Source organism: Tachypleus tridentatus, chromosome 8 (genome assembly GCF_004210375.1).
Source record: "Tachypleus tridentatus isolate NWPU-2018 chromosome 8, ASM421037v1, whole genome shotgun sequence".
In the NCBI taxonomy this organism is placed as follows: domain Eukaryota; kingdom Metazoa; phylum Arthropoda; class Merostomata; order Xiphosura; family Limulidae; genus Tachypleus; species Tachypleus tridentatus.
The window spans coordinates 82,021,697-82,090,368 of NC_134832.1; the positions used below are offsets into that span (position 1 = coordinate 82,021,697).

The following is a 68,672-nucleotide window of genomic DNA, read 5'->3' on the forward strand; positions in this document are numbered from 1 at the left end:
TATCAAGATGGGCAGAGCACAAATAGCCCTTTGTGTGTCTTTGTGTTTAATGACAGAACAACGACAAACAACAAAAGGTATATAGTATATATATAAATAATTTTCTGTATATATATAAATAATTTTCTGTATATATATAAATAAATTTTATATAATTTAAATATTATACAAATAATATAAATAAGTAGTTTTCTGTGATTTAAGTTCAAATATCAAAAGCTAGGAACAACGAAGGTAAATATACTTTCCTATCAGAACAGTACGGGTTTTTTTTTATTTTACAATTATTAGAACAATACAGCTGAATATATTTTGTTACTCTTTGCAGCTATATGCTTCCAGTATATAGATACAACAGTGAATCTTTATTCTTTGGAAAATGGCATGGTGTGAAATCTTAAGTTTTAATTTTTTTGTAATGTAGTTAAAATGTGTAACTCCACTACAAATTAATAAAATTGAATTGGAACAGAGAAATGAGAAAAAAAACAATACTAAAGATTGAAAAATACCCTGAGAGGTCGAAGAGAAATGGATGTGTGTGTATTTTCTTACAGCAAAACCACACGTGGCTATTACTAAGCCTAGCGAGTGGAATCGAACCCTGAATTTAGCGTTATAAATCTCAAGACTTACCGCTGTACTAGCGGATGATGAGAGAAAATGAAAAACAAATTACAACTGGTTCAGTATAGTGACTCTTGTTCACATTACATTCGTGCTGCTCTGCGGCTGACAGTGTTGACTGGCACTGTTTTAAACACACTGTATTTTGTAGTTTACTTTTGACTATGATCAATAGCTTTGGTGAAGTTTTAAAAAAAATTGGTAAACTAAATTGCATATCTTTGTACCTATTGTTCAAAACCAATGAGAAAATATTTCCATTTCTCTAATGTTACTAACAGTATTTCTTTAATCACTCAGATAAGTACTCAGTTGCTTAATTAATTATCTCAGTTTCGTCCCAACTTGTTTTCTTGCGTTGTGTAGTGAGAACAAGTACTCGTTGATGTAGATATCAAATTCCACAGAAAAAAAAAAAAACACAAGAGAGTCTCAATGCGAAGGGTCGAACTAATTGAAACGTACAAATAGTTTTAAATATATTTTCAAGTCTTTAGATAATCAACTCGGTTATTAAGCAACTTTTTTCGCACTGAAAATTTATTTATAAAAAAACATGATTTTCACAAATTTTCGAAAAATAAACAAACGAAAATTTAAACATACCATCACTGTTATTTCACTTTACTATATATTACCCGCCTTTTTTCTTCTCAGCTTTCCAACACATACATTTTAATATCCATTACAAGTGCCTTTTGAGGTTAAACCAACCACATTAATCACGTAGAAAAATAAATCTTTCAGTGTTTTGTTTAATAATAATTTGTTGCTTGGAATTAAGCAGGAAGATACACAATGGGATATCTGTGCTCCGCCAACTGCAGGTATTGAAAACCGATTTTTTAGTGAGGTGAGTATGCAGACACACCGGTGTTCTACTGGAGTAGGGAGAGTAATTAGACAAAGGATAATAAAGAATAAATTGACACTTCTAAACAAACCAGAAAGTGTTCACTTAGACGTATCAATTTATTCTTTTATCTGTCAGTTTATATATACTTCTCTTCTGTTTAAGCAACCAAAAGGAAATCAATATTTAACTTCTTCAATAATAAAATCAATTAGAATAATCTCTTTGACCCCAAAATAATCTCCCAGTGATAAAAACATCCATCAGCGTAATCTTTAGAACAGGTAACAAGAATAAAACAGACATATATATCCAAACACTTAAAATAATCTATATTTAACATTCATATCACTTTAAACCATTATGTTATTTTGCCTCAGTGTGACCAGAAATCTTGACCTTTGACCCAAAAGATTCATCCCTAATACCTCATATTGACTTTTTTTAAAGTAACTCACGAAATAGTATGTACAAATATTTCATGTTAAAATATGATCTGAACACTCAAGATATTAGGTTCATGTGGTAAACAATATATAAATTACAGCATGTTTTTTGTTTCTTGTTTTTCACTTTTTTATTTGTGCATTCAGTTTATTTCCCAGAATAAAAAATATTAAAATACTCAACTGGAATTTTAAACTAGTTGAAATTCTCTTGGGTTTTGTTTGATCTTGATAAACGTGATTTTAACGATTTCGATTACCAGACGACGATTTTAAGTAATTTTAAGCTTTGTTGTTTATATCATTATGTAGCAATTCACTTGATGCTTAGGTTTAAGTGTTCCTAGAAACCAAGAAAAAAACTGAACACTTGTTAGCATAAAACACTTAACTATGAGATGATTGGATGTTGTTTTTCTCGTGTTATGACGTCAATTGTAACGTAAGTTACAAAAGAAGTACTTTTCATTCGTTCAAAACATATACTCTTCAAGATGCATGTCATATTCAAAAGAATCGTGAATAAATGACTCTGAAACATTACTTAAAGGCCCTTCCGAGTTTATTGGGATCCAATTTCTGTTTGAAGCCATGATAAAAAAAAAATTTAAAAACTTTCTTTATTGATGTTACTTGAGACACGAAGTTTTCATCATCTCGTTTGCATTTAAGGGTCAAGAGCTGAGTAGAAGTCTCAGTGTGATAATTAATATCTAACTAAACAACTTGTCTTGAGTTTCGATTTCGTTCAAAACAACATGTTAGCACTTTCTACAACCTTTACTTTTAATTTTTTGACATGTGAAGGCTCAGTCAAATTTAACAGGCTTAGTTAGGCCTAACACGCAATGTTATATAATACTGTCATATTGTTCATTTCAAAGCATCCCCGCCACAATTTATTAGACTTACCTGTTGGTTTAGTAATAGTATTTGCATGTTCTAATACAATTATTGCAATGTCCGAAAAACTAAATCTGTCATACTTAAATCTTGACGTCAAAACATAAATCGCACTTAGAATTCTGATACTTCGTTGTAAAAGTTGAGTTTGAAATATTTGTGACGTATCTTTTTATAATAATTCAAAAAACGACTTCCTATTAAAAGAGCATACAAGGTATAGCATATTACACCTCTTCTCAGATGAACCACCCATCTCAACCCCTAATCACAAATAATATTTTATATAATGTTCCAGAATGCTGAACTTTTCGACACCCGTGGAAGACATATCCCAAGTAGACCCTTATGTAGTTTTGTACATAACTTCAAAAAAACAACTGAACTGTCCTGTACAGTCGAGCACCACAATCCAGTTACGGTTCATGTCAAGAGGAACAAAACATTTTTGTGAATGAACATATGTTGACTTACATATTTATTTTTCGTTTGCTGCCCCTGTTTAATTACGTCACCAGTTTTATAACGGATAGCAGATAGCCTGATGTGTGTTTGTGTTTTCTTATAGCAAAGACACATCAGGCTACCTAGAGATCCACCGAGAGGTATCGAACCCTCGATTTTAGCGTTGTTAGTCCGTAGACTTACCGCTGTACCAGCGGGGAGAAGGTATAGTGAGAGCTATCAACTTCGTGCAACACCTTTTCTGTTGTGGCAAGTTTTAATGTTTGTGTCTTTCGTCAGTAAATATGAAGAACCGCTCGCTCTTCGTGTGATTGCTACACAACCAAGTTAATAGGGTTAATAATTATGAATTTTCTTTGAATAACTTTAATTATTACAATCGCATCGTCTTACAAACATGAATCTTCTTATAGTCTTGTCTCAGGATTAAGGCGCGCCTAATTTTATTTTTTCCGTACATACGAAGAATCACGAAAAACTTTGTTTTAGGGACTTGAACGATTACATTAAACCATATACATATAATGAAGTGATTTTGTTTCCTTGGTTGGGACATAATACAAGTTTACTCAAAAGATGAATTCCTTACATTTACATTGTTGTTTACCAACTTATAATTGGCCAGCTGTAATCTGAAACTATAACTAGTTTAGTTGGATGAACAGTTATCACACAATTTCAATGTGTTTTGTTTCACTTTTGTTTTACAACTCCTCTCTATTATAAAGAGGGTCATTATCAAACTTATTTATTTTGTTTCAGAAAGTTTATTCTAAATAAGTATTTAATCCAGATATTTTTCAGAAAAAAATTACATTATGACAAGATTACAATACAAAATATAAGATTATTCTTTTCTTAGTATTTCACGAAAAAAAAAATTTTGTGTATATTTTGTCATCACCTGTGTATGTCTCTGATGTTTTGTACTTGCATTAGACAGAAATATGGGTGGGAAGAAAACTATAAAATATGATGAAACTTCGTAGAATGAACAGCAACTGCCTGTTGTGAAAAAAACAAATGTAGAGGACGACGTTTCGAAAGTCTTCCGCTTTGTTTGTTTGTTTTGAATTTCGCACAAAGCTACTCGATGGCTATCTGCGCCTACTCGTCCCTAATTTAGCAGTGTAAGACTAGAGGGAAGGCAGCTGGTCATCACAACTCACCAACTCTTGGACTACTCTTTTACCAACGAATAGTGGAATTGACCGTCACGGCTGAAAGGGCGAGCATGTTTGGCGCGAAGGGAATGCGACCCGCGACCCTCAGATTACGAGTCGCACGCCTTAACACGCTTGGCCGTTCCGGGCGCAAGTCTTCCGCCTTTCGTCTTCAAGTCGACTTGAAGACATATATTTGTTTTTACTACACGGTCAAATCTTTGAATCTGAGAATTATTAATTGTAGTGACAGAGGTGAAATTTGGTTGTCAGTGAATAGTCAGTAAAGATGTAACATTTCTTGAAGAATGTTTATAAACGTTTTTCATATATATTAAGAATAAATTATACGAAAATATAAAAACAAATATTTATGTATGATGCTACCATCTATTGGTACCAAAATATTAAAGATGCGTTTCACTCTGGTACTTCAAAGTGTATATCATTTTCTCTCAAATTTCTGTTAGTTCCGATAAAGGATGTCATAAATATTACATTTCTGGTAAACACTGTTCATCAGAAACTAATCACTATATTTACATGTATCAAACTTTATTCAGTTTACAAGTTGAAACTAACTTCGCTGTGGATTCAATAAATGAGTCTAAATATTATAAAACTACACGTGACGTTTTTCTTTAATAAACTCATTGATTAATTTCGTTATTCAAATATTTTTGTCAAAACATATTAATGACAATCTAGCCTAACTAAGCATATGATTCTGTATCGAAACGTGTTTCTGGAAAAGGAGAAACACAGACTGACAGATTTACAAAAGTTTTCTTTTAACTATAAATTACACTTTATTTCTTACTTTATTTAGTTTATTGTTCTCTATTTTCTATTACGGAAAAATCAAACTAAATTTCAATGCAAAATTTATTTATATTAAAATTCAGTTTGCAGTAATTTCAATATATTTTCCTTTCACTATATAACCTACGGGTTGTTGGTTGAACAAAGGAAAGATTTCACAACATCACTTCTACCGGCGATAATCTAGATTCAAAGAAGCTATCAAAATAAAAACACATATAAAGTTTAATCTAAGTTGAATTAAAAGGAAAAAATTGTCCATGTTTTTATATGTAAATTATTTAATTAACTTCAATAATTTTCAAAGGATTAGGGAAGTTTATTTGTGATGACGAGAAACCCACTTGAAGCAAAAATGATCTCAAGATGTTTAGTATGGGTATTAAAACTTTTATTAAAATGAAGTAGACAACAACGTTTCCACCTATGTAGGTCATATTCAGGATAACAAAAAGCTGCAAACTTTCTCTTTGTTATCCTGAGGACGTTGATCTTTGAAGACAACTGTAAATTACTTAATTACTGTTGTAATTGGTTTCAAAATGCACTATACTTTTATCTATACATATGTATAGATAATTTTTCTATTTATATCAGTTCAATTTCCATTAGATGTGTCTATAACAGATATATATGCACCAGTGGGATCTTGTGTAACATATAATACATCACAGACGCTATTCTATTTATGAATCTCCTTCTCTTTCCTTACAGCTAATTGTGAAGTAGAAGTGAAAATGTTCCATTCTTACCCTTTAATAAAACTGAAGATTACTTATGCTGCACAAACACAACTGTTCTCTCTCTTCTCCCAACGACTTAACGATGACTTAGTGACTTAAATCGATTATATCTTGTGTTGGTTCTATGCGGTAAACAAAGTTCACATTGCCCAATGTGTAGCTTTGCATTAAGAAAACAACGTGAGCTGATGCCCTTATGTTTCTCATTTCATACCAATATGTTTTTAATGGGTATAAATTTTAAGCTCTCAGACATTACACATTAGCTCTTACCAATTATCCTCCGCTAGTACGACTTTATGCGTCCAAATGTAGACTGTCATTCATTCTTAGCTCACTATCCAATCGTGTTGCACTTCCTCTTCCTATTCTTTCATAGCTAACTGCTTGTCTTGCCCTTCGTGTTCCTCTTCCCAACCCGCCTCTTAAGTTAAAGTCACTGTCAAAACCCAAATATAAGCTTGTGTATCTTCCAAACCTATTCTTCTTGTATTTTCCATTTCCATCATCTCCTCTGAAACGTGGTTTCTTGTCAAAAGCACTTTTATTCCCACGTCTGTCAAGAGCACTCCTATTTCCCCCTATATCTCCGTAACCACTATAACACTGTGGATGTTTCGGGCTATTTTGTTACTTCCATTTTCTTACTCACAGATCACTGAGGGGGTTGAATTACGTGACGAGAGTCCATCTGATTTTCATGTAGAGTGATTTATGATAGCTACAAGTTAGTTTCAAATTTGTAACTAATTGGCGAGGTAAGCTAGTCGAAAGTTGAACATAGAGATCAAAATTAATAGATCAATTAATATGTATATATGTTTGAGAATCCAAAAATGAAATGTTCGAGAACCGGTATAGAAGGACAAGATTAATTTCCCACAGACGAAAACAACAGAAGTTATGAAGTATTACCGCAAAACAGTTAACGAATAAGAGCTAAAAGGAAACCCACAATACGATAGTGTTATTCCAGTAGAAGACAACGTTAATGGAGAGTGTTAAATGATAAATTGAAGTGCGTATAAAACAGTGAAGTGCACGAGTAATTACAACGTTCATGTAAAAAAAAAATTCCTGTATGAGTTCTAAGAGAAGACCAGACAAGAACTAACACCGGAAGTAAGAAGAATGAAGACGTATCCTGATTGTTACAGATGGTGTGCAATTTGATATATTAAGTGAACTTAATACAATGTAATGTATATCTGTATTTATGACTTTCTTCTTAATTTGGAGTTTCTTTTACGATTACGAATTATATGGTTAAGTGTTATATAGCTGATGAATATTATGTGATAATGTACTATCATTGAGAGTGTTTACTACATGTAACTACATCTATGAACAAGTTTATAATGAATTTATGGTATATATATATATATATATATATATTTACATTATTAATATTAAATTGTAAATGGTGGTAGATGTAAGAGGTAAGGATGGAAAAAATTATATTTGTCGAGTAAATATTTATCAGAGATTTTCATTAAGCAAGTAGGAGTGAGGGCTCGCCCAATATTTTAGAAGCCTCGAAATATATTGGTTAATAATGAGAAGTGTGATACAGGATACAGTGAACTATCAGTACGCACGTGTATAAAACAATGATGATTATAGAACAACAAAGATTCAATAAAATATGTTGAGAAAGTTTCTGCTGCTCGTTCATCGTTTAGTCTGTAAATAGTTCACGCTATCAAAGTCAGAAAAGTAGTTATGGAGACTATGGACACTGTACAAATGAGTTCACCCAAGAAGAAACTATGATAGACTGACACCACTACAGTGTGAGATAAAGTTACGAAAGATTGATTTCTAACAAGTTTAAAACTTTCTGAAATGTAAACAGCTGTTTGTTGATTATATGTCTATAACAAGAATGTAAGTACAGATAAAAGATAAATCTCCGAGTCAAACATTTTACCACGTGGTAATATTTCTTTTACAGCATTTCTTTTTCGTACTGTCAACACTCGATACATATTCTACAGATATTAACTTAAGCAAGCATTTGATTGTGTAGCAAATCGTGTTCCCTGAGAAGGAGAAACACACAGACAAACAAATTAACGAATGTTTTCTTTTAACAATGAATTACACTTTATTTTTTACATTATTTAGTTTATTGTTTTATGTTTTCTATTGTGGAAAAGTCAAACTAAGTTTCAATGCAAAGTTTTTATTTCCTAATTGAGTTTACAGTAATTTCAAGTGTATATTTTTCTTGCACTGTATAACCTTCGGGTTGTTCTTTGAATAAAGGTAAGATTTCAAAATATCACTTCTCCTGGCGATAATCGGATCTAACAAGCTGTGAAAATAAAACATATATAAAATTTCATATGAGTTCACTTAAAGAACAAAATTGTCGATGATGTTATAAATAAGTTATTTAACAAATATAAATCATTTTTAGAGGATAAAGGAAGTTTATTCAGGATGACGAGAAACCCACTTGAAGTAAAATGTATCTTAAAACTTTGGTATGGGTATTGAAACTTTTACTAATAGTAAGTAGAGAACAACGTTTTTTCCTTTTATGGTCATCTTCAGGTTATCAAGGAGATGGAAACTTTCTCTTTGTAATTTGAGGAAGTTTATGTTTTAAGACAACTATAAGCTATTTGATTACTGTTGTAATTGGTTTCAATATACACTATACATTTATCTATATATGTATATAATTTTTCTATTTATACAAGTTTAATATCCATTAAGTAATTATATAACAGACGTATATATATATACAGGTGGAATCTTGTGTAACAAATAATATATCACACACGCAATTCCACGTATGAATCTCCTATTTCTTTACAGCTTATTGTAAAGTACAAGTTAAAATGTTCTATTCTTACCCTTTTATAAAACGGAAGATTTATTAGGCTGCACAATTACAACAGTCCTCTCTCTTCTCTTAATGAGTGTTTGGTATTTTTAGGGACTTAAAACGCTAGTAACCGGAGTTAGGTTATATACGGTGAATAAAATGCCAATAGCCCTCTCTGTAGCTCTGCACTAAGAAAACACGAGAGCTAAGACCTTTATGTTTCTCATTACATACTTAACATTTTTTAATGTGTATAAATGTTAAGCTCTTATACATTACGCATACCCATAACAAGTGTCAAATCTCGATTTCCACCGGTGTGAATCGGCAGACATACCTCTGTAAATATCGATCAATCGATAAGTTTTTCTCCTAACATTATAAACTGCTTCATCATTTTACCTCCTTTCAATTTTGTATTACTGAATTGGTTTGTTTTTTATTTTTAATTTCGCAAAGAGCTACACGAGGGCTATCTGCGCCAGCCTTCCCTAATATAGAAGTGTAAGACTAGAGGGAAGACAGCTTGTCATCACCACCCACAGCCAACTCCAAGGCTTCCTTTAAACAAACGAATAGTGGAATTGACCGTTATATTATAACGCCATCACAGTTGAAAGGGTGAAAATAATTTTGCGTGACAGAGATTCGAACCCGTGACCCTCAGATCACGTTTCGAGCAACTGAACCAGCTGGCCATGCCAGGCAATCAACATTAATGTGTGTGTTTTTTTTTCGTATAGCAAAGCCACATCGAGCTATCTACTGAGTCCACCGAAAGAAACTGGAACCCTGATTTTAGCGTTGTAAATCCAAAGACTTACCGTTCTACCAGCTGGGGACATCAACACTAGTAGAAACATGGTTTGTTTCATCAGATTACTAGTCGAACAGCATGGTGGGAAAATTAAATTCTTTACACTTCTTACGAGGAAAGTGAAACTTTGCAATATATTCATATTTAAAGTTTAAAATACTTAATAATACTCGTCTCAATCAGCTGTTACGATTTATCTTCTCCCATTACCATTTCCTCCATCAAAATGTAGACCGTCGTTCACGTTTGGGAATCTACCCAATCCTCTTTCCTTTCCCAACCCACTGTCGTAACGTCCACACTTTCTTAAGCCAAAGTTGGGATGAAAATCCAAATTTTAGCCAGTGCTGATGTCTTTTCACAACCATTTTTGTTGCCTTTTCCATTACCATTATCTCTTCCAAAACCTGGATCGACGCCAAAGCCATGTAAGTCAATAACTCCCCTTCCCCTCCCTCTTTTTCCATGACCACCATAACCATCGTAAATGTTCGGATGTTTTGTTATTTCCATTTTAGAGTACCTTCCAGTAATGATGACCGTATTAACCAAAAGTAGAACTAAAACCTGTAATCAAAATAAATACCAAAATCATAATTTTTATATAACTATGACCATTGAAAAACAAACAACATATTCGCTTGGTCAGTGAGAAAATTGTGAAGAAAAAATCTATTTTACAAAGAGAAAGAGACACACAAACACACAAACTATTACAATATAAAATAGCCTATCGTATAACATTTTCCCCTTAAAGCTTTAAGGTTTTATTGTGAAATATTTTTAGGCAGAACAGATTACTATAAAATAAATAACATTATTCTTCTTTAGTGTAAATCATTTAGACAAATTTGTATTAATAATTGTAAATGAAATTACAAATGTTTAATAAATTTAGTGAATCTAGTGATAAGTTACGTGACTTTTCACGTAGGCATGTGCAGACATTTTCGTCACGTTTAAGCGCTTCTAGTGGATTACTTTGCATATGTTGCTTATATTTACATCAAATTAGTTTCGTAAATACAAGATAAAAAGATCCATTAGTGTAACAAATTTGGAGAAAAAATTCATAAAAGTGAAATATTTTTTCTATCAAATAAAGTTTCCACACTTTCGATGCGAAGAAGATAGAAAAGAAGAAATTCGATCAAAGATTTTGATGTTATATCTCATGAATTTCTCAACAGATTGCCTTAGAATTTGGAATGGGCAGAAAGAGTCTTGTAAGGGCATTCACAAAAACATATTACAGTTAGGGTTACAAGGGTCTTAAACACAGAAGATATAAAATAGTTAAAACTTACTCCTGCTAACTCTCTCGTCGGACCATCACTTTGACTTGACGAGAGAACATCCTGTGCCAGTAATCATGAAAGTGATGTCGTCTGGAGGCTTGCGCTCCTGGAAGGGTCGCCCATGATGGCAAGGTCGAGGGTAAGGTTCCTGACAAACAACGATCCAACCCTTAGTCCCCAACGGCTATTCCTGACGGAAGAAGGACGATACTTGGAATCCTCAAGGCGGACGAGGGCTGCAGCATTTCATTGAGTCCAATCGTCTTAGTTTCCTTCCCAGTGGATTCAACTAGTTGACTGTCAAGGACCATGTGTCTGCTGGAGTACAATCATTTATACGTTACGTCAACTCACTCACAGGCGTCTTCCAAGTTTAAAAAAGTTTCCAACATTTTGGAGAGAAGCGAGAGAAGATGAAACAACGCCAGTTACTACTGAAACCTCTCCTTCACCCTGAACTGACCTGCCATTACTGCCAGAAGATCTGTGCAGCAAGGATTGTCTTCATTAGCTATCTCCGGACCCATGTATGATCTTAGAGGGCCATCATTTTCCATCTCGAAGGATCGCCACGACTCCTGTAAAAACTCTCAGTATGTGATACAGCAGGTTGTTTTGGCTGTAAGACTAACTAACGTGTGTCTTAATCTACGTTTCTTATATAGTAGTACAATATCTCTGAACGTTCTTTACTGGGATAAAATGTATCTTGACATTCCTAACTCGTACAGATTTCAAATGTTTCTGTACTGCGGTATCTAAGCGTACTATAACGACCTATAATATGACTAGACTTTAATTTCATTATTTGGGATAGAATGTATCAAATATTGTATTCTATAATACAGTCTCTCTGAACTTTCTTTAGTACGGAAAAATTAATTTATCTTTCTAAATTGTAACACAAGACGCTGTAGTTCTGTAAACATGACTGTTTCATTCTTAAGACACGATTAACAAAATAAATTTTACCTCTCTGAAGACAAACAAAAAAAGATTCGCTAAAACTCTCACTGATACCTTAGATTTTCAGAAACATTAATGTTATTATAAATTCCACGAAACGTTTCGGTGCACTATATGGTCTGCAAAGAACATTAACTATTGTGATGGCCAGGTAGAAACATAGTGATAACAGTATGAATTAATGATTGTTTGTTTGTTTGTTTTGGAGTTCGCACAAAGCTACATGATGGTTATCTGCGCTAGCCGTTCCTAATTTTGCAGTGTCAAACTAAAGGAAAGACAACTAGCCATCACCACCCACTGCCACTTCTTCGGCTACTGTTTTACCGACGAATAATGGGATTAGTTGTGACATCATAACGTCTTCACGGCTGAAAGGGCGAGCATGTTTGGTGCGGTGGGAATTCGAACCCGCGACTCTCGGATTACAAATGAATTATTAAATATTTTCATTATGGAGATGCATAACAGTTTTTTTATATGAGGTTTGAGTTCCGTTGATGTAAAAAAACAAAAGACAAACAACACAAATAAAACGTAACTATGTTTTCATATATAATATGTAATTCCTCTGCTTTCTTTTTTACATTGTCGTAACTCAGTAGCTGAACAACCCCGTCACACCAAACATGTTCCCCATTTCAATCGTGGGAGTGTTATAATGTAACACCCAATCCTATTAACTGTTGCTAAGAGAGAAGCTGGCCTCAGAAAACCACCAATGGCCAAGAGTGTTAAGGCCTTCAACTCATAATCCGAGGATCGTGGGTTCGAATTCCCGTCCCACCAAACATGTTCTAACACTTTTGCACAGTACTGTATATATATTTATATACAGTATTGCTTCAGTATACATATATATATATATATGTATACTGAAGCAATAAAGTGCACCGATTACACTAGTTAAAAAGGATACTTAAGGACGGCTAGCGAAGATAGCCCTCGTGTAGCTTTACGCGAAATTCAAAACAAACATCCTTATAAATTACAAGATTAAAGTGATTCAAGCAACTTAAACACTTGTAACAGTTAACTTCCTATTTAGCTTTAAAGCAATAGAAAGGGATAATTAAAAACATGACACGTTATGAACATTATTAGTTAAACAAGTTTATTTTGGTATATATTCAAGTTAAGTATTTGTAAATAAGAGTTATTTAAGCAGGAACAGTAAATAATTTATTCAATTAAAGACGAGTGTTTTATTAAAAGTGCAGTTACACAAATAACAAACAAATTGAACCTCATGAATTAATTAATCATATCTTTAAAATAATTAATCCACTTATTTAATTCAAGTGTACACTTTGTATATCCAATCAGTCGATGTTGAACTTTTTACTTTTCCGTTTTTTACAGGATCGTGACTATTTGAAACAAATTATGTCCTGAAATTTCCTTCATTTAATTAATGTACCTTGAATCATCCACTATATGAATTAAACAAAACTTGCAACGAACACCTGTTCTTCCAAAAATGTATTTGAGACACGTTTTTTGTATTTGTAAGTAGATCTTCCACATTTTAAGGCAAAATGCCGTATTATTTGTAACTGTATAAGTTCTATAACTTAATAATGTAAACGGCTTTAGAGTTTAATATTGCTAAAATATTTTGGAATTATCTATAATGTAAACTAGGGTTACGTTCTTTAAGAAATGATCTATTATAACTTGAAACTTTAATTTTTTTTTTTTTTTTAGTATTCCTATCTAAATACTTGTGTGAATTCATATAAATAAATAAATAAATAAGTTTAACTAAATTTAGTAGTTAACTTAACTAACTTCCAGGACTCACCACAGGTATCGAAACCCGGTTGCTACAGGCGTGAGTCCGCAGACAGTCCGCTGTGCCACATGGAGGCGAGTATAATTACACACTTGGACATTGCCATGAGGTGCAATACGAGAGGTTAAATGTATATGACCCTCATGTGTCTAAATGACCTATAAACCGATAAAGTTAGAGGCAACGTTTATACTTTAAATGTCATTAGTAAGTAAGTTTCTAATATTCACCACAGGAGGAGATTCAAACAGCGTCCATTTACCAATATGAAGTGTCTTCGGTACGTCACATCATTAGCACCAACCAGAACACACACAAAAATTGAACTACAAAAGGTAAATTGGAAGAAATATGAGGAGAAATTAATAGAGCGCTCCTTCCCCATTAACAAAGAAGAAAATCTGTGGATTTACAACTGTATAAAATCGGTTTCGTTATTCGTAGAAAGCAGAGCACAGTTAGCACATTGTGTAGCCTGTGCTTAACTTCAAATATTCAAAATTAATTGGACAAATAAATCTCAAACTGACCATAACAACCAGTAATAGCCTGAATAAATATAGCTAATGTTCATTAATTGGAGACAGACTCATAAAAAAAGGAGAAAAATACATACCAAAAGTGTCGATAAAGGATACCCATACAAACTGGTTCAAAAGAGTGAATCCCATACCAACTGGTGCAAAATAGTGTTACCCATAACCACGAAATAAAGGAACAAACAAGATAAAAATAGAATATGTTAAAACTGGTGATCCACAAATAAATACGCTTGGAAATAAAATTATAAGAGACATTAAGTTACTAAAATCACAATGACAATACACCTTCTATACACAAATAAACTTCAAAAACTGATCCCAGATATTCATATTCCCGTATAAAAAAAAGACTACAAGGTTGAGCAAAACAACTATCACTTAGTTACCCAACAATTAAACACAATAATAATAAACTTGCATACAAGAACAAACACAAAGTACACACTTTTAAAGAACAATTCCAAGAAATGTTTAAAACATGGACAATCATTTCAAGATGAACAATATAAAAAACAGTCGGTATATGGCAAAAGAATTAAATATAACAGCACTCCAAAAATAAAGTTAAGTAAAAACAGTGTTTAACATCATATAATGAGTTTTCTTGTCATGTTACGACATAGAAAGCGAATAGAATTCTCAATAGTGCAGAGTTCACATAAATGCGATATGTAATGTTGTTTGTACTATCCGGCAAATTGCTGCAAACTTGAAATGTTTCCCAAACACTGTCAGTTACATTCTAAGTCGTGAGACCTGGATAGGTAAATATGAAAACATAAAATGAAGAGGTATAATACCTAAACTCAATGATACTAATGTTAAGTTTATACAGCTTTCGGGACAGAAGGAAGACAGCCACTGATCTCAAGTATGAGATAAACAACCATCTACCAAGGGACATAAAAGTGCTCAGATCTACAGTATAAAGAATATTCGAAGAGAATGAAATATTTGGTTGTGTAGCAACTTTAAAACCTTTACTTTGATCTCCAAATATTGTCAAGAGACTAATAGTTGCTAAAAAGTGTAAAAACTGGACTATTGAGGATTTCAAAATAGTGTGTTGGACGTATGAGTCCAAGTTGAAATATTTGGTTTAAAGCGAAGGTTTTGCGTGTAGAGGAATAAAGGAGAAATATATCTAAATCAGCGCACTTTACCTACAATAAATTATGAGGGAAGAAGTGTGATGGTTTGGAGTGCTTCGCTATTTAGACGAAAATAGATATTTGCAAAATAGATATAGTAATTGACTAACGCAAGTGCCATCAGACACTATTGATCCGTCATGTTATACACAGTGGTTTGCGTATTATTGGTAAAGGATTCTACTATCAAAGAGATAATGACCTCAAACATTCATCAATCCTATAATTAAATTACTTAGCTATGAAAGAAGTTACTGGAACCATTCAAGTGATGCAATGCTCCCACAGAACATCGGTCTTAACCCAATTGAAGATATCTAGACTTTGAAACATAAAAAAACTTAACAAATCAAAACTTGCTTCCAAAAAATCTTTTGTATTTGAAACTTTTGGAGTAAAGTTTCAAAGGACATTAAATATGTTGCGACTGTACTTGAAAGGCTGTCTGCAGTTTATAAAATAAAAGTGAGACAGAAAATATCTACTGGTTGTTGAAGTCAAGTACCACGACCGAGTTTTTATTGTACTAAATATGAAGATTAACAAACTTTAAATGTATCACCTATGATTTAACATCCATTGTTCTTTGAAAATAGCTTGAAATCTAATTTTTGATTTCGTTCTAACACGTTTGCACAGCACTGTGTATATATATATATATATACCCAAGCAATAAGGTGCACCGAGTGCACAACTTAAAAAGGATAGTTTTGTTTAGTGTCATCATTGCACTATTTACAAGGAATAGTCTAAACACATCAGTGTCATAGATAGAAGTAAACAATATTGTTACGCAATCTTTGGATATAATTTTTAGCTTTTTATATAACTGTAATAAGTACGGCTAACAGACTAAATAACTTCTTATAACCTTATGCCAGTTAAGTGTGTGGTCTGAGGCTGAAAATATTTCTTATTGTGTTTTCAAGCTCTGAGAAGTCTTCAGCAGTCTTATCGGATTGTTTAAAGTCGTTGGTATCAAAAGGAATTATAAGAAATCCGGAAATAAACTGGTCATAGCTATGACATCGTGAATTAAAAGTAATTGGACAGATTCTGGAAGAGAACTAGTCATATGAGTGTCCATTTCAGTTATATCAAGACTTCTTGGACCTACGTGTTTTTAGTGCATCATCAAAAGACCATAGGACTTATCAGATATACTCCTGTAATACTGTATTCGTATTAAAAGGTATATTATTTAATTAATATTATGGTAGTAGGAGTAAGTGTATTATCGTTGAGGTGTTTTTTATATAATAACATAATTATTCTGTTGGTGTCTTGATTATTTCTTCTATCTCTTCTTATTGACGTATAGTTACATATTTTGAATCTATTCTAAGGATAAATTAGTGTTACACTTATAATAAGAATATCAGGGTTGATATCTTTTATTAAGTCTTCGATCTCGTGTTTCTTGGAAGCAAGAGCACCTTGGATGTTGATGGTTAGAACTGTGAAATTAAAATTTTAGCATGTATCCTGTGATTGTGGTGATTAGTTGCGGTATATGTGGTGTTATGTGTTTTTTAGTTATGTTTATAAAAAGGTTTACGATATTTTTGGATTGGGTCGATTTTGTAAATTCTGTAGTAAACTCTGTAACAATGTTTTTAATTAAGTTTATTATTAGACTTGTTTCATCGTTTGTGTTTTCTTTTACTGTAAGATTGTTATTTTCTTGGTTGCTTGTTGTATCTGTGATTTTGTTAAGTTCTTGTAAATTGCTCACTGTTTTGGTTGAAGTTTGTTGTTCTTTTGTTGGTGGTTTCGGTTGTGTAGAGTTTCCTTTCAACATTTGTGCATGTGTAATTGGTCCTGTGTGTGTTTGTTGTGTTATTGTGTTTGTTGTGTAATCTTGTGTTGGTTTTATTATTTATTATCATAAATGCGTTTTTTTATCTTTTTATTTGCCGCATCCTTGAAAATTTGCTGTTTGTGTCTCTCCATAGTTACAGCAACTTGTTGTAGTTTTTTTTTACATGCAGTTACGTGGTGTGCACCGCCACATCCGCAACACCTCGGTGTTGCGAGACATTCCGCTGAAACGTGTCCATATCGTTGGCAATTATAACAGTCTGTAATTTATACTGCTGGTGTTTTTAGCTGTTGAACTTGGAATTTTTGGAACCACAAAATGATACCATTGTTTATCAGTTTCAAGATGTTGTAATGTTGTTCCATGTCAACTCTTACTAAATTTGTTGGTTTTTTAGTGACCTTGGAGACAATTCTTTCCACTTTAGTGTATGGTATATTTAGTTTGTGTAATGCTTGCTCAATATCCTGTTTTGTTATGGAGTAGTGCACCCTACGGATTACTATTGCCTTAGGCTGTGGTTTAGTTCCTGATGAATGTATATTCATGTTCTCAGGTGCCTTGAGCCATTCTTTAAGTAGTTTATTTACGTCTCCAGCTCCTTAATCTTGTACAAGGACACCGCCCTTAGATAAACGCTTAACGCTAGCTGTTTCAACACCTGGTTTACATCTGCTAATTTCCGATGCTAGTTGCGGTTTATTATATGTGCCAGACACGTCTTCAATAACAATGCATTCTTATATCATGTGAGATAATGTTCACATTAATAAAAAAAGACATAAAATAAGTCACGAATTATGAAAATTTTGGACTACTCTTTTGCCAATGAGAGGACAAGTATGTTTCATACGATAAGGATTTGAATCAGCTATCCTCAAATATATGAGTCGAGTGGCGTGGCCTGGTGGTTAAATTGATTAACTTTATTATTAGAAAAGTGAAACTTTGAAACACTTCCGTATTTAAATGTTGATATTCTTATTTATTTATACTAACATGAACATCGAAATAAAGTGAGTTGTTACCAATTATCCTCCGCCAGTACGATTTTATGCGTCCAAATGTAGACTGTCATTCATTCTTAGCTCACTATCCAATCTTATACCACTTTCTCTTCTTCTTTCGTTCCTTCCTTGTCTTGTTGTTCGTGTTCCTCTTCTGAACCCATCTATTAAGTTAGAGTCACTGTCAAAATCCAAGCCTACGTCTGTGTCTCTTCTAAAGATATTCTTCTTGTATCTTCCATTTCCGTTATATATTCCGGAACCTGGTTTCTTCTCAAAACCACTTTTATTCCCACGTCTGTCAAGAGCTCTCCAATTTTCCCCTATATCTCCGTAACCACCATAACCATTGTAGATGTTTCGGGTTATTTTGTTACTTCCGTTTTCAGCGTAACTTCCTACAGTGTAGACCGTAATCACCAAAAGTAGAATGAAATTCTGTAAACAAATAAATAATTTTTTCATGAAACTATGACCATTAAAAAAAACAAACTACTTGCTTCTTCTGTGAGGAAATTCTGTAGACTCAAAGTTCACAGAGACAAACAGTTACACAAACACACACAAACTATTACGATATAAATTAGCTTATCCTATAACTTTTCCCCTTAAAGTTTTAATATTTTATTGCGAAATGTTCATATATAGAACAGACTAAGTATAAAATAAATGACATTATTCATGTTTAGTCCAAATCGTTTAGCCTAATTTGTATTAATAACTGTAATAGAAATGACTGATTAATTTAGTGAATCTAGTCAACATAAAGATTATTTTACTGGTGTTGTGAAATTTTCAGCTCGAGAAGCTGCTGAAAAATTCAATATAATTTTTTTGTTTGTTGTTTTATATGATGAGATCGTTTGTCACAGTATTGTTTTACTGGAAATTCTGTTATACTGAAATTGAATACCTTTCTAAGAATTATATTATCAATTTATATTTCACTAACAATGCGATGAGATCAGGTCTCTAATGAACAGAAATTAATTTTGGTCTATTTATCTCACATTATTTTGCTACTTCTCATACTGGAATGATACCATGCACCAAATACAACTATTTGTTTTCGGTGAGCTGTGCTAGAGTTTAACCGATAAGTAACTTACAGAATAAGCTGTAAAACACTTACCACTTGCCTCATTTTCATTCCAGTGCAATAAGCAAAAGGACATTGATATCGGCTCTAAGTAAGTTGGTTATGTTAATAGTGTTCTTCAAATTTAGGAACTTATATAACGTATTGTTATCACGCAATCATAGTGAAGGCTTTAGCTCTGAGTTACGAAACTGTGAAAAATCAGATTACTACTTACTTTTTTTTAAATTATACAAAGGTCATACTTTATAATTGATTTTTTCTTCAGATGTATTGACAAACGAATTTAAATTACAAATCAACGCGACAAACTTTATAGAAATGTTTTAGTTTTTTTTCTGATACTGATGTACTTTCAAAGTACAATATCGTGTTGAATAAACCTTATGGGGTTTATATAACTTCTTCCAAAAGTAAAATACAGAGTTATTTGTTTCCCTTTCTTTCAATCTGAATTATTAAAAACTTTAATTTGTTTCTTTTATGTTTTACACTTTCTAAACGTTCTTTGATTAGGATATTTTTTAAATATAGTAAATTTATACAGAAAAGTTGGCAATGGATAATCATTAACAACCGTCCATTCCTGTGATTCTTTTGAAAACTTGAGCTAGAAACAGCTAATCTAGTTTGCTTGGCCTAACAAATATTTTTGTATCTCCTCGTACTTTCATCATATGGGTTTGTTGCTCTAAATCAGCCATCATTAATTCTAATTACGATCAACTAAAAACGGATCTACTTTTATTCGTAGGTGAAGCTGTATATTAAAAATGTAAGACCAATAACTTCCAAGTTTAAAAAAGTTTCCAACATTTTGGAGAGAAGCGAGAGAAGATGAAACAACGCCAGTTACTACTGAAACTTCTCCTTCACCCTGAACTGACCTGCCATTACTGCCAGAAGATCTGTGCAGCAAGAACTGTCTTCATTAGCCATCTCCGGACCCATGTATGAACTTGTTGGGCCATCATCTTCAACCTCGAGGAATAGCTACGACTCCTGTTAATAACTCTCAGTATGTCCTAGAACAGGTTGTTTTGGCTGCAAGACTAACTAATGTGTGTCTCAATCTACGTTTCGTATAATATTTCTGAACGTTCTGTACTGGGATAAAATGTATCTTAGTATTATTTACTGGTATAGAATTTAATTGTTTCTATACTGAGGTGTACGGTATCTAGGTTACTATAGCGGCATATAATGACTGGACTTTAATTTCTGCACTGGGAAAGATAGAATGTTTCAGATCTTGTATTCTGTGATACAAGCTCTCTGAACCTTTTGTATTACGATAAAATTAATTTATCTTTCTAAATTGTAACACAATACGCTATAATTCTATAAACATGAAACTTGAGACACGGATTAACATAATAATTTTTTCCTCTCGTAAGACAAACAAAAAACGTTTCGATAAAACTCTCACTGATACCTTAGATTTTCAGAAACTTTAGTGTTGTTATAAATTCCACGAAACGTCTCGGTGTACTATATGGTCTGTAAAGATCATCAACTATTGTGATGTCAGGAAGAAACATTCTGATAACACTGAGGGAAAGTAAGTATGTATTAATGATTGTTTGTTTGTTTTGAATTTCGCGCAAAGCTACACGAGGGCTATCTGCACTAGTCGTCCCTCATTTTACCATGTAAGACTGAAGGGAAGAAAGTTAGTCATCACCGCCCACCGTTATTTCTTAGGCTACTCTTTTACCAACAAATAGTTTAACTGGTCGTAACATTATAACACCTCCACAGCTGAGAGGGCGAGCATGTTTGGTGTGATAGGGATTAGAGTCCGCGACCTTCGGATTGCGAATGAATTAATGAATAAATTTTTATGGAAATGCATCACTATTTTTCTAATATAAAGTATGAGGTTTCATGATATACAAAAAACAAACGACACAAACGTAACTGTGTTTTTATATATATCTTATTTAATTTCTTTACTTTGTTTTTTACACTGAGATACCTAAGCAACTGAACATTCCTGTTACACCAAACATGTTCGCCCTTTTAACCGTGGGAACATTATAATGTTACAGCCAATCCCACTATTTGTTGGTAAAAGTGTAGCCCAAAAATTGTCGGTGGGTGGTGATGGCTAGCTGTCTTCCTTCTCGTCTTACACCGCAAAATTATGGACGGCTAGCGCAGATAGTCCTCTTGTAGCTGATCGCGAAATTCAAAACAAACCAGGTCAGTAGCTGAACATTGTTTTTACTTGGCAAAGATTACCAATGTTTGGCTAATTGTCAAATTTTCTTTGACAAACACGGTGAAAATTCTTTCGTGATGTTTATTGAATCTTGAGCTCAACATATTTCAGAATCTTAATATGTGATGCAAATAATGTGGTACTAAAATAATTCAAAGACAACCAGTCAAAATGTTAATTCATTACAAACGACAGATATTTTAAATAACAGAATCAACATATGACACACTTAATTTTAAACTTTAAATTAATCTCTAAAAGAAATGATTTAGTATGTTTCCAAATTCTAAAAATAAATTTAGGTATATCATTTATTTTCTGTTGAGAAATACCTTTAGCAAAAAAATTGTTAAAGATATGCAAATTTTTATTCGGTTTGGTTTGATTTGTTTTGAATTTCGCGCAAAGCAACTCGAGGACTATCTGCACTAGCCGTCCCTAATTTAGCAGTGTAAGACTAGAGGGAAGGCAGCTAGTTACCACCTCCTACCGCTAACTCTTGTACAACTTTTTTACCAACGCATATTGGGATTCACCGTCACATTATAACGTCTCTATGGCTGAAAGGCCGAGTATGTTTGGTGTGACGGGATTTGAACCCGCGATTCTTGGAGCTTTTTGTATATTAAAATGAAAATCCTATTTAGCCTAGCGTTACGTGGTATTTTTTTCAGAACACCATTTATTTTTTTAGTGTGGAGAAGTACTTACACAGCAAGAAACGGGGTTCTGATACCCACGGTGGACAGAGAACAAATAGCCCTTTGTGTGTCTTTGTAATTAATCTGTGCAACTCCACTACAAATTAATAAAAATTGAATTGGAACAGAGAAATGAGAGAAGAAATAAGATTGAAAAATATCTTTGAGAGACGGAGTGAAAAAGGATGTGTGTGTGTTTTCTTATAGCGAAACCACATTGGACTATCTGCTGAGCCCACTGAAGAGAATCAATCTCCTGAATTTAGTTTTGTAAATCTGTAGACTTACCGCTGTACCAGCGGAGAGCGAGAGAAAATGAAAAATAAATTACAACTGGGTCAGTATAGTGACTCTTGTTCACTTTACTTTCGTGCTTCCAGTGTTGACTGGCACTAATTTAAACATACTTTACATTGTAAAGAAAAAATCGCAAGGAGCAAGGTCAGGTGAGTAGGGGGGGGGAGAACAGTGATCGAGTGTTTGGCCAAAAACTCACGAGTTCTGAGGACTGAATTTCGCAGCAACGCAGTGCATCTTCAATTTTTCGGTCAAAATCTCGTAACAAGATCCAACGGATATCCCACACTCTTCAGCAAGCTCCCTGACAGTCAGACGTCGATTTGCCCGCACCAGGGTGTTGATTTTGTCGACGTGTGGGTCGTCAGTTCACGTGGAAGGACATCCAGGACGCTCATCATCTTCAATGGACTGTCGACCATTCTTAAAACGTTCATGTTACTTGAAACATGCCGTACGATTCATAGCAACATCACCGTAAGCCGTGTTAAGCATAGCAAAAAATTTCAGTCGCAAATTTTCCAAGTTTAACACAAAATTTCACAGCAAGTCGTTGCTCCTTCAGGTCATTCATTCTGAAATCCGCCAAACGAAAAATCGCACTTCACTTAAAACCGCGTAGCTAATACACAAATGAAGATATCTGCAATCGGGAAATGGCGTCGTAATCAGCTGACCTGTGCAAACCTAGCGACACCAAGTGGATTCCCATGGAATCAACTGGAGCCGCGCAATTCAAACAGTCCGCGTATTTTTTGAACAGCCCTCGTATATTCATTCACAAAAATGTTTTGTTCCTGTTGACATGAACCCTAACTAGATAGTGCTGCTGTACTGTACAGGACAGTTCAGTTGGTTATTTCATGTTATGTGCACAAGTACAGAAGGGTCCACTTGAGATATTTTTTCAACAGGTTTCGAAATGTTCAGCATCATGGAACATTATATAAAATTTAATTGGGGATTAGGGGGTGGGATGTGTAGTTCCTCTGAGAAAAGGCCTAATATTCTATACTTTGTATGTTCTCCTTTTGATAGGAAGTCGATTTTGTATTATCACAAGAAGATATGTCTCAAAAAAATCAAACTCAACTTTTACAACTAAGTGTAAGAATTCTAAGTGTGATTTATGTTCTGACAGATTTAGTTTTTTCGGACTTTGTAATAATTTTATTAGAATATGCAGATACTATTACTAAATCAACAGACCAGTCTAATAACTTGTGGCATGGATGTTTTGAAATGATCCATATGAGAGTATCGTATAATGAACTATATTACTTTAAAGTAACACCTACAACTTTGCGTGTTAGGCTCAACTAAGTCTGTTAAATATGACTGAGTCTTCACATTTCACGAAATTAAAAGTAAAGGTTTTACTCAGTGCCAACATGTTATTTTGAACGAAATCAAAATTCAAAACAAGTTGTTTAGTTAGATATCAATTATCACACTGAGACTTCTACTCAAAACTTCGTAGTACACTCTAGGACCTTGACACTCTTCTGATCGTCTAAAAGTATTTGACCCTTAAACGCAAACGAGATGCTGAAAACTTCGTGTCTAAAGTAACATCAATAAAGATTGCTTTTAAATGTTTCTAGCAACACTTAAACATTAGTACCAAGTGAATTGCTACATAATGAGAGAAACAACGAAACGTAAAATTATCTAAAATTGTTGTCTGGTTATCGAAATCGTTAAAATCATGTTTAACAAAATCGAACAAACCGAAGAGAATTTGAACTAGCTTATAATTCCATTTGAGTATTTCAATATTTTTATTTCTGGGAAACAAACTGAATGCGCTAATAAAAAAATGAAAAACAAGAAACAAAAATATGGCATAATTTACACATTGTTTTCCATATAACCCTAATGTCTTGGGTGCTCAGATTATATTATTTGTTTAAGTTTTGCTTCATAATTAACTAAACTAGCGTATGAGAACCAAACTTTTGTCCCTCTATCTGAGGGTCCAAGTTCTTTCTTACAGCAAAGCCACATCGGGATATCTGCTGAGTCCACCGAAGGAAATCAAACCGATGATTTTAACGTTGTATATCCGCAGACATACTGTTGTACCAGCGAGGAACTCCTAAAACTTTTAACAGTTTTAAAGAATCTTATTAAATACAACAATAAAGTATGAACTGTTTTCCTGCATCGCAGTAAAACTGTAACTATGCAGGAAATATGGAAGTGTTAAAAAAAGTAAAGCTGTTTCAGTAACTTATTCAAAAGGAAACGACGAAAATATGTAAATAAAATATTATATGTTGGGAATGGAATTGGAAAAAAATGTAGAAATCTATAAATTTAAGTTTAATTTTTTTAATGTTTTGAAATCAGGATTTCATTTAATAAATGAAAGTTTCCAATACAATTTTTCTGGAATATTGTGCCATCTAGTGTGACTCAGACAATATAAAAGGAAATAAAAAAGATTTATTTTACGTATGTACCTGTTGACTAAAAAATATTTTACTTTAAGATTATAGTAAAATCACATCTAATAATGATTTCTGACTGTAGATGGTAGTATTAATAGCAAAGTTTAATTAGTCTAATAGCAGAGCATCAACTATGAACTTTATTAGGTTGATAGCTATTGCTTTCATTTGTTAAAATGAAAATCGGTCGTTAGATGTCATAGTATCTAGTAAAAAATTGTATTTTGAATGAAAGCTTCTACAGTCGCGAATCGTACATCATATCTCATAAACGTATTTTGAGACGGGTTTATACACGATAAACATAGTTTGCGAAATAATATTTACCTAAGCCATTTGATACAACATACATTATAGATATTATAAATTAAATATATTACAGACATTATAATAAATAAAGTAAGTGAAACTAACCTTAAAAGAACAACATAACATACTTTACGAAGCACGTATGAAGGACTTGGAAACAAGATAATTTGCATTGATTTCATGTCTATTTATTTAATCTTAAACAGCTGTTAATTAAAACTATCACGTACATAAAAATCGTATTTAATGAGAAATCGAGTTGTTAATCAAATATGATATACCAATTGGAAAAAGTTGTTATAAAATAACTTCCTGTCAATGAAAAGCAGCGTAATCTAAACTCAGAAGAAAAGTTTTACATAACATAACGTAACTGTATCTAATCTAAACACAAAAGGAACGTTCCAGTATGATAGATAGATAAATAAATAATAATAAATTGATAAAATAGAAAACAAATTAAAGTTTTCACATTAAATAATTAAGATTGTAATGAAGAGAAACAAATAACTCCGTCATTAGGTGTAAAGTTCTCATATTACTTAAATTATACGTTCCACGGTGCGTCCAATAATTATTTCTTATTACTTAATGTTCTATGTTTCACAGTAGAAACATCTGAATATACGTAAGACTCAGCAGATAGTCCGATGTGGCTTTGCTATAATGAAAGCATACACGCACATGAATATAAATAAACTTTTCGAAGGCTATTTTCTATTGACAGGTACTGATATCATAAGAGTTTTTCCCAGTTGGTATAGCATGTATCTGAGAGTGTGATCCAATAATATCATTGCATAAGGAGTTTTGAATACTGTTCCGAAGATCTTTTGCAATATTACATTGGCCTAATAACTTAAATTCCATGCAAGTTATTTTGGTTTTCTAAATAGATTTTCCATGATTTAGATAAATAGAGCTCAAAATTAATATTCATTTTTTTCTATCACATAAAAATTGTTTACAAATCAGGAACAAATCAAACTCTCACTTAGTCCAATTTATTATTTCGTTTACTAGAATGAACATTTTTTATTATTATGTTTCTGAATAAAGGTATAAACAAACTGGTACGTGTTAAAAGATTAAAGAAACTGAAGGAAAGGAAACCCTATCACGACGAATATATGACTGATGAAAACTATATGATTGACAAAAAAAAATATTGAGGTCGAATCTGATTCCTCGAATAAACTAGATTTATTTTATGATGATGAAGAGAGAAGTAAAGCCGAGATAGAAAATTAAAAGTTAGAGGATGTTAATGCCGTATATTAAGTGTGAAATTGTTGACATAGACTACTCAAAGTCCATGTACCCAAGGACAGCACCTGAAGAACATGAATATAACATTACATGACGTGGTCATGTACCAACTCAACCAGAAGTGATCCTTATTCCTACAAAAAGACGAGTGAATTTCAATCGACAAGTAGCTTTACCAAGGATAAGAAATGACATTAATAGAGTTAATGTTAGCTTTAGTGACGAAACTAGTGGTGTACTACGTGCTTTTAACAATATAATAAGTTAAATGCATAGCTGTTATTAGAATTACGTAGACAATACAGGATGTATATAGACATTACTGTATAAGTTATATAAATACATGTCTGTGTTTATAAGACACTTGTCTTGATATGTTTTAGTAGTTGGCATAACTACAGGTTTACAACGGTAATTATTAAATAGATGAGTGTAAACATGGCGGCAAAGAATGTGAGTATTGTACCACTAAAAATAGGACAGGTATGATTTTTATTGAAGAAGGAAATTTTATATTATCGTGAGATAAGTGGATAATTGCTGAAAATATACTGTTTCCACAGTACATTCGATTAATAGTTTGATTATGAGAAGAACTAATATAGTTCGAGAAATCGTTTTACGTAAGTGGTAAAGTTAGTTTCGAGGACAGTGGTTCGGAATATATGACGCAATTTCATCTGACAAATTCCGGGCGATCTTATGTTTAGTAAGGATCTTACAGGAAATATTAATTAAAAATTATAATACCTAAGATAAATGATATCTTGTTAAGATAGAATATTTGTTTTTAGATTTAAAGAATATTAAAGATATCTTTCCGATTTCCGATCGCACTCCAGAAAAACGTGGTTTAATAGACGCTGGTGGAAATATTTTGAAATTTTTGCAACCACAGACGATTTACGTGAATTAAACAAGAAAACAAAACATCAAAAACAAGTATCTATAGAAATATTTAATTTAACATGTGATTATAATGAAGTAATTAAACCAGACACTTGAATTACATGAGAAAGAAATTAAACATGTGTCACTAAGCCCTATTAAACATTACTATCACTTTGATACATACCAAAATAAGACTGTCTGAGCTTCAAAAAGCAAAAACTAAAATGTTAGTTTTCAATTCTAGAATTCAGAATAATTATCAACAATTATCATTTACAGTTGAAAATAATGAGACTGAGTTATCTACGTTAGCACAAGTTTTGTTGGTAGCTGGAGACAGAAAGGTGAGTTCATGGTTTATACGTACAAGTAAACTGCAAAAAGTGTCAGATGAAATTATTATACATAAACTGAAGTAAAGACAGCAGCAGTAAAGGATGCACTATGAGTGTTTATAGAGATACCTTTAAGCAACACATAGAAGATTCAAATTATTTAGGATTGTATGCTTAAACCATTCGTTAGCTCTAACTGTGGAAATGACAGAGAAAGTTATGCTGAAATATTACAAGGTTCCATAGTGTATGTGATCCTGAACTATGCAAAAATAGAATAATTTTATATTTGCAAAATTAAGACACCAGGAACTTGATTACTTTGTCTGTCAAAGATGAACTTATCTTTTCAATAGTATGCCCTAAATGAAATATAAATCGGTTTCGGTTATCGAACTGACGTAGTTAAATTAAAGAATAGTGGATATCTTAGATTGTCTAGAACTTGTTCTACTCAAATCCAATGAATTACATTATTCTATAGTTTAACAACTAAAACTAAATATACAGGAAATCTGTTAAATATAAGAATTCCTCTACGGGCAAGAACTATTGACTATAAAAGAGTTACCGCTAATTCAGAATATAAATATTGATTCACATCTTAAAGGCCTGTCTAACATATAAGATGAAATCCGAAACTTGCCCTGTTCGAGAGCTGGGTAAAGCTTCAACTAATTTCAACAACATGTAGACCACGTGAAAGCTAAACCAATGATGATTATAGAACAACGATAATTCTATAAAACATGTTGAGAAAGTTTTCGCTGCTCGTTTAGCGTTTAGTCTGTAATTAGTTGACGCTATCAAAGTCAGGAAAGGGGTTAATGAAACTATGGACACTGTATTAATGAGTTAAACTAGGAAGAACCTGTGACATCTTGACCCCACTACAGTATGAAATAAAGTTACGAAGGATTGATTACTGACAAACTTAAAACAATCTCCAATATAAACAGCTGGCTTATTGATTAAATATCGATAACAAGAATGTGAGTACAGATCAAATCTCAGGGTTGAATATTTAGCCATGTATTAATATTTCTTCTAGAACATTTCTTTTTCGAATTGTTAATATTCGAAATATATTCAATAGAAACTAACCTCAGCAAGTATTTAGTTCTGTATCGAAACGGGTTCATGAAACACCAGAAAAAACAGACAGACAGATACTTACAACTTTATTCAGTTTATTGTTCTCTGTTTTCTATTACCGAAAAAATCAAACTAAATTTCGAAACAAAGTTTTTTTTATTTAAAATTAAGTTTATAGTAATTTCAAGTTTATATTGTTCTTGCACTATATAACCTAAAGTTTGTTAATTGAATAAAGTTCACATTACAGAACATCATTTCTTTCACCGATATTTCAGATCCTAAGACGCTGTGAAAATAAAAACATATATAAAGTATTATTTAAGTTGAGTTAACACCTCAAAATTGTTGATGTTGTTAAAAGTAAGTTATTTAATTAACGTTAACGACTTTTAAAGGATTGGGGAAGTTTATTCGTGATGACGGGAAACTTAATTGAAGTGAAAATGTATCTCAAGACGTTTGGTATGGGTATTGAAACTTTTATTAAGATGAAGAAGAGAACAACGTTTCCACCTTATTAGGTCATCTTCAGGTTAATAAAGAGTTGGAAACTTTGTTAATCTGAGGACGTTTATGTTTTAAGACATCTATTAATTATTTTATTACTGTTGTAATTGGTTTCAATATGCACTATAAATTAATCTATATGTTTAATTTGTTTATTTATATAATTCTCATTAAATCTTTATATAAAAAACGTGTATGTATATCACTGTAATCTAATGTAACAAATAATGTATCACACACGCTATTCCACTTATGAATCTCCTCGTATTTACTTACAGCTACTTGTAAAGTAGAAGTAAAAATGTTCCATTCTTACCCTTTAATAAAACTGAAGATTACTTGTACTGCACAAACACAGTTATCCTCTCTATTTTCCTAGCGACTTATCGATGACTTTTGTGACTTAAATCGCTAATATCAAGGGTAGGTTATTTGCAATAAATAAAATTCAGATAGCCCTGTTGCTTTCCATTAAATAAACAAAGTGACCTAAGGCCCTTATGCTTCTCATTTTAATCCCAATATGTTTTTAATGCGTATAAATTTTAAGCTTTTAGACATTACACATTACTTAGAAAATCAATTAACCATCAGAGAGCAGCAAATTCTTTAAATATTCAACACTTTTAGAAAAGTAAAATTAACACAGCAGTTCTATCCAAAAAATAACAAACCAGTGACGATATGATGTGATAATTATTAAAAGACAAGTCTATGCATTCTTATATCATGTGAGATAATATTCACATTAATAAGAAATACAGGATTATGTCCTTACCCTTAATCTTAAACAATTCGTTAGCTCTAACTGTAGAAATGACAGAGGAAGATATGTTGAAATGTGTAGAATGTCCACTTAGAGTATGTGACCCAAACGATGTAAAAATAGAATGCTTATCACTAAACCATCTTAATCTACAAAAGTAATCTTTTGGCATATTGTGTATATTACGGCTAACAATATGTATAAATATTATTCTCAATTAGCTATATTATTCACTAGATATATCATCATACTCTGATCACCATTGGTTCATTAAATGAAAACTTCGTGAATATAATAAAACCGTTTGATTTTTAACAGTTTTGATGAATCTTATCAAATTGTCCAATAAATTGTGACACTGTATTTACTTTGTAAATACAGTAATATATCACAGTAAAACTGTTACCATGCAGGAATTATGAAAGTGTTAACGTAAACTAAAGCCAATGTGCTCCTTCTTCTACTCTGTTTTTGTTAATTGTTGTAAAAGAAACGACGAAAATAGGTCTATAGAAATATTTTACATTGGGACTGGAATTGCCAAATATGGAGAAATCTATAAATTTGAGTTTTATTCTTTTTAATGTTCTGGAATATAGTGACATCTAGTGTGATTCAAACAGTATAAAAGGGTAGCAGAAAAGATTGTTTTTGTCTTTGTGGTTGTCCACTAAGTAGATTTTAATCGAAGATTATAATAAAATCTCTTCTAATAATGATTTCTGAATGTAGATGGCAATAAAACATCAATAGTGAGTTTAATTAGTTTCACTGCCACTGCTTTCATTTGTTAAAATAAAAATAGGTGGGTAGATCACTTGGTATCTAATAAAAAACTGTATTATCAAAGAAAGCTTCACTTGTCACCAATCCTGCTTCATATTCCATAAACTCACTTAGAGGATTGGTTAATTAAAGGTTAAATTAGATCTGTTATTGAAGTTTTCATTTCTGTTCGTTACATGTTTTGCAACATTAATAGGCCTCATAATTTAAATTACATACAAATTATTTTTGTATTAGAAACATATTTTCCATAATTCAGACACGCAGAATACAAAATTAATATTTATTTTTTTCTATCTCGTAGAAATTGTTTAAAATTCGGGGAAAAATAACTCTTATTCAGATTAATTTATTATTCCTTTTATCACAAAGAATATTTTTTATTATTATGTTTCTAAAGAAAAATATGAAGAAAGTTAAGAAAAGAGAAGAACATTGGTGACAAATGAATATATATCTTCATTCACCTAGATTTTTTGGGGAAATACTCGTCTTTAATTTTGAAAACTACATCTTGTGGTCTCTCTTTTATGTATCAACTTGATATTAGCTGACTCTGTGTAGCCATTGTTTACTTATCCAGTGTTCATTACGTGCTTTACCGCCCGTTGACAGAGAAACTTGAAAACGTTTTATAACTTGACTGTCAACTCTACGAGATAATCAACAGGATCAGATACATATGTTCTGACTGGGTAGAACACCTTTTAGGCTGTTTTTGGAGCAATCAATGTACAACTGCCACTCACATTGTTCATACTATTTGTATTAATTAATTTAGCAATAATGTTGTAATAAACTAGTGAACGTGTACATGAAAGAAAATCTCAAAGAAAAGGAATTCTTCCTAACCACGTAGTCGTAGTCAAGGTCACTAACAGAGAAACATTAGCTGCAGTAGTACAGCAAAATGTGAGGAATATCAAACATCAGACACAACAGAATAAAATAAATAGGGAATCATTTCTTAGGAAATATGTAAAAAAGCATAAAGAAGGCGTAATAACGTTACTAAAAAATATAGAGGTTATTTGTATGACAAGTGACCCTGGTCGTACAAAGAAGGTTAAACACATAATAGGTTTAAATAACAATAACTTTATAGCACAGAGACCTCATAGAGTTCCAGCGAAACACTTGTTTCAATGAAAACATTGTGTGAAAAATATGCTTTTAGAAGGAGTAACAACGGTATCAGTCCGCATGCATCCCTGGTTGTATAAGTTCCTATGAAGGACATAAAGTTTAGGTTTTAAATTGGTGAATGTAGTTACAGTTAAAGATATTTATCTGTTACCTAATATACAGGAAACTTTAGAAAAGTTGAGTAATATTAAATATTTTCATCTATTGATTTCAAAGTGGATAGTGGTAAGTAAAAATAAAAGATAAAGCTCAAACTGCTTTTGTCTTACCTTCAAGTAAATATCAGTTCAATAGAATGTCCTTTTGTTTATGTAATACTCCTTCAACATTACAGAGATTAATGAATATCGTATTATAACATCTACAATACTGAGAAAGTTTATATTACTTCTATGACGTTATAGTGTTCGCCACTACTATAGAAGAACACTTAGAAATACTGAAACGTGTATTTGATAGGTTACGAGAAGAAACTTCAAAGGTTAAATTAATCAAATGTCAGTTCGTGATAAAAAGAAATAGAATATCTAGATCGTTTGGTAACCACAGACGCTGTAACACATGATACTAAAACGTTAAGTATTCGTGCATTGGTAGAATGTATCCGTACATTTGTATCCGTGGACTTTATAGAAGATTTATTCTACATTTTAAGTTATTGGCAAAACCTGAAACTGAGCTAACTATGAAGGAAGCAGAAGTTATGTGAGTAGATAAAAGACAAGGAACTTTCGAGAAATTACGAGACGTTGTATTAAAATCACCCTTTTTAAGTTACCTGGATGTTAATAAAGAAGTTATTATAAACACAGCTACTTCACGCTAAGCTATAGATACGGTAATATCACAATTAAATAAAAACAGAAAAGAACATCCTATAGCTTATCACAGTAGACAGTTAGGAAGAGCTGATATAAATCAATCAGTCACTTAACAAGAATGCTCAGCCATAGAGCATGGAATGTCACAAACGGAAGACACGTCCACACTATAAAAACGTTCCATTCCAAGAAGTGCCAAGTTTATCCACATCATCTCAGATAGTAGCTATGGATATTTTTGGTCCATTATTTACTTTATACAGAGGAGAAAAATATGTGTTTGTCGTCGCACTTTATTCAACTAGATATATCGAGGCAATATACTTGTCTGTTCAAAAGTGGAAACCATTGCTGAAACATCTGTAAATAATATATTAGCTCGACACAGTGTAATCCAGTACTTACTGACGGATAGAAATAGTAACCTCCTTTCCAAGTTAATAAAAGATATTTATCAATTTAAGGTGTCAAGAAAACAGAAACAGTTACTTTTTATCCAGCTGCTACTGTATTAGTTGAAACATTCCACAAAACGTTGCTAGATATGATCTCTCAATACCGTGAGAAAGATCAGAAAACTGGGAGAGAGCTGGTTCATTTGTTACAAAAGTGTTGGAAATTAGTCTACTCTTGAAAGTCCGTTCTTTCTCTTACATGGTAGAGATGTAATGCTACCTAAACAAGAGAATGACCCCTAAAATATTTAATCATGCAGTAGATTATGATTACAAGACTAAGCTATTACAGAGAATGCAGTTAGCTTTTGAGTTAACTATTAAGCATTTGACCAAAGCTCCTGAACATTCAGAGAAACAAGAAAGTAAAAAGGCGAAAACTAATGATATAAAGTTAAAAGATAAACTTCTGTTATATACCTATATTGTTATGAAAGAAAATACCAAGAAACTATGAAAACAGTTGGTACATGTTAACATATTAAAGAAACTGAAGAAAGGAAACTCTGTCAGAACGATTATATGACTGATGAAAACCAGTTGATGACAAAAAAGAAAAATGTTTGTGTCTAATCAAATGATTTGAATAAAATAGATTTATCTTATGATGATGAAGAGATAAGTGAAACCAAGATTAAAACTAAAACTTAGATGATGTAAATACCATATATTAGATTACGTAAATGTTGAGATAAATGATCCTACGCATAGAGTGTCAAGTTACATCAACGTCCATTTTACCGAGGACAGTAAGTAAAGAACATCTTTCACGACGTAAGTTAATACTTTTAACCACGATTGTAACTTTAATTCAAGTTGTTCTTTACCAACCCAAACAGAAGTAATCCGTATTTCTATAAAGAGACGAGTGAACTTTCTCCCACAAGTAGTTCCACATACACCCAGAAACGACATTAATAGAAATATTGTTAGCTCCAGTGAAGAAACAAGTGGTGTGCAAGAAACGTTTAACAACGTTAACCATATGTGTAGTTCTAATTAGAATTAAGTAGACAATATAGGATGTGTATAAATATTTTAATATGTTATATATTTAAATGTGCGTGGGTTTTGAGACATTTGTCTTCTTTCGCTTTACTTGAAGACATATCTGTGTTTTACTACAATCGTTATCCTATGGATAAATAAAAACCTGGTGGCACAGAAAGTAAGTATTTTACCAGTAAAAAATAAAACTGGAATGTTTATTATTGAAGAAGGATCTTTTATATTATCAGGAGATAAGTGGATAATTTTCGGAGATATACCATTTTCACAGTATGTACGATTAATATTATAGTTTGATTACGAGAAGGACTAATATCGTTCGAGAAATCGTCGTGTTACTTTCGATGAAATTTGTTAAATCAAGGAACAGCTATCTTATGTTTGGTAAGTATCTTACAGGAAGGATTAATTTAGAACTATTTGACGTAAGTTCTACGATATCTTATAAAGATAGAGTATTTGTTATGAGAATTAAAGGATATTAAAAACAGCGTTTCTATTTCGGATCAGATTACCCAAAATTTGTTTTAACAGACGCAGTTGGAAATGTTTTGAAATTTTTATTTGGATCCGCTACCACAGACGATTTACGTAAATTAAACAAGAAAATAGAACATCAAACACAAGTGTCTATAGAAATGGTTAATTTAACGTGTGACTATAAGATATTAGTTGAACCAGAAACTTGAATTACGTGACCAGGAAATTAGAAAAGTGTCCTAAGCACTGGTAAACATTACTAACTCGTTGATACATACCAAAATAAGAACTTCTACGCTTTAAATGCAGGAACTGAAAGGTTACATTACAATTCTAGAATTGAGAATCTGTAACTACTATTATAATACACAGTTGGAAATAGTGGGATTGAGTTATCTAAGTTAGAACAACTATTGTATGTAGCTGCAGATGGAAAGTTCAGTTCGTACTTTATACGTACAAGTGTATTTAGAAAAAGTGTCAGATGAGAGTGAAAGGAAATTACTGCCATACCTACAATCTGTGAAACCTACATTATGTATGGACTGATGTGAAGACAAAATATTTTTTGTACCAACAGATGGCAGTATAATATATAACTTTTTGTTTTTATATTTTAGATAATTTATTCTTAATATTTATAAAAAAAAAAACTTTTATTAGGATTCTTCTGGAAATGTTACATCTTTATTGACTTGTCATTGCTCCTCAATTTTTTTCTCCATTGTCATTACGATTAATAAATCTCAGTGTCAAACATTTCACCATGTCGTAATATTTCTTCTGGACCGTTTCTTTTTTCAGTTCTCAACTTCTTCTGTCTTGTCATGATTTGACCATAACATGAAAATACACAGAAATACCTATTACATTAAACGAAATTTTTCTGATGATGACAAAATATGTTTTTCCGTGAAATAGTAGAATGTGGTATTGAACTAATGTAAGGAACCGATAGCATTGTAACATATTTGAACCAATACAATTCGCATTCATACCACTGTACTTTAGGAACGGGGGTGAGGAGAAATAAGCTCTAAAGTAGGTTTTAAGGAATGTATCGATGTACGAAATAATGTTTTTTTCTTTGTTCCTTTTTTACCAATTGTGGGTAGTAAGGAAATGATTACATATTGCCATATTTTTTTTACCATTTAACGTTTAAAGAATACATTTTACGCTATTTTAAGCTATAAAGAGATACTAAGTGAATCCTGGAATATTATAGCCTGACGATTTTGCTAGGCCTCAAATGCCTAACGCTTTATTCAGCTTTGACGATTAACTACACGATTTAATTAAAATCCTTCCAGCTGGTACTTCTAGGTCTAAAATCTTATAGTGGTGTTACATATTTATTTTCTCTTCATTAAAGGCAAATTAAATATTTAATCTTTGACGTTGAGGCCTCATTTACTTTCTGATAAGTTTATGAGGGAAAAATATCTGTTTACAACGCCTACACCTGAAGAGTGATTTTTTATATTTTAAAACGACAGCAATCTTGTAGAAACATGAACACACATACGATTAGAATATTACAAATTTCAATGTGTTTAATTTTTGTTAGGGGTAACTTTCCATTTTCCATTTTTTTGTCATATTTTATATTGGTCTTCCCTTTTACATTTGCGTTTTTCAAAATTAATATCAATGTTAAATTAATCTAATACAAGTAATGCAAGTATATGTCACCACAGGCATACACAGGAGATCACAAAATGTACATAAAAAGGTTGTTATATGTGATATAGTAGGAAAAGAATAAACTACTTTTTGTGTTGTTCTGTTGTCATGATATAATTCACTTTCGGAAAACATGCGGATTAAATAATTATTCAGAATAAACTTTTAACACCACGTGAAAATCTTATTCATAATATTGAGGAATCGTTATAAATACACAAGTAAAACCGACACTTTGAAATTGTATGATAACTACAAATTCAAATAACTAGTTTCTAGTTTCAGTTTATTACTGACTTGTAATAAGTTGATAAAAATCAAGGTATAAGGAACTGATTTATTGAGTAAACATGTATTGTGTTCCATCCCGAGGAAACAAAATCACTTTATTATGCATATAATTTATTATTATAGCAGCATAATAAGTTTCCTTTCTCAAGTCTTAATGAATAACAGGGGCCTGCAATGGTTTTATTGTCTTAAAATTTTCAAATGTTATACAGTAATTCAGGTTCGCTGAATCCAGAAATGATAACCATTTTTCTTTATCACTTCCAGATTTCTAGAAAAGTGTCATATGTACGTTTACATTTTTTTTTAGATTTGGTATTTGTAACATTTTGTTAGACATCAAATGTTGACAACCACTGTCTATAGAGTTTACTAGACCAATTGCAACGTGAGAGTCTTATCGATTGTCGTCGTACCCATAAGAAACACACCTCTAGCATATAAACGGTTAACAGGCGCTTGACGTGTTATTTCTGGATAGTATCTGATTGTGGGTGCACCTTGATACTTTTTTCTTTTCAGTATTATTTGTTCATCGTTATGACAACAACAAGTCGTGTAAATGACCCAGATATATTCTATTATATATGTCGTAAATTTGTTGTAAGGAAAAAATGGCAAATCTTTACAAGATTTTTCAAAAACATGCAAGGCTGCAATGCTCGGAATAAAAAGGAAATTTCTTATCCACTCTTCATTTTGTTATAAGACTTGTTATTAAGACCTGATGTAACTGTATCTACTACATCAGGTACTCTAGATACAGTATTATCTGATTTTGAATGTGATGTCAATAGAAATGTTAATAGAGAGTGTTTTCAACCTGAAACATTTGGTGAACCACAGATTTTCACACAAAATAAACTTATTAATTTGGTGATAGATTTGAACCTTTTGAAAGATTCTCCAGAGACTATGGGTTACAGGTTTCAGGCTGAGAGTTTACTTTCTCTCAGGACATCACATTACTGCGACAGAAATAATGAAAAAGAGTTTGTTTTTTTACACGAAGATTCAATGATTTTTTGCATTAATATTGCACAATTAATATCAACTCTAGGAACTGCAGTATATGAGCAAAGTGAGTGGTGATTGTTCATTGATTCCTACAAAAGAAGTCTGAAAGATGTTCTACACAACAGTGGGATATATGTATCTGTTACTATTGCTAATTTCGTTCATACAAAAATCTCGAACGTCTTAATGAGGTCAACTGCAAAGAACATCATTCGCTACTTAGAAGATACTTAAAAGTTTTTTTTATATGTTGTAAGGTTGGCAGTCAAGTTATACAGAGTTTTCATATTTTTTCTATGAAGTAAACAACAGAACATGAAAGTTTCAGCTAACGTAATGTAACCCAAACTAATCTGAACTCATACTTTTTGTGTAAATGGCACAGAAACGTACGTATTCAATATTGGATAAGGAAACAATGGCCACACAGCATCAGCCTGACACTAGGTTGATAAATAAAAGATAGACCACAACAAGTAGTTATAAGAATAAAAGACGAGTATTTCACATGAAAAGTTGAAGAATACTTTCAACATAACCAACTAACTAACAGCTGACATCAACGTATCTTACCAAATCGCAGTTTAATGAACATAAGGACAGTAGGAAGTGTTCTACAGTTTATTCTACAAGTTAATTATCGGTTAAACAGCAACACAACTCACTTAAAACAAATACTTGTATTTGCTGCATGGTATCATTTCAATTACACTAAAATTAATTTCTGATGATAAGATACCAAATATCATTATGGGAGATATTTAGTGAAATAAAAATTGATAACAAAGTGCTTAAGAAATATTCAAATTTAGTATAACAGAATTCCCAGTAAAACAACACTGTGATAAATGTTCTAATCATATAAAATAACAAAGAGGAGGAATTATGTTGAATTTACCGCCAAGCTGCGCGAGTGGCATCTGTCACAACACCTGTAAAATAATGTTTATTTTGACTAGATTAACCAAATTAATCAATGATTTGTAATTTCAAATACATTTATTAATACAAGTTAAGCTAAACGATTTAGACTAAGGATGAATAATTATATTTAATTTATATTTAAACTATTCTATCATATCACTTTTTGATACATCTCTGGTGATTCTTATAAATGATTTCAAACATATTACGTTTCTGGTAAAACTGTTCATGATAAACTAGACATTGTCTTCACATGTATCCAACCTTTGTTCAGTTTAGAAGTTAAAATCGAGTACACTGTGGTATCAACAAATGAATCTAAATATCATAAAACTACACGTGTGGTTTTCCTTTAATAAACGTATTGAATTAATTTCGTTATTCAAATATTTTGTCAAAATATATCAATCAGTATAAGGAAACAAAGCAAGTTTGTAAAAACTGAACTTCTTAACAGAGAAACTAACTTTTCTAAATAAAAATGATGGTTAGATAATTTTTGAGGATTTGAAAATGATCAGATCATAAATAGATCAATTCATACATTGTTGATATTAGCTTACGCACTAACCAACACCAAGAGATGTAACAATAATAAACCATACTTGTTTGATGTAACTTGTGACAAAAGCTTACGTCATGGATACGAAGACAAATTCAGCTTACAAATTTACCTTGTTGAGAGTTCATTGTATTTTGTATGAGATGCTAGAGTATGGAACGTGAAATATAATTACAAAATTCAGTTTCATTAATATTTTTGTTGTTTTGATACAAAGCTACATCCTGGAATATCTCAATCTTGACCAATGCGGAGAATCAAATCACAGAGTTTACTATTAGAAATCAGGAAAACATGACCGTAAACTTTCAATTTAGTAACATACACATATTAACGTACTTATTGTTACTTGTTATAATTTTCTGGTGGAAGGAAGAGAATCTCTTATGACAGTTTATGTATTCTAATGTTCACCATAGTTTCTAAGAACACATTTAGCGATACGTCAATGAAACATATAAACTGTTCGTACGTTTAAGTACGAACTTCATTGTTTAAAATGAAATAAACATATATTTTTCAGCTGTGGCCTGGCGGCTCATAAAACTGCTCCGAGTTTTCAAGTACAAAACGTTTTCTTCGCAACTCCGTAATTTCTTGACTAATTTGAGATCTAATTATAGTTTCCGACTCAAGAGGTCAAACCCTTTAAGTGTTCTATTTGACCATGCCCAAGATCTCAGAGGTTAATTTACTCTAGTCATGCCCAGAAGAATTTCAAATTGAGGGTAGGTTAGTAGAGATCGTGATGAGTAATCAGATGGAATCTGCAGTAAGCATGTTCCACACATGGTATTACTAGCACACAAAACCACAGTAAATAAAAAAATAGAGGAAAGGTCTCATATATTAATTAACTTAAACCCTGCCTAAAAGAATTTCAAGTGCCGCAGTTATTGAAGATTCCCAATTCCATTAATTCATCCTCTTCATACATATTTTAATAGTTTATATTATTTACAGAAACATATTAGTATAGTTTGCACTATTTAAAGAAACATACTTGGATCGTTTATGTTAATTACAGAAACACCTTTGTATAGATTATATTATTTACAGAAATATACTTGTATAGTTTATATCATTCACCGAAACATACCTGTAAAGTTTATACTGTGCTAGAGCCCATTGGACTGGCGATTCGTTTCACTTTTTTCATCTCAATATCTCAATAACATTAACGCTCAAGTTTTTCTGAGTCAGGACTGGAAATATATTCTAAAGAAACTACCATATGTAATCATATAATTCTTTATCGAACCGTGTTACTGGTACAGAAGAAACACACAGACAAACATATTCACGAAAGATTTCTTTTAAGAATAATTTACACTTCATTTTCTGTTCTAAAAAAATCAAACTTAGTTTTAATTCAAATTGTGTTTTTTATTTCACAATTCAGTTTACAGTAATTTCAATAAGAATTTTTTTTCGCATCACATAATTTTCTAGTTCTTAATTGAATAAAGAAAATATTTCAGGACATGATATTTACCAAGGAGAATCCGGATCCTAAGAAAATGCAAAATTATAAAAAAATATCAACTTTCATATAAATTAAATTAATATCACATAAAGTGTCACGATGGTGTAAGTAAGTTATTATATAATTAATTTTAATTATTATTAAGGGATTGTGGTATTTCATCTTTTAAGAAAACTATAAACTATATCCTACATGTATTTAATTAATTTTGTAATTGGTTTCAACAAACCCTGACTTATATACACATATAAAACTCTTCTACTTTTTACGTATTAAAAGTACGTATAAAAATATATATGTGTATACACCAGTTGAATCTCGTGTAATTCGTGGTTTATCGTATACCCTGTCTCCTATATAAATCTTTACACAGTTATCGATGACGTTTGTGACTTTAATCGCTAATATATGGTGTAGGTTCTATGCGATTCCCCCCCCACAGCAAAATCTCTGGCATCGGACCTGTAGGTCCCAGCCTCATTCTGAAAAGGGCCGTTTACCCAGTCAAAGGTATCTAATCAATAACAGTAAATTTCAAAAATCAAGTCGCCAGCCTCCAGGGTACTCCGTCCTCGAGCCAAGGTCTGGCTCACTTCACTTTCGCTGCTGTCGTCCAGTTCTCCCGTCCTTCCTCTCACTCACAAATACACCACTCCTTTTTTTGAAATGTTAAAAATAAAGTAATAATCCCACGGATATTTTAAAACATATCTCATGTAAGGGGACGAAGAGGAACTACAAAGTTCCTGAACACCCCGGTTGGAGAGAGAACTCTTCTGATTTCTCTCTCTCTAAACTGAACCCCTGCCACGTTAGTTTAGTTTAGTTTAGTTTGCGATAAACAAAGTTCAGGTTGCCCACTGTGAAGCAACGTATTAAGAAAACAACATGACCTGATGTCCTTACGTTTCTCATTTCAAACTTAGCACGTTCATTAGTGTGTATAAATTTTAAGCTCTTACACATTATTTACAAAACCAATTACTTATATTAACCATCAGAAAGTGGCAAATTCTTTAAATATTCAACAAATTTGAAAACAGTAAAATTAACAAAGCAGCTTGTTGCAAATATTAGCACACCAGCAACGATAAGATGTGATATTTATTAAAAGACCAGACTATACATTCTTAATTCATGTGAGATAATATTCACATTAAAAAATAAAACATTATGTAAGTCAGATATTTTAAAAAACCTTATTACGTGACATGAAGTATCATCATGAAAGATATGTTGCATAAAAATATCTTAATGTGACTAATGTACGAAAATGTGAAAACACTGTTGTCGGTCCTCTGCTAGTAATCAAAGCATAAATTATGTTGTTGTTAGTCTGTGAACTTACACTTTACTTCCTTAGAGATATATTCAGTTATATTCCATCATTATTATGAACCATAATTCTTCAAGAACGTTTGACTCTGGACGTCAGGCATTAAATATATGAAACTCGTTACAAAACTACTCAGTGGACTGTCTATATCTGTCCACAATGATTATCAAAACCCTATTAAAACTGGTGTGAGTCCACAGACATCCCGCTGTGCCACTTGGGGATAAATGAATTCCTCTACAACTGAAAGAGTGAGCAGGTTTCGTATGATGGATATTTGAAGCCCCGACGTTTACGCAACGAATCAAGCGACATGACCAGGTAGTTAAAGTTTTTTAACATTCTTACGAGAAAAGTGAAACTTTACAATATTTATATATTAAAAGGTTAAAATACTCAATAACTTATAGTCACCTGAATTAACTATTACCAATTATCCTCTGTCATTACGATTTCCTGCACCCACATTTTGACCGTCATTCTTTCTTAGTTCACTATCCAATACTCTTTTGTTTCCCAATCTTCTGTCTTATCCACCGCTTTTCACGCCAATGTTAGATCTAAGTCTCCGGTTATGTCTCTTTCTAGCCCTTTTTATTGTCTCCTTTATTTCTATTACTTTATGAAAACCTGGATCACTGTTACTCCCATCAGTGATGTCAAGAAAACCCACTTGTAGAGAAATATATATGCAAAAAACGGCTCGTTTGGGTTGAGAAAATATTTTACATGGAAGAGCGAACAACGTTTCGACCTTCTTTGGTCATCGTCAAGTTCACAAAGAAAGAGGTAACTGACCGGAAGCTGACCATATGTTTGGAAGGGGTTGTGTAACTGAGTGTCGGAATGTAGAGGGCGGTGTTAGATGTTTGAATATATAATTTTATTTATTTTATTATATTAATATAGGTGTAAAGGCGTTCCTTTATATTGGTTTATTTTGGGTTTAAGTTGTTGTATAAGTAAGGCTTCTTTAATTTTGCGTTTGTTTATGTTTGTTTCTTTATTTAGTATTTGAGTGTTTTCTATGGTTATGTCGTGTTTATTTGATTTGCAGTGTTCGAAAACGTGTGAAGGTGACTTTTTATGTTCTTTGAATCTGGTTTCCATTTTTTTACTTGTTTCTCCAATATAGAAGTCGTGGCAGTTATCACATTGTATTTTTTAAGTAATGTTGGTGTGGTGTTTGTCAGTGTAGTTTTTACTTAGTATAGACCTTAGTTTTTACATAGTATAGACCTCAGTTTTGTGCCTGGTTTTTGAATAAATTTGGTATTAACTGGAATGTCATATTACTAGTTTTTGCCAAATGTTGGTTATTTGTCTGCTGATGTCAGGAATATATGGTATGCATCAGTATATGGTTTCGTGATTTTTTGATTCGTGAGATATATTTACTTTTGTTGGTTGATTTTGCTTTCTGTCTAGGTGTGTGCGTATAATGTTTTCTATGGTTTGTGGAGGAAACTTATTGATGTTGATGAAATATTGTTTTATTTTGTCTAATTCATCGTTAATTTTATCTGGTGAGCATAGTTTTATGGCTGTGTTTATTTGGTTTCTTAGTATGCTGAGTTTTTGTTTCATGTGCTGAGTCCCAAGGAATGTATAGTCCAGTATGGGTGATTTTTTGGTGGATTTCTGTTTTGAATTGTGTGTCTTTTATATTGGAGAAACAAGTAGAAAAATGGAAGCCAGATTCAAAGAACATAAAAAGTCACCTTCACACGTTTTCGAACACTGCAAGTCAAATAAACACAACATAACCATAGAAAACACTCAAATACTAAATAAAGAAACAAACATAATCAAACGCAAAATTAAAGAAGCCTTACTTATACAACAACTTAAACCTAAAATAAATCAATATAAAGGAACGCCTTTATACCTATATTAATATACTAAAATAAATAAAATTATATATTCAAACATCTAACACCGCCCTCTACATTCCGACACTCAGTTACACAACCCCTTCCAAACATGTGGTCAGCTTCCGGCCAGTTACCTCTTTCTTTGTGAACCTGACGATGACCAAAGAAGGTCGAAACGTTGTTCGCTCTTCTATGTAAAATATTTTCTCAACCCAAACGAACCGTTTTTTGCATATATACTGTTACTCCCATGTCTATCATTACCGCTCGTATCTCCCCTTTTGTTTCTGTGATCACCGCAACCATCGTGGATGTTTCGGTTTCTATCGTTATATTCGATTTTTAGCGTAACGTCCTACAATTCAGACAGCAGTAACCAAAAGCAAAACGAAAAACTGTAATAAAAATATATATCAAAATTTAACTTTCTTACGAAAGTATGACCATTTAAATAATCTATTCTTTCCTCGTGGAAAGTGTGTATGTCTAAATTTGATTTTTTTACACAGACAGGCGTATACACAAACACACAAATATGTTAACTGATCTATCGTATAACATTTTCCCCTTAAAGTTTTTTAACTTTTATTGAGAGTTATTTTTAAATAGATTAGTTTAAATATAAATTAAATTAAATTATTCATTTCCGTATAAAATGAGAACATTCGTCACAGTGATGTTTTACTTGGAATTCTGTTATACTAAATCTGAATACTATTTTAAGAGTTACGTTATCAATTTATATTTCACTAACAAAATTCTATAATGAGATCAGGTCTTTTATCACAGGAAATTAATTTTATTTTAATTATCTCACATTACTCTACGTTTAGAACAGCCACTTTTCATACTGAAATGATACCATGCAACATATACAACTATTTGTCTTCGGTGAGTTATGTTGCAGTTTGGTAAATAATGAACTGATAGAATAAACTGTAAAACACTTACCACTGTCCTCATGTTCATTAGACTACAATAAGGTAAAAAATGTTGATATCGGTTGTATGTTAGATGATTATATCAAGCTACGTATTTACATGGTGGGTTGATATGACGCAGTCATACTTAAGGCTATATCTGTGATTAACAAAGCATCTATGACGCAAATTATTTATTGGTTTTTAATTAATAACAAAAGAGGTACTTTATATTTGGCTTTTACCCAAATGGGCTATGAAACGAAGATAAATCAAACCTATAACATTTTAGATAATATTTGTTAATTTTCTTTTTGATACTGATGTAATTTCAAAGTCCAACATCATGCCAAATAATCATTATGGTGTTATATCGTCAGTTTGTGCAAAGGTAAATTACATTTTAATAAATGTATAATTACATTAATAACATGTTTCAGGTAGTGTTGATTATATTATGTGGAAAAAATGTTAAGGTTCGGTAAACATCAGTGAACTACCGGTTTAGCAACTTTTTTTATCTGAAAAATAGAGAAAAGTAATGGTTGTTTTGTATCAAAAGACTGGAAATCTATAGATAAATTACGTTCTCTCTCGCTTCGTTCCTCTAAATAACTTTCTTAATTTCTCCATTTACAAAACTTTATGTATTTTTACCACCATAGAAATCTTTCTTCACGTATTATGCTACCAACATTTTATAACCTGAACATCACTCTAATGCTTTCTTCATCCTGTATAGTACACGGACACGTTCTTCTGAATTTATTATAATAATGGCTCCACGAAGACGGTAAAATATTGGTAATACCATTTATAAAATGTTCTTTTTTTGTTTACATATATCAACGTTCAAGAACACCGTATTAGTATATAGTGTTATTTGTTAACTGTTGTTAGTCAAACATATTCCTGAGTTAGTGAAGACAAAAAGTGACCTTCTATAAAATCAGCTAGCACAAAATGTACTTATTTGTTTTTAGAACAAGTATTAGGTGCCATTCACTGATGTGATCATTCTCATTGAATCGTGTTTTAACAGTAAAGAATGTTTTAGTGTTTAAATCAAGATTATACAACTTAATATTAGATTTAACCTTTGGCTACTTATGAGTGTGAATATCAAATCGTGTGAGTATACAGGATGTTTGGGTGTGAAAATCAATCAGTGTGACAAGATACATTATTTACGCATGTTTATAAATCCGTATGAACAGACAGATTATTTAAGTGTGCACATCAAATCATGTGAATAGATAAATTATTTACGCGTAAATTTTAATAAACATATTGTTTAGTTATTGCTGAAGAGAAAATGAAAATAGTCAACCTAAAATAAACAGCAAATAAATATGGGATATGATATGATATGCGAAACATATCATCAGGTGTGCCTGGTTATTCTCTAATTTTGTTAACTTTCTGTTTTTTCTTCTATACTTATGTTGATCATCAATATTCCACGTCTTATAAAAAAGAAAACATTTTTCCACTTACACAAAAGGTTATTTACGTAATATCTTAGTTCGTTAATCAGTTTTAAAGATTTGAAATTAGATGTTCCTGTGATATAAGAATGCTATTACATTCTGTATCTATAGCAAAACGTTCTTTATTCAAATAGCTTACAATACAAGTTATTGAACATTTTTAGTTTAGTTATTAAAATAACAGCAGGTAATGACCAATAATCGTGATTTTATTTACTGTCTAGAGCTGTAATGTTCGAATAATGAAACTATCTAGGCTTGTTGTATTGTATTCGCGTATACTGATGAAATCTCCTTTGTTCAATGTGTTTCTTTGCATGTTTCATAGCTACTTTGTCGTGTGTAAAAAAGCCAAATTAATATTAAAACGATTCTCAATAAAATGTAGACAATCTTTACAATCAATTTACAAACTAAACAGTATTCTCACGTGTAGTGGGATATTTTATTTTGGAAATTAAAAATACATTAACCGTAGGAAATATTGTAAACTTTCGAATATTTCTTTCAACGTCATTTATTTCACAGACCTGATAAAGTAAATTAAGAAAAAGTAATCATGGTGACTCCTTCAGTGAAGTTCTTCAGATAAAGCAACACCAACACTTAGAAAGTACCTTGAAATTCCACTAGGTATATCCGTCCTCAAATGAAAGGAAATAAAAAATAAAAGTTGTTGTACATTGAATTGACAATTTAAACCAACATGAATATTACCAATAACTCACATGAACTGCTTTCTAGAAGTATAAAATTCCACATGAGTTCAACGTGTCGGTAACTAAAACCAGCTTTTGCTTGTGATATTAGATTTTATAATCCAGTTAAAACACAGCTAAGTAATATAATTTAGAAAGATCACTCTTTCATTTAAAATACATTTGTTAATTTAATGTCTTTACTAAAATACAATGCTGGAACTATATATTATATTCTTATTTTATCAAGACTTACAGCACGTATTGTATATTTACTCATGATATCCCTGTAAAAACAACGTTCTTACCCTTTTGGTTATGAAATCCCTGTGGATCAATTTTGCACAAACAAGGATCTAATCCTTTTGATAATGACATACCTATCAATCGATGTTGTAGAAACAACGTTCTAACCTTTTTGGTTAGATGGTGATTATGTAATGAAGCTTTTTGTTTACAACGTAATATCTGTACAATTCAGGTAAGTCTTTCACAATAAAATGTGTTCACCGTGATATGCTTGACTATTCCACATTAACAGTGGATCACAGTGTTATCCTTTAATATACTGCTGAATTGAATGGATTATCGTTTAATATACTGTTGATTTGGGTGGATTATTGATTAATATACTGTTGAACTGAGTGGATTATTGGTTATTGTTTTTCTCTTTCATTCTTTGAATTTTATTCAAAAGAGCTACTAATAACTGTATTAATGGATTAGCAATAACATGTAAATATCCGTCTAGCAACAAGATGATATTCATATTTACAGCAAGTCTTACCACATAATATCACACTATGACATATTAAAGCCGAACATAACTCAATAATTGAGTGAAAACGCCTCAGCATGTAAACACAAGCAAATTCAATCTCAAAGATAAATTAGTTTTTGCATTTTCATCCCATTTTATATATCAAACACCCTCTTAACTGACAATCTAGAAGACTTTGCATGAGCAATTTAGAGATGAACTCAATGGCTTTTACGACAGATACACTGAAAATCTAAGTAGTTAGTGGAAAATGATTTGTTTTGATGTCCATCGACTGTATGCTCTAAACATTTCTTCTTACACAAGTTACTACACGTTTACAACGGCTCTCCAAGAATATAATTCCAATGTATTTATATATCAAAGCATAGAGTGCACCTCACAAAATACTTCAGTTAATGACAACCGTAAACACATAATGAACCTTCTTCCATATCGGTTTTGACGGCTAATGAAGCATACTGATCAATCTATCAAGTCCATGACGACAACCAAGGAATTCTGAGGTGACTTGTTTCATTGTATTTCTATCCACTATCAAAACTAAAGCTCTAACATCAGACAAGTTTCCTATATTAGACAGTTGGTTAAGGGACTCTACTCGCAATTCGAGAGTCGCGAGTTTGAATCTCTGTCATACCAAATCATGGTCGCCTTTTCAGTAGTGAGGGCGTTATAAGGTAAAGGTTAATCCCACTATTCGTTGGTAAAAGAGTAACCCGAGAGTTGGCGGTTTGTGGTGATGCTAGCTGCCTACCCTCTGGTTTTACACTGCTAAATTAGGGGGGGCTAGCGCAGATAGCTTTCGTGTAGCTTTGTGCGAAATTAAAACAAAACAAATATATTATAATAAGATGTATGCTTATTTAAAGAACAGACAGTTAACTTCACTTCCTGAAAGAATTAAGAGAAAGAGAATCCACTTGTTTGTGGTCAGAACATAAAAGTCCATATTCCTCGCATTTGTACTGTTCTTGGTTCTTTAATTAGTTTCAGAAAATAGTTGTTAAAAACAAACACAAGTAAACTAGCATTGGCTCGTCAGTAATCATGTGATAGGAAATATTAACCTTGGAATCCTGCTTGTCTCTAACGGTATAACTTCCGTACCAAGAACTTATATGTAATTGGTCCGAATAGCCACTGTGTTGTTGTGAAATGTTTTAGTTCATTTGAACACTAATTTAAAGGCCTTTGAAATAATTCTACCGAATCATCTGAAACAAATTTACAGTGTTTGCTACTTTAAACAGAATAAATAATAAAATGGTTTCTTTTCAATTTCACAAACATATTTGGTAAATATAAATGAATTAAATAAACTCCATTGTTTCTCAAATCGTGAATATTCCTTTGGAAAACGACCGTAATAAAGAAAGTTAAAACATCTTAAGTTTTGTCTATCTATATTAATATTACAAGCACAGCAGTAAACTTAGTTCTAATATATTTATGATATAAAATAATTAACGTATTTAACACAACTACAACTCTAAATCACTAACATAAAGCACCCAACTTACAGCTTCATCAACTGTTGTCACTTTCAGCTCGCTAGTACGTTTAACAATATGGACAAAACACTCAAGATTTACATTCCATTAACATTTTACTGGTATTTAAACAAAATTTGGTAAGCGTTGCCTTGGAAATTGAATATTATAACTGAAAATGTCAGTTTCTGAAATACTAACTGTTTGATTGAAACTGTTTCAGGTTGCGTTGATTAGAAAGTATTATTATTTTGTTTGTCACAAGTTGTTATGGCTTTATAATTTGTTTGTCTTTTCAATAGTTTTATTTTATGCTATAGAATATCATATCCACCGGATTATACAATAAAAACAAATAAACCTTGGTATCCGAAATCCTGTTACTTTTGAAAGTAAAATAAAACAATTGCACCTGTAAAACTAAATCTAAAAAAATTGTTTTAAAACACAAAAATTGTTTGTAAAATGTGAATTATTATGATATAACAAGTAAAATGAAGCGTATGTTCCCTTTTCGCGAAGCTACATGTGGCTATTTGCTGAGTTAGTGAAGACCAGTGATTTTGTCCTGGTCAATCCGTAGACTTACCGCTGTATCAGTGGGAGATGTGAAATGAAGCAGCTTATTTCATTTTAAAAATTCGATAAAAAAATTGTTCTGTCCAAAGTGTTAATTATACCATACAGACTTACTGAATTATCACTTAGATATTGAGAAGAGCTGAAATTACATACATTAAATGTATTAATTGTGAATCCTTGTTAAACATACAATGTCGCTTTATTCGTGTGGTGTAATTGGTAAATAATTTGCTAAATCTACAAGAAAACATTTTGTTTTTGTATTTACTAGTATTCAAATAATTTCTAACGTTCGTTTTATGTATTAAAAAAATACCGAAACGTAATACAATTATTTAATGCATTTGCTGTTTATTTGTCTTCCTTTCTTGTTTCATAGAAAATGCTGTACAAATCGAGAGAAGGTGCTGATTGCTGCGCCATCTACTTAGACTGACAAAATGTAGGATATGCGTTTGTTTTTCTTATACCAAAGCCACATCGGGCTATCTGCTGAGAAAACCGAGGGAAATCGAACCCCTGATTTTAACGTTGTAAATCCGGAGACTTACCACTGAACTAGCGGGAGCATGTAGGATAGTCAAGAACGATTGTTGTTATAGGACGGATGTTAGTCGATGATTGAGATTTTGATTTTAGTTCATGATAAAATCGTATCTGATATTGATTTCTGAATTTAGATATCAGTAAAGCATTAATCGTGTCTTATAATAAGTCTTATGGCCTATGATAAAATCTTATCTGATAATGATTGCTGAAAGTGTAGGCCAGTAAAGCTTAAGTTGTGTTTTGTAATAAGTCTTATGGCCATTTATGAAAACAGAAATAGACAGGCTAAGTTCTTATCATCCAATATCCAATAAGGGTCTGTGCCGTGTATGAGAGCTTCAATTGTTGTCAGTTCTGAATCATATCACATTAATGTGCTTAGTGTTTAAGTAATCAAATAATAAACGTTTTCTGACATTGCTACGTGTTCAAGTGGTCCAGTACAATTATTTAACACGTTGTTATAAATATGGTTTCTGAAATGCTGTTAAACATAATTGGTAAGTAGTGAATTCAAGCTGCACTAGTTGATTGAAAACGCATCAAAGAAGTTCGGTAGATCAGTTTTACAAGTTTTTTTTCTCAAGTGCTTAAAATTATAAAAAATATTATATCCCATTTTGTGAAGTATAGATTTGAATCAATTGCCTCAGACAAAAGAGAGAACTACACAAAGCAATGCATGACTTCAACCGGTGTTTGTTCACGTCCAAACACAACAGTCGTTGTACAGCCATATGGAAAGGTCTTATAATGTGAATATCATACGTTTGTCAGGTAGTTCAAGAAATGGATCCGTTAATATTTTTCTCTTTGCTTCTTCACAACTCTATGCAGAATTATCACTAAATCCAGTTTATTATAATTCATTGTAAATGTATATATTGGTTCGAATTCCGGTTACACCAAACATGCTCGCCCTTTCAACCGTACGTTATGATGTGACGGTGTATCCCAACTGGCCATGCCGATCATTTTTGTTCGGTAAAGAAAAACTCAAATCGTAAACAGACCCGGAATGGCCAGTTGGTTAAGGCACTTGATTTGTAATTAAGAATCACGAGTTAGAATCATGCTCGCCTTTTCAGCCTTTAGAGGGGTGTTATAAAATGATGGTCAATACCACTATTCGTTGATATAAGACTAGCTCAAAAGTTGGCGATGGGTGGCGATGACTAGCTGCTTCCCTCTAGTCTTACACTGCTAAGTTAAGAACGGCTAGTGCAGATAGCCTTCATGTAGCTTTGCACGAAATTTACAAAAACATCCTTATAAATTATAAGATTAAAGTGATTGAAGCAACTCAAACATTTGTAACAGTTAACTTTCTATTTAGCTTTAAAGTAATAGAGAGGGATAATTAAAAACATGACACGCTATGAACATTATGAGTTAAACAAGTTCACTTAGGTATATATTCAAGAAAAATATTTGTAAATCAGAGTTATGTAAGCAAGAACAATAAATAATTTATTCAAGTAAAAACGAGTGTTTTATTAAAAGTGCAGTTACACAAATAATAAACAAATTGAACCTCATGAATCAATTAACCATATCTTAAAATAATTGATTCACTTATTTAATTCAAGTGTAGAATTAGTATTTCAAATCAGTCGATGTTGAACTTTTTATTTTTTACTTTTTTTCAGGATCGTAACTATCCGAAACAAATTATGTCCTGAAATTTCCTTCATTCAATTAATATACCTTGAATTATACAGTATATGAATTAAACAAAACTTGTAACTGTTATAAACTCAATTGTGATAATCGTTTTAAGTATATTTTTGTAACGAAAACCTGTTCTTCGAAAAATGTATTTGAAACATGTTTGTTGTATTTGTAATTAGATTTTCCACATTTATTAGGACAAACTACCTTATTATGTGTTGTTGTGAAGGTTCTTTAAGTTGTAGGTGGCATAAGAATTTAATGCTGATAAAATATTTTGGAATTATCTATAATGTAAACTAGAGTTACGTTTTTTAAGAAATGATCTATTATAACTTGAAACTTTAATCTTTGTTTTAGTATTCCTATCTAAATACTTGTGTGGATTTATGTGAAATAAATAAATAAGGAGTAGATTCAAACAGCGACTATTTACCGGTACAGAGTGTCTTCGGTACGTCCCCTCATCAGCACTGACCAGAACACACCCAAAAATTGAACTAAAAAATCAAATTGGAATAAATATGAGAAATTAAAAGGCGCTCCCTCCCGAGTAACACAGTAGAAAATCTTTTGATTTACAACAGGTATGAACCGGGTTTCGTAATTCGTAGAAAGCAGAGCACAGATAGCACATTGTGTAGCCTGTGCTTAACTTCAAATATTCAAAATTAATCTCAAACTGGCCACAACAACCACTAACAGCCTGAGTAAAGATAGCTAATGATTAGTAATCTGCGACAGACTCATAAAAAAAGCAGAAAATATACACAAAAAGTATTGATAAAGAATACCCATACCATCTGGTGCAAAATAGTGATACCCATACCCACAAAATAAACGAACAAAGAAGATAAACATAGAATATGTTACAACTGGTTATCTAAAAATAATTACTGTTAGAAAAAAATTAGAAAAATCAAAATAACAGTTCACCTTCTATACACAAATAAACTCAAAATCTCTTCCCAGATATTCATATTCCCATATTTAAAAAAGGCAAAAAGGCCAAACAAAACAATTATAGCTGATTTACCCAACACTCGAACATAATAAGAATGAACTAGCACACAAGAAGGCCCGGCATGGAAAAGTGTGTTTAAGCGTTCGACTCGTAATCCAAAGATCGCGGGTTCGAATCTCGGTAGCACGAAACATACTCGCTCTTTCAGCCGTGGGGGCGTTATAATGTGCAGTCAATTCCTCACAGTTCGTTGATAAAAGAATAGCCTAAGAGTTGGCGTTAGGTGGTGATGACTAGCTGCCTTCACTCTTGTTTTGCACTGGTCTTTATTTTAAACATAAGCAATTGGGAAATAACACTTTCTACCCAGGAGCAAGAAAAACTTTTTTACATAGTGTAATAGACAAGCAATAAATATCAAAGTTGGATCTTCATTATACACAGAAAGTGGTTAAAAATGAAACCTTCCCATAATCTGTTAAACACTGTATTAAAAAAAGCAATATAAAACTTTCCATAAAAGGAAGTAAATGTAGGGACGGCTAAGATAAAGTTAGGATGATTCAAATGCCATCCTTACTATGTTATTTATATTGAATTAGTGATATTTGCCATCCCTACAGTTATTTTCTTTTCCGAAAATATTTTTCTCTATTTCTTCGTTTGATAAAGCGAAGCATTCAGACTGAGTTGAACTTTGAGTCTTTTATTTCACAACTGAGATTGAAGAGTGTAAGACAGCTTCGAATGTATTTCTTCATGTAATATATATAATATAAGGTTCATTAATTGGAGAAGAAAGATTTCGGGAAGTAGATAGTTTGAGTAGCGTCAGGATCCTGAGAAGCTGTAAAAACAAAAAAATCTTTATCAAGTTCTGTGTCAACTGAGTTGAAACACAGCAAAATAAGTGATTCGGTTAATTTCAAGTGATAATTATAGTGTCTGACGAGGCTTAAGTTTTTAGTACTTGTAAAACTTCACTTTTAATAATTAACACCTGTGTTAAATGATTTATTGTACCTCTTTATATGACCCTGATTTGTAAACGTTGTTCTTCCTGTGTAACTAAAAACGTTCATAACCTGTTCTGTTTTTAATTTTCCCTTTCTATTACTTTAAAGCTGAACAGAAAGTTAATTCTTGCGAATGTTGGAGTTACTTCAAGCACTTTTATCTTAAAATTGATAAGAACTAAAAAACAATTGTTGGTGGGCTATCTGCCCCAAATTTGGCATTGTAAGACAAGAAGGAATGCATCTAGTCATCACCACCCACCATGAACTCTTGGGCTACTCTTTTACCAACGAAGAGTGAGATTGATGGTCACATTATAACGCCCCACGCCTGGAAGCGCAAACATATTTGAAGGGAAGGGAATTCAAACCCGCAACCCTTGGATTACGAGTCGAGTACCTCAACCACCTGGCCATGCCGGGCCTCAACATTAACTGACCAAACGTTCATTTTTTTTCACATAAATTACTGAAAGGTATGTTAATTTTAAATTTTGCACAAAGCTACACGAGGGCTATATGCGCCAGCCGTCTCTAATTTAGTAGTGTAAAACTAGAGAAAAGTCAGATAGTCATCACTACCCACCACCAGCGATTACGAGTTGAGTTATTTAACTACCTGGCCATGCCGGGCCGAGTTCTGAATAAACATTGAGAACGAGTACTTATGAACTGTTAACTTTAAACGCACTGATGGTCCAATAAGTTTACTTTTAATATCCCAAATAATTGTTCAGTCTTTCTTTCCTCATTAATAAGTCTTAACAAGCTTTCCAAATCTAAACGTTAAATAACTTAACAACCATTTCTACTCACTTGGATAAAAGTTAATCATGGCCTTTATATTGAAATTTTTCATTTCTTTAGACACTTTTGTATCAAACTGCACGCTATACTTTTAACTATAACCACTTCTTAACTGGCCGTCAAGTCCTGCTCCACTTTCCAACCCACTGGCGAGACCTGCACCACTTCGTAAACCAAAGCCTGTCCTATCACTTCCACTCAGTCCTCCACTACCAACCAACCGACTTCTAAGTCCTGCGTCGACCCCCAATCCATCAGGAGCACCAGGAACAAATCCTTGACCATCATGGATTCCAAATCTGCTACTTTTTCCTGGTGATAACTCACTTCCGCGACCTGCACCGTTTCCGACATCTCCACGATAACCAGTGGCCAGTTGGTAGTCTAAACCACCCCTATTTCCTAGTCGTCTATTAAATCTATTTCTCAATTCGCTACCAGTATAAGGGTTGAAGTAACGTCCCACACCACCACCATATCCAAACAAGCTACTATATCCTCCTCTAGATGATAACCCGTACCTGCGATCTGCGCTGTTTCTGAAATATGTACGAAAACCAGTGGTCAAGTGGCAGTCTAAACCAATCCTATTTCCTAATCGTCTATTTACTCTATTTCTCAATCCGCTCCCAGTATAAGGGTTGAAGTAACGTCCCACACCACCACCAATTCCAAACAAGCTACTATATCCTCCTCTAGATAATAACCCGTATCTGCGATCTGCGCTGTTTCTGAAATATGTACGAAAACCAGTGGTCAAGTGGCAGTCTAAACCAATCCTATTTCCTAATCGTCTATTTACTCTATTTCTCAATCCGCTCCCAGTATAAGGGTTGAAGTAACGTCCCACACCACCACCAATTCCAAACAAGCTACTATATCCGTCTCTACGTAATAACCTACTTCTTCGATCTCCAACGTTTCTGAAGCTTCTAGGAAAACTAGGGGCCAACTCATAATCTATATCACCCCTACTTCCTGTTTGTCTTTTACTTAAGCCATGTTTTATTTTGATGCCGTCATAACCGCTGTAATCTTCTTTTTCATTGTATTTTGCATCCTTTTCGTCTCCAATGTAATCACTTTCAAAAACGTCTTGTTTACTTTCTGTAGTGTAGAACGTGACAATCAGAAACAGACCTGCAACCTGAAATGAAATGAAACGTCAGTTTCGTCTTATTTTAAAAGCTATTACAATCGTTTGTACTATTCCATCGGCGAAGAAAATGTGAAGAATGTACTGTTTGTTTCTTTTTTGAATTTCGCGCAAAGCTGCTCGAGGGCTATCTGCGCTAGCCGTCCCTAATTTAGCAGTGTGAGACTAGAGGGAAAGAAGCTAATCATCACTAACCACCACCAACTCTTGGGCTACATACACTTTTACCAGCAAATAGTGGGATTGACCAAAACATTATGACGTTCCCACGGCTGAAAAGGCGAGCATGTTTTAGCGTGACAGGAATTCGAACCAGCGACACTCTGATTACGAGTCAAATGCTTTAACCCACCTGGCTGTGCCGGGCCTGTGCAGAATATAAAATAAAAGGTTCTCGTGTACATTAAAAACACGTGCATACGTGTATATTACATTCCTGATTTGTAAGTTTTTTGATATTATTTGTTTAATATCTATTTTTAAATTTTATTAGATAGGTTGCTTTAAATTTATATAAATTAGATATAAATTAGTTTAATCTACTATAATGGTATTTCGAACCTAATTTACTGAGTTTTGTTTATATTAACATTTGTTTTTGTTGTTGTTGTCAAAGTATATATCATTCGAAGAGTATTCCTGCAAATTCAACAAATTTCAGCGTATCTAGTGTTACGGTTTCTCTCGTTATTGGGAAGTCTTTGATCGTAGACCCGGCATGTCCAGGTGGGTTAAGGCGTCTGACTCGAAATCTGAGGGTCGCGGGTTCGAATTCCTGTCACACCAAACATGCTCGCCCTTTCTTCCGTGAGTGTGTTATAATGTTTCGATTAATCCGACTATTCGTTGGTAAAAGAGCAGCCCAAGAGTTGGTGGCGGGTGGTGATGACTAGCTGTCTTCCCTCTAGTCTTACACTGCTAAATTAGGGACGGTTAGCGCAGATAGCCCTCGAGTAGCTTTGCGCGAAATTCAAAACAAACAAACATTAACACTAAACACCAATAACGAATTGCTAATTTTAAGTTGAATGTCAAACATCAAATATCTCGAGCTTTTTTAATAAATATTTAATTATACTTTGTTTGATTCACGTTGTTCTATAATTGTGTAAAATTCTTTCTAATCACTTATTAATCTAATTACTCAAGATAAAATATAATTTTGAACAGGAGGTTAATCATAAGGGTCCATCCAGACAGAGTTATTTGAACTGGTCCTAGGGGAAATATCCGTACCTGATTTCTTTATGACTTAGCCACAGACAAGCTCAGACAGGAAAGTAAATACTGTCTATTATATTGAAATAATCTCAAGCAACAAATCCAATCTCTTGTCTCTGACGAGTTAAACCATAGTTTGGCAATATTATTAAGTCTTAGCAGAATCCTTAGAACACTTACCACTGCTCTCGTATTCATATTGTTACAAAGAAGTAAAGTTGATTCTGGCTGTGAACTAGGTGGTAATGTTAAAATGTTCAGGAAATGTTCATATTTATATAGCGGAGGTGATAAAAACCAGTCATTCTAAAGTGAATATTTGTGAGATACAGCCATGATGGGAATTATTATTGAATATGTGTTTTTTTTTTCTTTCGTTCTTCTTAATAAAATAAGTGAAGTAATATATTAAATTTGTTTTTTCCGGATATTTGACAGTCGAGAATAAATAAAATCTCTAAACCTATTCTTTAAAAATTGGAAATTTCCTTATTAATTTTCGGTAAGAGATTAATTTAAAATTAAAACTTTGATGATTTCTGTCGTTTGTGATGCAAGAAAAAATTGCTTATTGTAATTCAATTATTTTTAAGACCTTATTAATAATATTAAATCGGTTTCAAAGAAACAAAGTTGAAGATAATTAAAGGAGGCGGCTTAACTAAAAGAAAGTTTGAAAAATCATCTCCTCGATTCTTGGCTAAAACTTACTTATAAGCCAAACACTGTAATGTATGCCAAGAAAAACAGTGTTAAACTAATGAGTTACAGCCATCTAGGGTACACAATAGATAAATTAGATCTTATAAAAGTTGGTAATATCAAAAGTATGGAAAATCATAATTTAAGTTTCGTTTCTCTTCCGTAATTTTCCTTATTGATAATAACTCAAGCTTTCTATTCTCAAAAATAAAATTTGTTATGTATTTTCAAAATAAAAATGTTCCTTAATTTATTCTTACTTTCCCTCTAGCGGACAGTGTTATTAATATCCTTCATAACAAGAAACCCACTTGAAATAAAAATATATCTTAAAACGGCTGGTATGGGTATTAACACTTTTATTGATAAGGACAGAATAACGTTTCTACCTTTCTATATCACATTCAAACGTTATCTTTCTTAACCTGAAGATGACCTAGGAAGGTCGAAACATTGTTCTCTTCTTATCAATAAAAGGGTTCCGGCATGGTAAGGTGGGTTGAGGCGTTCGACTCATAAACCGAGTGTCACGGGTTCAAATACCCGTCTCACCAAATATGCTCGCACTTTCAGTCGTTGGGGCGTTATAATGAGACGGCCAATCCCACTATTCTTTGATAAAAAGAGTAGCTCAAGAGTTGGCGGTGGGTGGTGATAACTAGCTGCCTTTTCTCTTGTCTTACATTGCTAAATTAGGGACGGGTAGGCGCAGATAGTCCTTGAGTAGCTTTGTGCGAAATTCAAAAAACAAAAACGAAACAAACAGTTGAAATGTTAACTCTGATTGTTCCAGTAAGACATAACTAAAAACACATATTTTACTGTCAAAACCATTATTTGATAAAACAAGAGGGAAACCTAAATAGCCGCGGGCACTTAAAAATCTTTTAAGCAGAATTAGAGTACAAGACCATTTTTTGTCCTTTTTATTCACTAAATTTTCGTGCACTACTAATACCAGGGGTGGGGAGTGGGTATATCTGATTCAGTTTTATTATTCATCAGGATTCCTACCAACCTACCATCAATTATAATTATTTGAGGCAGGATTACAGTGAATTAATCTATGATACTTTTGGCATGATCGAGTATACCAATCGAAATTCACTCTCAAATTGTTCAAGAGGTGATGAAGCTATGAGTGAGAAGTTTGTACTTATAATATTAAAAAAATAATAATAACTTTGAGCCGTTTTATAAGCCACTGTAATGCAGCTGAAAAAACATATCATATACATATTTTAAAATAAACTTGCCACTTTGTTTTTCATGTAGTTTTGTAAAAGGTGCACATTAAAGAATAGTATTAGAACAAATAAACTACGTTATATGTGTATTTCAACTGGAGATTCGTAATACTTCTCCAAACAACTGGAATATCAAATCACGTCAATAATAACACATCCAACTCTAGCTGTCTTCAATAAATTGTACAGAATACACGTGCAGTGGGGTCTATTCGAGATGTTTATCTACATTTAGAGCAAGTTTTCTGGTTTAGTTGTGACATCTTTGACTGGAAACGTATTGACCTTTCTTTTTATTGAGGGCTACATAGTGTAACCTTTTGTTGTTAATCTATCAACATTCACCTTTTAAAACACGTGGTGCAGAAATCTGTACACACTGGCTTGTGATAATATACGTACTTAGAAGGCCCGGCATGGCCAGATTGGTTAAGCATTTCGAATCATAATCTGAGGGTCGCGAGTTCGAATTCCGGTCGCACCAAACATGCTCACCCTTTCGGCCGTGGAGGCGTTATAATGTGCAGTCAATCCCACTATTGGTTAATAAAAGAGTCGCCCAAGAGTTGGCAGTGGGTGGTTTTGACTAGCTTCCTTCCCTCTAGTCTTACACTGCTAAATTAGGACGGCTAACGCAGATAGCCCTCGTGTAGCTTTGCGAGAACTTCAAAAACAAACAAACTTACTTAGAACCTGAACTGAGGAAAAAGTTATGGAAATACAGCCAAAGTAAACAACATGTGCTTACATACGGTATATGCAAAATGCCTGGAATTCAAAATAAACGCCAACAAGGAAGTGCAGCAGAATTGAGTCAAAAAATCATAATAGCGAAGGTTTTTCCAAATTCAAGGCAAGTATTTAATAACAATGACAAACATTATTTTGTTTCATCAGATATAAAAACAAACACGTTTATTTCAAAGATGTTTTATCTCACAAGTGTTGTAGTAAATTATCAAACTTTATTGCAAATGCTTTGTTACATCACAAGTGTTTTAGTTAAATATTATTTCTCTTTGCTTGCCTTTTAAGAAAAGGAACTATCTTTACAGTACTACATTAAGAATCGTTAAAACTATCATACAAAGAAAGCAAAGTTCTGTATTTGTATATATTGTCTTGATTATCTGGGTTCTAGGTGGACCTCGTCCTTTCTTGTGTACTGCAGGCCAAGTATGGCGTTATGGCATTTTATTCGCAAACTGAAGGTCGCGGGTTCGAACCCCATTACTCCAAAAAATATTAGGAGTAATATTAAAAGGTAAGTGACTTTGGGTAGGTACAGAACCCTCATTATGAAATGTTTAGCATTTATCAGTGTTTTCCACTTTATAGCATTGATCAAAACCAACCAAATAACAACAGTGTTGGAGGAAGAAAGAGCTTTCAATATTACCTGACTCTTCAAGTCCCAATTAAGTTCCGTCTTTGCAGCCTAAGGGAGATTTCGTCTTTAAAAGAACACAAGCATGTTAATCACGTTCTCAAAATGAAATAAAATATTAGTTTCGAGTAAGTAATCAACTTTTATTGTTTGGAATTTTAAAAGTTGTTTGCATTTTATTCGGTTTGTTTTAACTATCGCCCAAAGCTTCACGAGGGCTATCTGCACTAGCCGTCCCTAATTTAGAAGTGTGAGAGTAGAGGGAAGGCAGCTAGTCATCACCACCAACCGTCAACTTTTTTACCAACGAACAGTGAGATTGATCGTTACGTTATAACGCCCTCACGGCTGGAAGGGCGAGCATGTTTGATGTGATGGGGGATTCGAACCCGAGACCTCAGATTACGAGTTGAGTGCCTTAACCACTTGGCCATGCTGGGCCTTGCATTTTGTATTCAACGATTTGGTAATTATTATCACAAAGTGAATGTCTTGAAATAATTTATTCAACAAAATATCTAATTTTAAGATGCTAAATAAATATACAAAGCATTATTATTGTGCTTAATCGAAAATAAACAGAAGAAAAAGATTAGCAAAGCACATCGAAACAAAATCATAATCCTGTTATACACTAAAATCAGTTCTCCATCTCTAACGAGCCCGGCATGGCCAGGTAGTTAAGAAACTCGACTCGTAATCCGAGGGTCACCGGTTGAAATCCCCGTCCCACCAAACATTCTCGTCCTTTCAGCCGTCAATCCCACTATTCGTTTGTAAAATAGTAGCCCAAGAGTTTGCGGTGGGTGGTGATGAGTAGCTGCCTTCCCTCTAGTCTTACACTGCAAAACTAGGGACGGCTTGCACAGAGAGCACTCGTGTGGCTTTGCGAAAAAATTCAAAAACAAGGACAAGAATCTTTTTCGAGTCAAAACTAAGCATGTCAGTTAATATCAATTACAGGAACGTTTCGAAAGAGAACAGAACGCATATGAGTCTGCGTTTTCTTACAGCAAAGCCACATCGGACTATCTGCTGAGTCAACCGAGGGGAATCGAACTCCTGATTTTAGCGTGCCAGAACGCAATGCGGGATAGAACCACGACAATGAAACGACACACTGAAAACAATACAATAAAGTTGAATAAAACACCTGGCGATTAAAAAAAATAATACAAATTAACAAAAATACAAAAACAAATTTACAATTTAAAAAAAATAACTTGAACATGTTTAAATTATTAAATGAAGGTTATTTTAAACAGTTCTGTACAAAAACAGACCCATTCGTTAATACCCAGAGGACAGACAATAAGAAGTGAGATGATTTAACTGATAGAAAGTAAAGTAAGGAAGGACATTTAGTGCAAGTAAATGAACACTTAGTCACTTGTCACTTTCAAATGATGTGACATGAAGTAAACGAAACTTAAAGTGTATTTCTTTTCGTCTCCAGACAAAAGTAAAAAAGCCCTTCGCAGGTACAACGGCATGTCTGCGGGCTTACCACGCTAGAAACCGGCTTTCGATACCCGTGATTTTTTTTTAAAATGTGTCCTGAGAGTCGCAGCACGACAACGGTATTAATGATAATGATAAATATTATATGACGATAAAAACTTCGATTTACGAACCAGAAAATAAACAATTCTTATATAAGCTTAGAATTAACCGAAACATGAGAGAAAGTCCGAACAAGGTTTTCTGCGTAATTTATTTTCGAGTCTATAGAAAATACTTAAAAACACACTCACATGAGCTTAGCACTGATACTTTTCAAGATATTAAATAATTAAAAAGAAAATTGCCCCTCCTGCTTTTTAGCAGACATACCACTGGGGGTTTAGTCAGAATCAAACTTTTTTCTGAATTATTATCTTGTCTGTATGGGATAAACTACAATGTGAAATATCCTGATTTCCAGATATACCAGCCGTCACCTTGAACTATGTAACAGGAAAAAGGCAACTAGTCGTTAGCACCTGTTATTGGTGGCCACTTTTGTGACACACCTACATTTTAAAGTGCTGGGGACCCCTAGTGGTTCAACGATATGTCTGCGGATTTACAACGCTAAAAACCGGGCTTAATGCCCGTGGTGGGCAGAACACAAATAACCCATTGTGTAGCTTTGTGCTTAATTCAAAACCACATCAAAGTGCTGGGAATGGTTAAAAACATCCAATCTTAAACCTTAAAATTGACTTCTAATGGCAGAAAATAAGATATAAGAAGTTCCATACGGTATTAACACACACACGAGCTCATAACTCTACGTTGTAAGATATCCCTTATGTTACATAATTAGGACAGCTACTGAACAATAGTTTGTTCAGTGAATCATCAGTTCATATATTTAAATATCAAAAATTAAATATAACAGAAGTAGAAGTAAAAATAAAAAAAATATTGTCAGTTAATTTTTGGGTCTTTGGATTTTATATCTTTAATAAAGATAGCTAATAGACCGAGAAACCAGATATTCAGATAGTGGTGTATTCGTATTACATAATCAACTGAAAATATTATCCTTTTCGACGTATAGTAATACACAGTTTATGACGAATTAGTAAAGCGAGAAACAATAAACGGTTTTGAAAAATAAAATAACTTATGCATTAATTATAAGTAAATAAACTACTCAAACATCCAGTCTCTATCGAGGTAACCAATAGAAATTGTTTGTGATGGTTCAATCTACCAATCATAAAATGGTCCTTATAACTATAAAATAATTGTAACAGCAATGATACCTTAAATAATATTTGATATGCTGTTTGTTGCAGCTACGAATGTTGGCCGGTGGCTTCGGTGTATTGCACGTGTATATACATATATACGTACATAAAAACTTATAAAAGTATCCAAAATCATATGAAAAACACGCAGCTTAAAATAAATTAGCATAATAAATAATATCAGATTAACGTTATCTGGCATTTACAACCGAACTTTGGGCTTCAGTCATCAGCGATATACTTTCAAGATGTTTAACGCACGCTGATAGGCTCAGCACTCTTCGCCGCACGAATAAACATAGACGACACACATACACTGCTGGCCAAAATCTTAAGGTCAATGAACATAAAGAAAAAATATGCATTTTGCGTTGTTAGACTCAACCACTTATTTGAGTAGAGCTTCGAAAGATGAAAATAAGAAAAGGAAAAATAAAAATATATATTTTTTTAGCATTTAATTGGGAAAATATGAACAGTATGAAATACTATTTATCCTAAATACTAGCTGGTCAAATATAGGATTTTTTCTAGTGAATCCACTATCTATCTTATAATTGAAATAATAAAACTATGACAGATAAATAATAGCGCTCTTCCTTGAGGACGAATTATTTAAACAGTCCATTGAATATGGTATATGGCGTATCTCGTAAGTTTGTTACTGAACATGCATAACTTCTTTTACAAAACCGAATGGTACAAGACCTTTTGAAAACAATGTTAATTATGAATAAAGTATGTTGTAATAAAGTTAGCACTTTATTTGTGCATAATTAATTTTTGTGATATACAATAAAATATTTTCGAATTTAATCACATTCACAAATTCTGTAATTTATATGATTTTATAATTATCTGCGCTACTGATCAAAGCAAACTACCACAATAAACTAAATTTCACAAAAACGAAGTAATTAATATAGCTTATTAAATATTTTTTTATTACTTATAATAGATCGATTCAACAATTGCTTATTCTTACTGCGAACAACACTTTCGATCAACTATGGCAAAAAATTCTCATAATAAAATGAACATACGAATTTATATATATATATACCAGACACTATACCAAAGCAACAACATAAAACAATTAATAACGCATGGCAACCAAACAAAGAACTGATAATTTTGATAAAACAACAAAGATAATTAAGAAGACAGTTCATGGTAACAAGAGATATGGAAATAAAAACTCAAATAAACAGTATCACAGATAAAATCAGAATTGAAACATCTATGGCATTACTTCAGAAAATGGACTGATATATTCAATTTAGTCAATAGCTTTGAGGGACTGGCAGATCTACTTATATGTGAACAGTTTGTGATAACGTTTTTAACTGCAAGTAGAGAGCACCGAAAGGTGTGGAGGAGATGATCAAGCTGGCAGAATAATGTATGGAATCCTGTTTTTAAAGAAGAGAGTACCAAAATAGTTGGAGGAGGTGGTCAAGCTGGCAGAATAATGTATGGAATCCTGTTTTTAAAGAAGAGAGTACCAAAATAGTTGGAGGAGATGGTCAAGCTGGCAGAATAATGTATGGAATCCTGTTTTAAAGAAGAGAGTACCAAAATAGTTGGAGGAGGTGGTCAAGCTGGCAGAATAATGTATGGAATCCTGTTTTAAAGAAGAGAGTACCAAAATAGTTGGAGGAGATGGTCAAGCTGGCAGAATAATGTATGGAATCCTGTTTTAAAGAAGAGAGTACCAAAATAGTTGGAGGAGGTGGTCAAGCTGGCAGAATAATGTATGGAATCCTGTTTTTAAAGAAGAGAGTACCAAAATAGTTGGAGGAGGTGGTCAAGCTGGCAGAATAATGTATGGAATCCTGTTTTTAAAGAAGAGAGTACCAAAATAGTTGGAGGAGATGGTCAAGCTGGCAGAATAATGTATGGAATCCTGTTTTTAAAGAAGAGAGTACCAAAATAGTTGGAGGAGGTGGTCAAGCTGGCAGAATAATGTATGGAATCCTGTTTTTAAAGAAGAGAGTACCAAAATAGTTGGAGGAGGTGGTCAAGCTGGCAGAATAATGTATGGAATCCTGTTTTAAAGAAGAGAGTACCAAAATAGTTGGAGGAGGTGGTCAAGCTGGCAGAATAATGTATGGAATCCTGTTTTAAAGAAGAGAGTACCAAAATAGTTGGAGGAGGTGGTCAAGCTGGCAGAATAATGTATGGAATCCTGTTTTAAAGAAGAGAGTACCAAAATAGTTGGAGGAGATGGTCAAGCTGGCAGAATAATGTATGGAATCCTGTTTTTAAAGAAGAGAGTACCAAAATAGTTGGAGGAGGTGGTCAAGCTGGCAGAATAATGTATGGAATCCTGTTTTTAAAGAAGAGAGTACCAAAATAGTTGGAGGAGGTGGTCAAGCTGGCAGAATAATGTATGGAATCCTGTTTTTAAAGAAGAGAGTACCAAAATATTTGGAGGAGATGGTCAAGCTGGCAGAATAATCTATGGAGTCCTGTTTTTAAAGAAGAGAGTACCAAAATAGTTGGAGGAGATGATCAAGCTGGCAGAATAATGTACGGAATCCTGTTTTTAAAGAAGAGAGTGCCAAAATAGTTGGAGGAGGTGGTCAAGCTGGTAGAACAATATTTGAAAGCCTATGGAGGAACTACAATGGGTAAATCAAAGAATATCCAGTTAAAGTCAAAATTCGTACTGGGTGACCAGAAGCAAGTATCTCTCAAAGGTGGCAAACGACTAACAAATAAATGAGAGAAGGAGTGTGATATTTCTTATAAAAAAAAGGACACTTTGTAAAGAAGTGCATATTGCTAACAAGAAATAGCAGAAATCTCAACATAAGGCAGCTGGAGCTACTCACAAAGATAGTATTGGTAAGAAACATGAGGCCTGGCATGGCCAGGTGGTTAAGGCTCCCGAATCTCTGTCATACCAAACGTTCTTGCTCTTTCAGCAGTGACTGTCACCATGTATCCTGCTGCACGAAGAAACATCATAAAGAAAACACGAGATTCACCACAAGAAAGAAGTGTCATTTCAGTGATTGATCAGTGTATGAAAAATAGTCATTTGAAGTTAGCAAATGGATGAAGAGTGGCAGTAGGGGCATGTTACAAATATCGAGAGGTGGCAACAAATCAGAACATGCAAATAGGCAAATGCTATGTTGAGAACAAGAAATTGAAGGTCTTATAAGATACTGGGTGCAGTAGTGCATTCTAGTATCTGATAGTCAAATTATTAGGTTGAGGAATAATTCGTGAGCGTTTTTAAATAATTTCATTCAAGCATTACATGCAAGACTATACAATACTTCAATGCATGAACACATTACACCCAAAACATTTATTATGATACTTTATTTCATGTAATACCTAGGTATATAGTATGCATTGTTGTAAACGAAATTGCAAGAAATTAAATGCGAAAAGCAGATGGTGTCGAAAATGCTGGATTTTGTCCACTTGACATTCCATTTAATGAGCTGAAAATGAAAGCAAAAATTAAAGACATATGAAAATCAAACACACCATCTATTAGAGCAAAAAATTATCTACCAAATGACATAAAATATTTTGCGAAAGCATTTCATTTATGAATATTTTTTTTAACTTGAAAAAACGCTCACGAATTATTCCTCAACCCAATACATATACCTCTGTGTGATAACTGATGTGACAGTGAGAAAGTTTCTCGTAGCAAAGATAAAAGTGGATATTCCATACTATGTAGAAGACCTTGAGGCCATGTGTGTGAAGACACAAATATGTGACTTTGTGATTGGAAACATACGACATAGTAGAAATGTGTAGGATGTTGCAATTGCAGTTATTATAAGACTACACGGAAAGAAGATAAAGAAAGACATCAATCCCTTAAAAGAGTTAAAAAATGAAATGTCAAATGTAGATGTATGAAAGTGAGGTAAATACAGAAAAAAGACCTTTCTCTTCAGAAATTTTGGGACAGTGTCTAAGAAATAGTCAAGCACAATACAAACAAAAGAAACTCACAAACCAGAGAACCATAAAGGAGTATTGAACCAAAGCTATTAAAGTAGTTTTACTGATCAAGCGAAATACATCAAAGGCGGTGAGAAGTACCTATATGACAAGAAGGTCAAGGCAAAGCATTTTGAGATTGGACAAAAGAACTTAGTTCTGTTGCTTCCAGCCAACACCAGACTCATCTGACAGTAGAAAAGACCATTTTCAGTACATGAAAATGTCAACAGAATTCACAATAAGGTGAAAGTGGATAGGATGACCAAGTTCTACCATGTCAATCTGTTGAAAAGAGAAAAAGGCCTCAGAGATGTAGCTACTGAGGTATAAGGGTACATGACAGGTGTGGCTGTCATGGATGTAGAAATAGAAGAAAGTGACCTTGTTATAGAAGATACGGATCTACTAGACCTACGACTGCTGGGTTGAGATGAGGCATACAAGGATATCAACACAAGTGAAGGACTGACTGACAAGAAGAAGGAGGTACAAGATCTGCTGTGCCAATACACAGATAGATTAGGAAAGACAGACCTCAGGCAACACAAGGCGAGTGCATGTTAAATGAAGTTCAGTGAATAAAAAATTAGAAAACAGGAAGTTATTTGGCACGTGAGTAATTACCCTTAACAGGTGATATCTTAAAGTGAGTTTCACAGCTTAATAAAAAAGGAAAATAATTTGTCTTGTAAAAGGGTTTTCTAAAGTGATTGAACCTGTCTGTGTGAACTTTTATGAAAGGGAGACAATTATTTAAAGTTCAAGATACAACTGTGGTAACATAACTGAATTAGTCACTGACACTATTACATTAAGAGAGAATTAATTGGTCTTGTAAATTTGGTTAGGTTAGCCGGTATTGACTGATTGGATTATTTAGAGTTTTAGAAAAATCTGTGATTTTGTAAAACATAAAGCTTAGCATGGCCAAGTGGTTAGTGTGCTTGACTTATAATCTTAGGTTCACAGGTTCAAGTCCCCATACAACCAAAGATGCTCACTTTTTCAACAGTGAGGCCGTTATAATGTTACGATAAATTCAGTGGTAAAAGAATAGTTCAGCTGTTAGTAGTGGGTGGTGATGACTAGCTACTTTCCCGCTAGTCTTTCATTCCTAGCTATGGATGGCTAATACAGATAGCTTTCGTGTAACTTTGTATGAAATTCAAACCAAGCCTATAGTGTAAAGGAT

The 68,672-nt window shown here is 32.8% G+C and overlaps 2 protein-coding genes and 1 long non-coding RNA gene across 4 annotated transcripts; all 3 read right to left on the reverse strand.

Moving 5' to 3' along the window:
* Positions 1 to 10,944: 10,944 nt before the first annotated feature.
* On the reverse strand, positions 10,945 to 19,465 carry LOC143222792 (uncharacterized). Of its 2 annotated transcripts, XM_076449778.1 has the most exons (3): positions 19,389 to 19,465; positions 18,278 to 18,694; positions 10,945 to 11,551 (listed from the first exon to the last, which is right to left on the reverse strand). In XM_076449778.1, the coding sequence occupies exons 1-2, from the start codon at positions 19,404 to 19,406 to the stop codon at positions 18,302 to 18,304; spliced, it is 411 nt and encodes a 136-aa protein (XP_076305893.1). In that variant the 5' UTR covers positions 19,407 to 19,465; the 3' UTR covers positions 10,945 to 11,551; positions 18,278 to 18,301. The 2 variants fall into 2 exon arrangements, with proteins under 2 accessions (XP_076305893.1, XP_076305892.1); XM_076449777.1 differs by lacking the exon at positions 10,945 to 11,551 and having other exon boundaries at positions 18,093 to 18,694.
* Positions 19,466 to 40,546: 21,081 nt separating this feature from the next.
* Positions 40,547 to 42,969, reverse strand: LOC143222793 (uncharacterized). The gene is made up of 2 exons (XR_013012488.1): positions 42,618 to 42,969; positions 40,547 to 40,599 (listed from the first exon to the last, which is right to left on the reverse strand). It is a non-coding gene; the product is annotated as an uncharacterized LOC143222793 (long non-coding RNA).
* Positions 42,970 to 52,767: 9,798 nt separating this feature from the next.
* On the reverse strand, positions 52,768 to 57,623 carry LOC143223948 (uncharacterized). The gene is made up of 3 exons (XM_076452420.1): positions 57,606 to 57,623; positions 55,058 to 56,195; positions 52,768 to 54,072 (listed from the first exon to the last, which is right to left on the reverse strand). The coding sequence occupies exons 1-2, from the start codon at positions 57,621 to 57,623 to the stop codon at positions 55,140 to 55,142; spliced, it is 1,074 nt and encodes a 357-aa protein (XP_076308535.1). The 3' UTR covers positions 52,768 to 54,072; positions 55,058 to 55,139.
* Positions 57,624 to 68,672: the final 11,049 nt, after the last annotated feature.